The 72,089-nt window shown below is 37.8% G+C and overlaps 1 protein-coding gene and 1 pseudogene across 1 annotated transcript in view; both read left to right on the top strand.

Annotated features, from left to right (window-relative positions):
* The window catches only part of LOC129657254 (UDP-glucuronosyltransferase 2C1-like), a 36,561-nt gene extending 9,387 nt beyond the window's left edge, over positions 1-27,174 (top strand). Inside the window, exons 4-6 of the mRNA XM_055587472.1 lie at positions 17,874-17,961; positions 20,720-20,939; positions 26,895-27,174. Of these exons, the coding sequence (XP_055443447.1) occupies positions 17,874-17,961; positions 20,720-20,939; positions 26,895-27,174 (588 nt within the window). The remainder of the gene's footprint in view (positions 1-17,873; positions 17,962-20,719; positions 20,940-26,894) is intronic.
* Positions 27,175-34,962: 7,788 nt separating this feature from the next.
* LOC129657102 (UDP-glucuronosyltransferase 2B4-like) lies at positions 34,963-70,308 on the top strand (annotated as a pseudogene).
* The last annotated feature ends 1,781 nt before the right edge of the window (positions 70,309-72,089 follow it).

Here is a 72,089-nt window from a genome sequence, read left to right as displayed (position 1 = left end):
TGTTTAAGAGTGGTATCAACGAGGGGCTGGAGGAACCAAAAACTGTCTCTCCAAAACTATGTTGATTAAAAATGGCGAGAGGGAATGTCCTTGTCTTGTTCCTGGTCTTAGAAGAAGTGCTTTCAGTTTTAATCATTGAGAGTAATGTTTGCTATGGGTTTGTCATGAAAGCAAAAGTCATTCAGTCATGTCTAAATCTTTGCAACCCATGGGTATAGTCCATGGAATTCTCTAGGCCAGAACACTGGAGTGGGTAGCCTTTCCCTTCTCCAGGGGATCTTCCCAACCCAGCGATCTAACCCATATCTCCTGCATTGCAGGCAGATTCTTTACGAGCTGAGCCACAAGGGAAGCCCAAGAATACTGGAGTGGGTAGTCTATCCCTTCTCCAGCAGATCTTCCCAACCCAGGAATGGAACTGGGGTGTCTCCCATCACAGGTGGATTCTTTGCCAACTGAGCTATCAGGGAAGCCCTGGGTTTGTCAAATATGGTCTTTATTAAGCTGAGGTAGCATTCCTCTATGCCCACATTCTACAGTTTTTATCATAAATGAGTGTTGAATTTTGTCAAAAGATTTTTCTGCATCAGTTAACATGATGATATGGTTTTACTCTGCAGTTTGTTAATGTGGTGGTGATGGTGGTTTAGTCATTAAGTCGTATCCAACACCCGTGACCCCATGACTGTAGCTTGCCAGGCTTTTCTGTCCATGGGATTCTCCAGGCAAGAATACCGGAGTGGGTTGCCATTTCTTTCTCCAGGGGATCTTCCTGACCCAGGAATTGAACCTGGGTTTCCTGCATTGCAGGCAGATTCTTTAGTGACTGAAAGATTCTTTACCAACTGTTAATGTGGTGTATCACATCAATTGATTTGTGTATACTGAACAATCCTTGCATCTCTGGAATAAATCCCACTTGATTACAGTGTATGATCCTTTTTATGCATTGTTGGATTCAGTTTGCTAGTATTTTGTTAAAGATTTTTGCATCTATGTTCATCAGTGATATTGGCCTGATATCTTTTTTTGTGATATCTCTATTTTTGTTATCAGGGTGATAATGGCCTCATATAATGAGCTTCACAACGTTGCTTCCTCTGCAATTTTTTGAAAGAGTTTCAGGAAAATAGGTTTTGATTCTTCCCTAAATTTTGACAGAATTTGCCTGTAAAGCTATTGGGTTCTGTTCATTTGTTTGTTGGAACATTTTAAATCACAGTTTCAATCTTAGTACTTGTGATTGGTTTGTTTATATTTTCTGTTTCTTCCCAGTTCAGTTTTGGGAGACTGTACTTTTCTAAGAATGTGTCCATATCTTTCAAGTTGTCTTTTAATGGCACACAGTTGCTTGTAGTAGTCCCTTATGATCTTTTGTATTTCTGTATTGTGCATTGTAACTTCTTTTTTATTTCTCATTTTATTGATTTGAGCCCTTTCCCTTTGTTGTTTTATGAATTTGGCTAAAATTTTATTAATTTGGCTTATTTCTCAAAGAACCAGATTTTAGTTTCATTGATCTTTGCTACTGTTTTCTTTGTCTCTATTTCATTTATTCCTGCTTTGATCATTATGACTTCTTTCATTATACTAACTTTGGTTCTGTGTATTCTTTCTCTAGCTGCCTCAGGTGGAAGGATAGGTTATTTATTTTAGTTTTTTCTTATTACTTAAATTAAGATTGTATTATTAAAAACTTCCTTTCTTAGAACTTCTTTTGCTGTGTTCCCTATGTTTTGGATATTGCATTTTTGTTGTCATTTGTCTTTAGATTTTTTTTTTTTAATTTCCTATTTTATTTCTTCAGTGATATGCTGGTTGTTCAGTAACATTGTTTAGCCTCCATGTGTTTGTGTTATTTTAATTTTTTCCCCCTGTTTTCCCCCTGGTTTCTAATCTCATAGAGTTGTGATCAGAAAAAGATGTTTGATACAATTTCAATTTTCTTAAATTTACCAAAATTTGCTTTGTGACCCAACATGTGATTTATCCTGGAGAATGCTCTGTGTGCACTTGAGAAGAAACTGTATTCTGCTGCTTTCAGATGGAATGTCTTATAAATATCAGTTAAATCTATTTGATCTAATATGTCATTTAAGACTTGTGTTTTCTTATTCATTTTCTGTCTGGAAGATCTGCCCATTGGTGTAAGTGCCCTCACTATTATTATGTTACTATTGATTTCCCTTTTTATGACTGTTAGCATTTACTTTATATAGTGAGGCTGTCCTAGGTTGGGTGCATATACTTTAAAAACTGTTATGTCTTCTTCTTAGATTGATCCCTTGATCATTATGTAGTGTCCTTCCTTTTCTCTTGTAGCAATCTTTATCTTAAGTCTATTTTGTGTGATATAAGTATTACTACCTCAATTTTCTTTTACTTTCCATTTGCATGGAATATCTTATTCCATCTCTTCACTTTCAATCTGTATATGTCCCTAGGTCTAAACTAGGTTTCTTGTAGACAGCATATATATGAGTCTGGTTTTCTTTATCAATTATCAGTCTATGTCTTTTGGTTAGGGCATTTAATCCATTTGCATTTAAGAGAATTATCAATATGTATGCTCCTGTTGCCATTTTCTTAATTGTTTGGGGTTTGTGTCCACAGATTTTTTTCTTCCCTTTCTTTCTTCCCATCTTCTCTTGTGGCTGGATGATCATATTTTGCTTTGTGTTTTGATTGCTTTTTCTCTTTTATGTGTGAATCTATTGCAGATTCTGCTTTGCATTTCCCATAAGATTTTGATATATATACAAGGGTCTTCCCTGATAGCTCAGTTGGTAAAGAGTCTGCCTCCAATGCAGGAGACCCCACTTCTATTCCTGGGTCTGGAAGATCCACTGGAGAAAGAATAGGCTACCCACTCCAGCATTCTCGGCTTCCCTTGTGCCTCAGATGGTAAAGAATCCACGTGAGAGACTGGGTTCAATCCAGTGGATTGGGAAGATCCCCTGGAGAAGGGAAAGGTTGCGCACTCCAGTATTCTGGTCTAGAGAATTCCATGGACTTGGAATATACTTGGAATATACCCTTGGGGTCGCAAAGAGTTAGACACGACTGAACGACTTTCACTTTCACATATAAACAAGGTTGTTTTAAGTTGTTGATCTTTTACTTTCAAATATCATTTCAAAAATGCATTTCCAGTCTCCTACATCTGTAATCGCCACTTGTCACAGTTGCTGGTTTCAATATCATATTTGTGTGTGGATGTTATCCTGTATTTACTGTGTGTTTTCCTTACTAGGTACCTTTACCATTTGAGGTTTTCTTATTTCTAGTTGTCACCTCAACTTTTTCTACTATCCAGAGAAGTTCATTTAGGAAGTACTAACCATGGCAGTTAGTGAAAAAATAAAAAGGAATTCAAGTTAGAAAAGAAGAAATAAAGCTCTCACTATTTGCAGAAGACATGATACTATACATTGAAAATCCTAAATATGCTACCAGAAAACTGCTAGAGCTCAAGAATAAAGTTGGTAAAGTTGCAGGATACAAAATCAATACACAGAAATCTCTTGCATTACTATGTACTAAACAACAAAGACCAGAAAGAGAAATTAAGAAAACAATCTCATTTACTATCACATCAAAAAGAAAATATACCTATGAGTAAACCTAACAAAGGAGGCAAAGGACCTATACTCAGAAAACTATGAGACATTGATGAAAGAAATCAAAGATAACACAAACAGATGGAGAGATTTACTATATTCCTGGTTTTGAAGAATCAATATTGTGAAAATGGCTATACTACCCAAAGCAATCTACAGATTTAATACAATCCCTATCAAATTACCAATGGCATTTTTCACAGAATTAGAATAGAAAAAAATATGTACAATTTGTATGGAGACACAAAACCCCCAAATAGCCAAAGTGATCTTCAGAAAGAAAAATGGAGTAGGAGGAATCAGGCTCCCCAATTTCAGACAGTACTACAAAGCTACAGTAATAAAGACAATATGGTACTGGCACAAAAAAACAGAAATATAGATCAATGAAACAGGAAAGAAACTCCAGAAATAAACTCACATACCTAAGGCCAAATAATCTATGACAAAGGAGACAAGAATATACAGTGGAAAAAAAAGACAGTCTCCTCAATAAGTGGTGCTGGGAAAACTGGATAGCTACATTTAAAGGAATAAAATCAGAATACTCCCTAACACTATACATAAATTTGAACTCAAAATGGATTAAAGACCTAAATGTAACACCAAATACTATTAAACTCTCAGAGGAAAAAATAGGCAGAATACTCTGACATAAAACTCAATGAGATATTTTTGATCCACCACTTAGAGTAATGGAAATAAAAACAAAAACAAACAAATGGGACAGAATTAAGCTTAAAAGCTTTTGCAGGCAAAGGAAACCATAAACAAGATGGAGACAACCATCAGAATTGGAAAAAAAAAAATACAAATGAAGGAATTAATCTCTAAACTATACAACCAGCTCATGCAGCCCAATATGTATTTAAAATTTTTTTTAATGTGGAAGATCTAACTAGATATTTCTCTCAAGGAGACATAAGATGGCCAACAAACACATGAAAACTATGACAACATCACTAATTATTTGAGAAATACAAATCAAAACTGTAATGGGGTATCATCACACACTGAAGAGAATGACCATCATCAAAAAATCTTCATACAATAAATGCAGGAGAGGGTAAAGAGAAAGGGGAACCCTCTTACAATATTGGTGATAATGTCCCAAAGGGATGGTACGGGGAGGGAGGAGGAAGGGGCGCTCAGGATGGGGAACACGTGTATACCTGTGGTGGATTCATGTTGATGTGTGGCAAAACCAATACAATATTGTAAAGTAATTAACCTCCAATTAAAATAAATAAATGTAAAAAAATATTGATGATAATGTAAATTGGTATAGCCACTATGGTGAGCAGTATGGAGATCCTTTAAAAAACTAAAAATAGGGCTACCAAATGATCCAACAATCCCATTCTTGGGCTTGTATCTGGAGAAAACCATAATTCAGAAAGACACATGCACCACAGTGTTCAATAGCAGCACAGTTTACAATAGTCAGGACATGAAATCAACCTAAACGTCCATTGACAAAGGAATGGGTGAAGAAGATGTGGTACATATAGGCAATGGAATACTCAGTAATAGAAAGGAACAAAATAATGCCATTTGCACGAATGTGAATGTATCTAGAGACTGTCATACTGAATTAAATTAGTCAGACAGTGAAAGACCGAGAGCATTTGATATCACTTATATGTGGACTCTAAAGAAGGGGTACAAATGAAACTTATTTGCAAAACAGAAATAAAGTTATAGTTACAGAAAGCAAACATGATTACCAGAGGGATGGGGGGACAAATTGGGAGAATGGAATTGACATGTACACAATGCTTTATATAAAATAGATAAAGAGAATTACTGTAGAGCACAGGGAATGCTACTCAGTACTCTGTAATGAATTATATAGGAAAAAATCTAATAAAGGTGAATATATGCAAATGTATAACTGAATCACCTTGCTGTACATGTGAAACTAACACAATATTTAAAATCAACTATACTCCAATAAAAAAATTTTTTTTAAAAAGAAGCTGTCTGAAGTAACCATATTGGAACTCTGAGTACTTGCAACTTGAAGGGTAAAGCCAGACTGGTAAACTGTAGTTAATTTGGTCATTTCAGCCCTTTAGCACAGTACCAGCTTCAAAACCTCCATTATCCAACCTGCTGGCAGTCAGCATGCCTGTGTACCTGGTATAATTTAGTGGCACCATGATGGGCAATGAAGGCCTTATTCTTCACATATTGGGGTTCTTTACCCTATTGATGATTAGTGCCCTTGATTACTGAGTTGTAGTCGCACATATTGGCCACAATTATTTCAAATCCCATTATCAGAAGCTTATATGTTTTAACCTTTATGATACAGTATAATTAGAATAAACATAAATCTAGAGATTAATGCAATGGGTGGGATGTTTGGAAATTTTGACACATTTAAGAAGATTCAGTTAAGAAGATTCAGTTATTCAGGTCCACTTATTAGACACCATTCTTCAAATGGTGAATGATTTCTGAAAGTAGAGGCTTAAACTCGTTATGTTTAACCATAAGCATAACCATAAGCATAAATATGCTTAATGCATATGCTTAATAACCATAAGCATAAATGGCTATTTTAGATGTTGAGTTATACATAGGAGGGGACTATTATGATCCATGAAAAATCAGAACAAGTCTATTAAAAAAAAAAACAAAAACAGAACAAATGACAGAATTCAGACTCAAAGGACTTACTTGCTTACTGACTTAAGATTATGGGCTTAGAGTCATATAGAGCATGTTTCAATCCTGGCTTTGGTACAAGAAAATTAGATAAACTCTAACTTGAAGTTTTCCTCGTATATAAAATGTGTAAATAATGCCTCCCTCATAGACTTGTTATGGAGAATAGAAAGAGACAACATATGAATGTACTTACCACAGTGTCTAGCACACAATTACCAGTCAATAGCTGAGATTATTGTTATTGTAAAAATATCTTCCTGTAAACTTCCCTGGCAGTTTATATCAGGGAGTATGAGTTACATCCCTGGTTGGGAACTAAGATCCTGCGTGCCTCAAGGTATAGCTAAAAAAAAAAAAAAAAAAATTAAAGTCCAGCTCATTTGGAGAAATTAAAAAAAAAAAATCAGCACTATTTTTTTAAATTATGTCCCTTTTTCCCTTCATTTGAGAATCAGACATTAAAGAATTAGGCTATTTAAAAAAAACTCACATACAGCAAAATTTAGAAAGCTTTATTCATATCCGGGGAAAGATTCAGGTTCATAACAGCCCTGAAAAGACCTTAAAGTCCTAAGGCTTTAACCATAGCCTGATTCCTGGAAAAGATAAATTCTTCAACAATCAAAAAAAAAAAAAAAATTAGACACTAAGAAGAAGGGTGAATCTGATTTCTGGAATTAGTACATTGTAAAAATCAAAAGTACAGTTTTCAGCAAATATAGCAAGATAAAAAATTAGATAAAATATGTTTCAATCAAAGGAACAAAATTAATTGAGAGAAACTATTCCTGAGGAAGCCTGGATTTTGCAATTACTGGAAAAAAGCCTTTAAAACCACTGTCTTAAAGATGCACAGAGAGCTAAAGAAAGAGAACAATAAAGAGAAGGAAATGAAGTAGAAATGAAGGAAAATACTGATAAAGGGGGAAATTAAAAGAACAAAAAAATTCTGGAGCTAAAAATTACAATAATTAAAATGAAAAATTCACATCAGTGGTTCCAAATCAGACATGACCATGCAGAAGTATCAGCAAACTTGAAGAAAGGATAATTGAAATTATCAAATTGGAGGACTTGAAAGAAAAACAAATGAAGAAAAATGAACCCTAAAACAATAGTGGGACACCACCCTATGAATGAGCATAAAAATTGTGGGACTTCTAGGAAAAGAGAAATGGGTAGAAAGGATATTAAAGAAATAATGGCATGACATATTTTAATGAAAGACATCGTGAATCTAAAAATTCAAGAAGTTAGAGAACTTCAAGTAGAATAAAATCAAAGATATCTATACAAAAAAAAAAAAAAAAAAGTAAAATCAAGCTGTCAAAAGTCAAAGACAATGAGGAAATCCTGAAAGAAACTAGATGGAAGTGCTGTGCTTAGTCACTCAGTCATGTCCAACTCCTTGTGACCTCATGAACTGTAGCCTGCTAGGCTCCTCTGTTCCTGTGGATTCTCCAGGCAAGAATACCATGCCATGCCTTCCTCCAAGGGATCTTCCCAACCCAGGGATCGAACCTAAGTCTCCCACATTTACAGGCAGATTCTTTACCATCTGAGCCAACAGGGAAGCCCAGGCAGAAGTAATTCATCACTAAGATGATCAGCACATTTCTCATCAGAAACCCTGGCTGAAAGGGAAAAAAAAAAAAAAAAAAGCATTAACTGAGAATTTGAACAGGCAAAATTTCCTTCAAAGGTGAGGTAGAAATTAAGACATTACCAGAAAAACAAAAGCTGGGGTACATCATTACCACTGCTGCACTTTGCCAATAAAAAAATGCAAACGGGACTCTTTTTGGCTGAAAGGAAAAGATGCTGGAAAGTAACACAAACTGCATGAATAAATAAATAGCTTCAGTAAAGGTAAAAACAAAGGTAATTTTAAATGCTGGTATCATTCTAATTTTGGTTGTGAGTGAAAGTCACTCAGTTGTGTCCGACTCTTAGCGACCCCATAGACTATCCATGAAACTCTTCAGACCACAATACTCGAGTGGGTAGCACTTCTCCAGGGGATCGTCTTCCCCATCCTTCTCCAGGGGATCTTTCCAACTCAAGAATCAAACCCAGGTCTCCCACACTGCAGGCGGATTCTTTACCAGCTGAGCCACAAGGGAAGCCCTCTCACCTGCCAGATGGTGGTCAAAAAAAGTATTAAAAGAAAAAGCTAAACAGGACAAAGCAAAAGTCATTGTTTTTCCTGGACTTTTGGTTGTAAGTCCAATTTTTTAAAATTTTCTCAATACTTTTTAAAAATACATTAAAATGATTATTAATTTATATAATTAGGGACACATTAAATATGTAATTTATGACATCAATTACAGAAAGGCTTGGATGGAGATGTTAAGGAGCAGAGTTTTTGTATGTTTTGAAGTTAAGAATAGGTCAAAGAATAAATCCCAAGAACAATTAAAAATAGTTTTTAAATTAATGAAACAGAAGAGATTGAAACAAGAGATGCAGAGGAAGCAGGAATCAGAGGGAAATTTATAGGTAAACGTGCTTATGTTTAGGATGAAGAAAGACCTAAAATCAATAACCTAATATTATATCTTAAAGAACTACAAAAAGAAGTCAAACTATATTCAAAGTTGGTAAAAGGAAATAATGAAGATTAGTGCAGAGATAAAAAAAGTTAAAAGAAATAGTAAATCAATAAAACTGAAAGCTAGTTCATTGAAATGATCAGCAAAATTATCAAAACATTAGCTACACTGGAAAAAGGGGAAAAAAGAATAAATGAAAATAAGTAAAGTCAGAAATGAACCTAGACAGATTACTAATGGTTTTATAGATATGAAAAGGATTATAAGAAACTGTGATAGAAGTGCAGCCAAGATGGCAGAGTAGGAAGACCCTGAGCTCACTTCTTCCCTCTGGCATACCAAAGAGCAATAATTTATTGCTCTCATTAACTATTAATGAGGATAACCAGAAGACTAGCAGAGAAGACCTTGAATCCACATGCAAAGGAAGCAAATTGAATGGTCACCTTATGACATACACAAAAAATCAAGTCAAAAATCTATCAGAGACTTTTGAAGTAAAATGTCAGCACTTTTACAAGAAACTCCTAAGGGAAAATTTCACCACAGTGGATTCTGCTTTCATAGGTAAGACACCAAATGCAAAAGCAGAAAGAAAAAATATATAAATTAGACTTATTTGAATTAAGAACTTTGTGCATCAAAAGATACTATTAAGAAAGTGAGATAAAATATGCAGATTGTGAGAAAATCTTTTCAAATTATGTATCTGATAAGGAATGAATGTGCACAATACATAAAACACTGCTACAACTCAATAACAATGACAACAACAACAAAAATCTGGCTGAAATATGAAAAAGTACTTGAATAGACTTTTACAGAGAAGATACAAATAGTCAAAAGTATATGAAAAGAAGCTCATTTATCATTATGGAAATGCAAATCAAAGGCACATAGAAATAACACTTACTCTTTAAGATAGCTATTATCAGAAAAGAAAAAGAAAAAGGAAAATAACAAGTGTTGGTGAGAAGTGGTAACAAGTTGGTAAGTTGGTAACAAGTTGGTAACAAGTGTTGGTAAGAAGAAAATAACAATTGTTGGTTCTCTACCAACAAGTGTCCATAGAGAAATGGAACTTGGTGTACTGCTACTAGGACTGAAAAATGATGGATCTGTTGTGGAAAATATTCCTATGGTTTCTTGCAAATTTAAACATAGGATCATATGACCTAGAAATTTTAATTTTGGCCCATATATTGAAAGGAATTGAAACCAGGGATTAAAACTGATATTTGCACATGAATAATCATACCCATTTTAATGTAAAGTTCCAAAGAATAACAAGGGGAGATAAGAAAGCCTGCCTCAGTGATCAATACAAAGAAATAGAGTAAAACAATAGAATGGGAAAGTCTAGAGATCACTTCAAGAAAATTAGAGATACCAAGAAAACATTTCATGCTAAGATGGGTACAATAAAAGACAGAAATGGGGTGGACCTAACAGAAGCAGAAGATATTAAGAAGAGGTGGCAAATACACAGAAAAACTGTACGAAAAAGATATTCATGACCCAGATAATCATGAGGTGTGATCACCAACCTAGAGCCAGATATTCTGGAATGTGAAGTCAAGTGGGCCTTAGGAAACATCACTACAAACAAAGCTAGTGGCAGTTATGGAATTCTGGTTGAGCTATTTCAAATCCTGAAAGATGATGCTGTGAAAGTGCTGCACTCAATATGCCAGCAAATTTGGAAAACACAGCAGTGGCCACAGGACTGGAAAAGGTCAGTTTTCATTCCAATCCCAAAGAAAGGCAATGCCAAAGAATGCTCAAACTACCGCACAATTGCACTCATCTCACATGCTAGGAAAGTAATGTTCAAAATTCTCCAAGCCAGGCTTCAACAGTACATGAACTGTGAACTTCCAGATGTTCAAGCTGGTTTTAGATAGGCAGAGGAACCAGAGATCAAATTGCCAACATTCTTTGGATCACTGAAAAAGCAAGAGAATTCCAGAAAAACATCTATTTCTGCTTTATTGACTATGCCAAAGCCTTTGATTGTGTTCAGTTCAGTTCAGTCGCTCAGTAGTGTCCAACTCTTTGTGACCCCATGAACCGCAGTATGCCAGGCCTCCCTGTCCATCACCAACTCTCAGAGTCTACCCAAACCCATGTCCATCGAGTTGGTGATGCCATCCAACATTCTCTTCCTCTGTCATTCCCTTCTCCAACTGCCCTCAATCTTTCCCAGCATCAGGGTCTTTTCAAATGAGTCAGCTCTTCTTATCAGATGGCCAAAGTATTGGAGTTTCAGCTTCAACATCAGTCCTTCCAATAAACACCCAGGACTGATCTCCTTTAGGATGGACTGGTTGGATCTCCTTGCAGTCCAAGGGACTCTCAAGAGTCTTCTCCAACGTCACAATAAACTGATCCACGCAGTCAAAGGCTTTGGCATAGTCAATAAAGCAGAAATAGATGTTTTTTCAGGAACTCTCTTGGTTGTGTGGATCACCACAAACTCTGGAAAACACTTAGATGGGAATACCAAACCACCTGACTGACCTCCTGAGAAGTGTGTATGCAGGTCAGGAAGCAACAGTTAGAACTGGACACGGAGCAACAGACTTCTTCCAAAAAAGAAAAGGAATACGTCAAGGCTGTATATTGTCACCCTGCTTATTAACTTATATGCATAGTACATCATGAGAAATGGTGGGCTGGAGGAAGCACAAGCTGGAATCAAGATTGCTGGGAGAAATATCAATAATCTCATATATGCAGATAATACCATCCTTAAGGCAGAAAGTGAAAAACTAAAGAGCCTCTTGATGAAAGTGAAAAGGAGAATGAAAAAGTTGACATAAAACTCAACATTCAGAAAGCTAATATCATGGCATCTGGTCCCATCACCTAATGGCAAATAGATGTTTCCACTTCATGGATACAGTGGAAACAGTGGCAGACTTTATTTTCTTGGGCTCCAAAATCACTGCACATGTTGACTGCAGCCATATTAAAAGACACTTGCCCCTTGAAAGAAAAGCTATGACCAACCTAGACAGCATATTAAAGAGCAAGAGACATTACTTTGCCAACAAATATCTGTCTAGTCAAAGCTATGATTTTTCCAGTAGTCATGTATGGATGTGGGAGCTTGACTATAAAGAAAGCTGAGCGCTGAAGAATTGATGCTTTTGAACTGTGGTGTTGGAAAAGACTCTTGTGAGTCTCTTGGACTGAAAGGAAATCCAACCAGTCCATTCTAAAGGAAATCAGTCCTGAATATTCATTGGAAGGACTGATGCTGAAGCTGAAACTCCAATCCTTTGGCCACCTGATGCAAAGAACTGACTCATTTGAAAAAACCCTGATGCTGGGAAAGATTGAGGACAGGAGGAGAACGCAATTACAGAGGATGAGATGGTTGGATGGCATCACTGACTCAGTGGACATGAGTTTGAGTAAACTGTAGGAGTTGGCTATGCACAGGGAGGCCTGGCCTGCTGCAGTCCATGCGGTCACACAGAATCAGACAAGACTGGGTGACTTAAGTGAACTTAACTGAATCATACCAAGAATATTCATGATAGCAAAATGAATGGATAAAGAACTTTTTTTTTTTAATAGGAGTATAGTTGCTTTACAATGCTGTATTAGTTTCTACTGTACAGCAAAGTGAATCAGCTATATGTATACATATATCCCATCTTTAGTGGATTTCATTCACATTTAGGTCACCACAGAGCATTGAATAGAGTTCCCTATGCTTTATAATAGGTTCTCCTTAGTTATCTATTTTATACATAGTATCACTAGTGTATATATGTCAATCCCTATCTCTCACTTTATCCCACCTGATTTCCCCCTTGGTATCCATACGTTTGTTCTCTACACCTATGTCTCTATTTCAGGCTTCCCTGGAGGTCAGACAGTAAAGAATCCACATTCAATGCAGGAGACCTAGGTTCAATCCCTAAGTTGGGATGATCCTTTGGAGGAGGGCATGGCAAACCACCCCAGTATTATTGCCTGGAGAATCCCCATGGACAGAGCAGCTTAGTGGGCTACAGTCAGTAGGGCCTCAAAGAGATGGACATGACTGAGCGACTAAGAACCCATTTTATATATATATATATATATATATATATATATATATATGAAACATTCAGTTCATTTCAGTTCAGTCGCTCAGTCGTGTCTGACTTTTTGTGACTCCATGAATCGTAGCACGCCAGGCCTCCCTGTCCATCACCAACTCCCGGAGTTCACTCAGACTCATGTCCATCGACTCAGTGATGCCATCCAGCCATCTCATCCTCTGTCGCCCCCTTCTCCTCCTGCCCCCAATCCCTCCCAGCATCAGAGTCTTTTCCAATGAGTCAACTATTTGCACGAGGTGGCCAAAGTACTGGAGTTTCAGCCTTAGCATCATTCCTTCCAAAGAAATCCCAGGACTGATCTCCTTCAGAATGGACTGGTTGGATCTCCTTGCAGTCCAAGGGACTCTCAAGAGTCTTCTCCAACACAACAGTTCAAAAGCATCAATTGTTCAGTGCTCAGCTTTCTTCACAGTCCAACTCTCACATTCATACATGACCACTGGAAAAACCATAGCCTTGACTAGATGGACCTTTGTTGGCAAAGTAACGTCTCTGCTTTTGAATATGCTATCTAGGTTGGCCATAACTTTTCTTCCAAAGGGTAAGCGTCTTTTAATTTCATGGCTGCAATCTCCATCTGCAGTGATTTTGGAGCCAACCAAAATAAAGTCTGACACTGCTTCCACTGTTTCCCCATCTATTTCCCATGAAGTGATGGGACCAGATGGCATGATCTTCATTTTCTGAATGTTGAGCATTAAGCCAACTTTTTCACTCTCCTCTTTCACTTTCATCAAGAGGCCTTTTAGCTCCTCTTCACTTTCTGCCATAAGCGTGGTGTCATCTGCACATCTGAGGTTATTGATATTTCTCCCGGCAATCTTGATTCCAGCTTGTGCTTCTTCCAGCCCAGCGTTTCTCATGATGTACTCTTCATATAAGTTAAATAAGCAGGGTGACAATATACAGCCTTGACATACTCCTTTTCCTATTTGGAACCAGGCTGTTGTTCCATGTCCAGTTCTAACTATTGCTTCCTGACCTGCATACAGATTTCTCAAGAGGCAGGTCAGGTGGTCTGGTATTCCCATCTCTTGAAGAATTTTCTACAGTTTATTGTGATCCACACAGTCAAAGGCTTTGGCATAGTCAATAAAGCAGAAATAGATGTTTTTTCTGGAACTCTCTTGCTTTTTCCATGATCCAGCAGATGTTGGCAATTAGATCTCTGGTTCCTCTGCCTATCTAAAACCAGCTTGAACATCTGAAAGTTCACAGTTCACGTATTGCTGAAGCCTGGCTTGGAGAATTTTGAGCATTACTTTACTAGCATGTGAGATGAGTGCAATTGTGCGGTAGTTTGCACATTCTTTGGCATTGCTTTTCTTAGGGATTGGAATGAAAACTGACCTTTTCCAGTCCTGTGGCCACTGCTGAGTTTTCGAAATTTACTGGCATATTGAGTGCAGCACTTTCACAGCAACATCTTTTAGGATTTGAAATAGCTCAACTGAAATTCCATCACGTCCACTAGTTTTGTTGGTAGTGATGCTTTCTAAGGCCCACTTGACTTCACATTCCAGGGTGTCTGGCTCTAGGTGAGTGATCACACCATCGTGATTGTCTTGCTCGTGAAGATCTTTTTCATATCGTTCTTCTGTGTATTCTTGCCACCTCTTCTTAATATCTTCTGCTTCTGTTAGGTCCATACCATTTCCATCCTTTATTGAGCCCATCTTTGCATGAAATGTTTCCTTGATATCTCTAGTTTTCTTGAAGAGGTCTCTAGTGTTTCCCATTCTGTTTTTTTCCTCTATTTCTTTGCATTGATCGCTGAGGAAGGCTTTCTTATCTCTCCTTTCTATTCTTTGGAACTCTGCATTCAGATGCTTATATCTTTCCTTTTCTCCTTTGCTTTTCACTTCTCTTCTTTTCACAGCTATTTGTAAGGCCTCCCCAGACAGCCATTTTGCTTTTTTGCATTTCTTTTTCATGAGGATGGTCTTCATCCCTGTCTCCTGTACAATGCCATGAACCTCATTCCATAGTTCATCAGGCACTCTATCAGATTTAGGCCCTTAAATCTATTTCTCATTTCTACTGTATAATCATAAGGGATTTGATTTAGGTCATACCTGGATGCTCTAGTGGTTTTCCCTACTTTCTTCAATTTAAGTCTGAATTTGGCAATAAGAAGTTCATGATTTGAGCCACAGTCAGCTCCTGGTCTTGTTTTTCCTGACTGTATAGAGCTTCTCCATCTTTGGCTGCAAAGAATATAATCAATCTGATTTAGGTGTTGACCATCTGGTGATGTCCATGTGCAGAGTCTTCTCTTGTGCTGTTGGAAGAGGGTGTTTGCTATGACCAGTGCATTTTTTGGCAAAACTCTATTAGTCTTTGCCCTGCTTCATTCCGTATTCCAAGGCCAAATTTGCCTGTTACTCCAGGTGTTTCTTGACTTCCTACTTTTGCATTCCAGTCCCCTTTAATGAAAAGCACATCTTTTTTGGGTGTTAGTTCTCAAAGGTCTTGTAGGTCTTCATAGAACTGTTCAACTTCAGCTTCTTCAGCGTTAGTGGTTGGGGCATAGACTTGGATTACTGTGATAGTGAATGGTTTGCCTTGGAAACGAACAGAGATCATTCTGTTGTTTTTGAGATAGCATCCAAGTACTGCATTTCAGACTCTTTTGTTGACCATGATGGCTACTCCATTTCTTCTAAGGGATTCCTGCCCGCAGTAGTAGATATAATGGTCATCTGAGTTAAATTCACCCATTCCAGTCCATTTTAGTTCACTGATTCCAAGAATGTTGATGTTCACTCCTGCCATCTCTTGTTTGACCACTTCCAATTTGCCTTGATTCAGGGACCTGACATTCCAGGTTCCTATGCAATATTGCTCTTTACATCATCAGACCTTGCTTCTATCACCAGTCACATCCACAGATGGGTATTTTTTTTGCTTTGGTTCCATCCCTTCATTCTTTCTGGAGTTATTTCTCCACTGATCTCCAGTAGCATATTGGGCACCTACTGACCTGGGGAGTTTCCCTTTCAGTATCCTATCTTTTTGCCTTTTCATACTGTTCATGGGGTTCTCAAGGCAAGAATACTGAAGTGGTTTGCCATTCCCTTCTCCAGTGGACCATATTCTGTCAGACCTCTCCCTCATGACCCACCCGTCTTTGGTGGCCCCACGGGTATGGCTTAGTTTCATTGAGATAGACAAGTCTGTGGTCCTAGTGTGATTAGATTGACTAGCTTTCTGTGATTATGATTTCAGTGTGTCTGCCCTCTTGCAACACCTACCGTCTTACTCGGGTTTCTCTTACCTTGGGTGTGTGGTATCTCTTCATGGCTGCTCCAGTAAAGCACAGCCACTGCTCCTTAACTTGGACGAGGGGTATCTCCTCACTACCGCCCCTCCTGACCTTGAACGTGGAATAGCTCCTCTAGGCCCTCCTGCACCCTTGCAGCCACTGATCTTTCGAGGTGGGGTTGCTCCTCCCAGCCTACACCCCTGACCTCGGACGTGGGGTAGCTCCTCTCGGCCATGCTCTGTGTGCTGTCGCTGTGGCCCGTGCTTCCCCACTGGGGAAGCCAATGAAACATTATTCAACCTTAAAAAAGAAAGGAAATTCTGATATGTTGCAAAATGAATGAACCCTGTGGCAAAACTAATACAATTATGTAAAGTTTAAAAATAAAATAACATTTAAAAAAAAAGAAAAAAAAAGAAAGAAAAATAAAATAAAATAAAATAATGCTAAATCAGTGGAAGACAAACATTGCATGGTTCCACTTGTACTTGTTACCAAAGTAATCAAATTTATAGAGACAGAAAGTGGAACAGAAGTTATCAGGGGCTAGGGAATGAGAGGAATAGGGAGTTATTTAATGATACAGAACTGACATGAAGGATGATGAAAATATTCAGTGTGCAGTTAGAGTTGATGGTTACACACCATTGTGGATGTTTTTAATGCCCCCAGACTCAATAGTTCAGTTCAGTTCAGTTCAGTCGCTCAGTGGGTCCAACTCTTTGTGACCCCATGAATCGCAGCACGCCAGGCCTCCCTGTCCATCACCAACTCCTGGAGTTCACTCAGACTCACGTCCATCAACTCAGTGATGCCATCAGCCATCTCATCCTCTGTCGCCCCCTTCTCCTCCTGCCCCCAATCCCTCCCAGCATGAGTCTTTTCCAATGAGTCAACTCTTCGCATGAGGTGGCCAAAGTACTGGAGCTTCAGCATCATTCCTTCCAAAGAAATCCCAGGGCTGATCTCCTTCAGAATGGACTGGTTGGATCTCCTTGCAGTCCAAGGGACTCTCAAGAGTCTTCTCCAACACAACAGTTCAAAAGCATTGATTCTTCAGTGCTCAGCCTTCTTCACAGTCCAACTCTCACATCCATACATGACCACAGGAAAAACCATAGCCTTGACTAGACAGACCTTTGTTGGCAAAGTAATGTCTCTGCTTTTGAATATGCTATCTAGGTTGGTCATATAGTTACAATACTTAAAATGAAAAATATCATTACCAGTATTTTACTATATGAGTTTTTATTACTGGTAACTATATTGAAAAAAGATCAAAAGAGGTAAATAATATCCCTCCCCTTTGCCTCTGAAAATTTTGTTTCAAAAATCCCCTTTACCAGAGTAGCCTAGTAATACCAGTATGTTGTTGTTTCAGATACAGATTGTCATTTTTCTTCATCTACAAGTTACATTTAATCCAAGGATGATAACCTATTGACTGCATTGTTTCAAGCCTTAGAAAATATGGTTGTAGTGACAATGGCTTAAAAACACTCATTACCTAATCACTTAGGGCCTCAGTTTGCTTGTTTATCACCTGGAGGCATCAGACCTGATTAATCCTAGGTTAACTGCTTTCTTTTGACAGGATGTGATTCTAAAAATCTTCTAATAAAGACATTTATCTTAATAGGTTCTGTGGAGATACACAGGAAAGAAACCAGAAACATTAGGAGCCAATACCCGACTATATAAATGGATTCCACAGAATGATCTTCTTGGTAAGACCAAAGAAAGAAAAATAAACAGAGCTGAATGAGGGATAATGTGAATGATTTCTCAATAACAGATAAATCCAACAAATTTGTATTTAAAATAACAACAACAACAACAACAAAAAGCTTTAATGTTTTCTTCACATTTCTTCTGGAGTTTGTAAAAGAAAAGATTATTCCTGACACTTTTTAAAGACTAAGGCAAACTTTTTTCAAAACCATCATGATAAGTATAGTTATTAGTGCAATGGACTTTTATAATATGACAGAGAGCCTAGATTCAATGCTGCATGCAGAAAGGAAAATAGGAGAATTTATCACAAAAGAGCATAGTGAGTGGAAGTTCATTGTATGCAAAATTAGAAAGAGGAAATGTCAGGTACAAAGGAACAGTCTAGCAAAACTAACCTAATTAGATTCTTACCGAAGGCATGCTAAGGTCATCACATATCACTTGGGGGATAGTGAAAGAAGAGGTGAAAGCTGTAAAAGATGATCAGACATCAAAACTGATCTGTTAAACTGACGTAGTAGAGTGCTTGCTAAAATTGGGCAATGCAGAGATAAAGTAGAACCAAAATAAAATTCTAGTGGAGAAGAGTTCAGGGAAGTCTGACTAGACTTTGGTCAAGGATCTTTGTCAAACTGTAACACAAATATCAAATTTATAATTCTCTCACTTATGATATAGTCTCTCCCTCCTGAGAATCAAAGTCAAATAAAGTATCTTTATATCAGGCTCCCATTAACTTTTGTATAGAATATTGCAGAAACCTCCTGATTCTCTTCATCCATTTTATCCCACTTCTCTTCTCTTTTGCCTACTACAACCATATGGGGAAAAAAATCTGGCAAACCATTTCACCATCTATAATACAAATGGCTCTTTATTACTATAGAGTTAAATGCTTAAACAGAGTACACATGTAATTGCTGTAGCCTTTTTGTATGATGAACTCAATATGCCAGCAAATTTGGAAAATGCAGTAGTGGTCACAGGACTGGGAAAGGTCAGTTTTCATTCCAATCCCAAAGAAAGGCAATGCCAAAGAATGCTCAAACTACCACACAATTGCACTCATCTCAAATGCTAGTAAAATAATGCTCAAAATTCTCCAAGCCTTCTACAAGCCAGGCTTCAACAATACATGAACCGTGAACTTCCAGATATTCAAACTGGTTAAAGAAAAGGCAGAGGAACCAAAGATCGAATTGCCAACATCTGTTGGATCATCAAAAAAACAAGAGAGTTCCAGAAAAACATCTATTTCTGCTTTATTGACTATGCCAAAGCCTTTGACTCTGTGGATCACAATAAACTGTGGAAAATTCTGAAAAAGATGGGAATACCAGACCACCTGACCTACCTCTTGAGAAATCTGTATACAGGTCAGGAAGCAACAGTTAGAACTGGACATGGAACAACAGACTGCTTCCAAATATGGAAAGGAGTACGTCAAGGCTGTATGTTGTCACCATGCTTATTTAACTTATATGCAGAATACATCATGAGAAATGCTGGAATGAATGAAGCACAAGCTGGAATCAAGATTGCTGGGGAAATATCTCAGATATGCAGATGACACCACCCCTTATGGCAGAAAGTGAAGAAGAACTAAAGAACCTTTTGATGAAAGTGAAAGAGGAGAGTGAAAAAGTTGACCTAAAACTCAACATTCAGAAAACTAAGATCATGGCATCTGGTCCCATCACTTCATGGGAAATAGATGGGGAAACAGTGTCAGACTTTATTTTTGGGGTCTCCAAAATCACTGCAGATGGTGATTGCAGCCATGAAATTAAAAGATGCTTACTCCTTGAAAGAAAAGTTATGATCAACCTAGACAGCCTATAAAAAGCAGAGACATTACTTTGGCAACAAAGGTCCATCTAGTCAAGGCTATGGTTTTTCCATTAGTCATGTATAGATGTGAGGGCTTGACTATAAAGAAAGCTGAGCACTTGAAGAATTGATGCTTTTCAATTGTGGTGTTGGAGAAGACTCTTGTGAGTCCCTTGGACTGCAAAGAGATCCAACCAGTCCATCCTAAAGGCAGTCAGTCCTGAATATTCATTGGAAGGACTGTTGCTGAAGCTGAAACTCCAATACTTTGGCCACCTGATGCGAAGAACTGACTCATTTGAAAAGACCCTGATGCTTGGAAAGATTGAAGGCAATAGGAGAAGGGAATTACAGAGGATGATGTTTGGATGGCATCACCGACTCAATGGACATGAGTTTGAGTAAACTCTGGCAGTTGGTGATGGACAGGAAAGCCTGGAGAGCTGAAGTCCATGGAGTCACAAAGAGTCAGACACAACTGAGCACCTGAACTGAGCTGAACTGATGCTAACATTCTGGTATGGAAACCCTGCACATCTCACCACCCCTTTCCCATCAACAAAAGTATTTTCCCACTAACAAAAATATTTGGTTTCTTCAGTCCTTCCATTCTTTTTTGTTGATGTGTTCTCCCTCCAATAACTTGTCAAATGACAAGTACTCTTCATCGTTTACTCTGCAGGAAAATTCTCAGTTGTCTGTAGAATAACTTACTTGCTGGAATCACTAATTATACTTAGCTGGAGTAATTAATTGCTGCTTTCTTTGGAGCCTATAAAAATTTATATGAGGCCTCATGGCACAGAATTATATAGAAGATGTCACTTAATAGAATTAATGATTTATGAAGGTATCATGATTTTCTGTTTCTGACACTCTTATAACTTAGAATAATAATTTATTTTTTCTTTTAATTTTTAGGCCATCCAAAAACCAGAGCTTTTATCACTCACTGTGGAACCAATGGGATCTATGAAGCTATTTACCATGGTGTCCCTATAGTTGGAATTCCTATGTTTGGTGATCAGCATGATAATGTTGCTCGTATGAAAGCCAAAGGGGCAGCTGTTGATGTAGACTTGCAAAGAATGACAAGTGCAGATCTGCTTAATGCTTTGAAAGCAGTTATTAACAACCCTTTGTGAGTAAAGAATATATTCTTTTCTAAGAAGAAACATCTTGTTTCTTGAAGAATAATCAGTTTCATACATTTTGAAATTGACAACTTTTACATGATCACCAGTACATAGCTAATAGCAAATTAGATTATTTTATGTTTCCTAAATTTTGTGAAAGTACTTTGTCACCTACCGCTAATGAGTGATAGACTACAATCTTGAAGAAATACTACATTTATTTAAAGAAAGTGAGTTATTGTTGAAAATATACAAATTTTTATTAATAACAGTACTTTTATTTCTTAAAAATTGCAGATATTATCACTATAAAGAGTTTAGGCAATATGACAAAAACAAAGGTAAATAAAAATAAAAACTCACTCAACTCTCCTCATGTAGCTATAATCAATGACAGTTTAGAAACTTCCACTATTTCCTTGTGCTAATTTATAAATAGAAAATAATAGTGTTAATTTATAAATAGAAAATAATATAAAGAATTTTGTTTAAAAATAGGACTATACTTGTTAGTTAAAAAATTCTTATATTGGTATATTTTAAATGAAAACCAGAAAAAGTGAATGAAGGAAAATTGAGAGATCCAAGGAAGTAGAGAAGACCCCAGCCTCTTCATTCCCTGACAAAGAACAACTATTAGACACTATTTATGAACAAAATCATCTATGGGAGTGCCCTAAAGGCCATGTTAGAAATTTTAGCAACACAGTAGAACAAAAAAACTGAGATAAATCACACAAGAACAGAATGATGACAGTTTTATTTTACCAGCATCATCCCCAAGCCAGCATTACTCATCACCAAGAGAGAACTTTCAGCTAGAAAGAATTCCTTGGCAGAAAATGAAGAATGGGTTGAGTGACCAATTTCTAAGGCCTTCTGGGGCACAGAAGAAAAAATTAGAAAAAACAAATTCTAAATTTGTATGAAACCACAAGAGATCAAAACCAGAGCAATCCCAAGAAATAACGAAGTTGGAGGCATCCCACTTCTTATTTCAAACTGTACTACAAAGCTATAGTAATTTTTTTTTAAATGTCATTGGAATAAAAATAAGCATACATACCAATGGAAAGGATTGGGAGCCCTGAAACGAACCCTCATATGTAAAGTTGAAAAATATTTGAAAAAAAAAAGTGAAGAATACTCTATAGGAAAAGTGTTATCTATTCAATAAGTAGTAGTGGGGAAACTAAATAATTATATGCAGGAAAATGAAATTTGGACACCCATATTACATTACCTACAAAAATTGACTAGAAATAGACTAAAGACTTAAGCAAAAGACCTGAAACCATAAAGCTGCTATCTTAAAACAGGAGGAAAAGTTACTTGACAAGGGTCTTAGAAACAAATTTTGGGATATAACACCAAAAATACAAGGAATCAATGCAAAGCTCAACAGGTGGGGCTATATCAAGCTCAAAAACTTCTGCACAGAAAAATAAATGATCTGTAAAATGAAAGGGTATCTACAAAATTGGAGAACATTTTGAAAAGTATACATCTGTTAAGAGATTAATATACAAATGATATAAGGAACTCATTGCTGCTGCTGCTCTAAGTCGTTTCAATCGTGTCCGACTCTGTGCGACCCCAGAGACGGCAGCCCACCAGGCTCCCCTGTCCCTGGGATTCTCCAGGCGAGAACACTGGAGTGGGTTGCCGTTTCCTTCTCCAATGCATGAAAGTGTAAAGTGAAAGTGAAGTCGCTCAGTCATGTCCGACTCTTCCTGACCCCATGTACTGCAGCCTACCAGGCTCTTCCACCCATGAGATTTTACAGGCAAGAGTACTGGAGTGGGTTGCCATTGTCTTCTCTGAAGGAACTCATTACTCAATAGCAAAAAAAATTTTTTTTTTTAAATGAGCAGAGGTACTGAATAGATATTTTGCTAAAGAAGACATGCAAATGGCCAACAGGTACATGAAAAAGGGCTTCATGTCACTAAGCATCAGGAAATATAAATCAAAATCCCACCTCATACCTGTTATAATTGTTGTTGATGCTGTTCATTCACTAAGTTGTGTCCAACTCTGTGAGCCTATGGACTGCGGCATGCCAGGCTCCTCTGTCCTCCACTATCTCCCAAAGTTTGCTCAAATTCATGTCCATTGAGTTGGCGATGCTATCTAACCATCTCATCCTCTGTCACGCCCTTCTCCTTTTGCCTTCAATCCATGCCAGTATCAGGGTTTCTTCTAATGAGTCGGCTCTTTGCATCAAGTGGCCACAGTATTGAGCTTCAGCTTCAGCATCAGCCCTTCCACTCAATATTCAGAGTTGATTTCCTTAAGATTGACTGGTTTGATCTCCTCGTGGTCCAAAGGACTCTCAAGAATCTTCTCCAGCACCACAATTAAAAGCATCAGATCTTTGTTGCTCAGCCTTCTTTATGGTCCCGTGGTAAAGAATCCATGTGTCAATGCAGGTGCCACAGGAGATGCAGGTTCAATCCCTGAGTTAAGAAGATTCCTTGGAGTAGAAAATGGCAATCCACTCCAGTATTCTTGCTTGGAAAATTCCTTGGACAAAGGAGCCTGGAGGGCTATGGTCCATGGAGTCTCAAAGAGCCAGACTTGATTGAGCACACATGCACAAAATAACATTCACACATGACTACTGAAAAAATCATAGCTTTGACAATATGGACCTTTGTTGGCAAAGTGATGTCTCTGCTTTTTAATACACTGTCTAGGTTTATCATAGTTTTCCTTCCAAGGAGCAAGCTTCTTTTAATTTCATGGTTGCAGTCACTGTCTGCAGTGATTTTGGAGCCAAGAAAATTAAATCTACCACTGCTTCCAGCTGTTCCCCTTCTATTTGACAGGAAGTGATAGAACTGGATGCCATGATCTTAGTTTTTCAAATATTGAGTTTCAAATCAGCTTGAAACTGTTAGAATGGCCATCATCAAAATACAAGGTCTAAGAGGTATTGGTGAGGATGTTGTAAAAGAGGAACTCCAGTGCCCTCCAGGTGAGAATGTAATTTAATACAGCCCTTATGGAAATTAATATGGGAACTCCTCAAAAGATTAGCAATAGAACTACTAGACGATCCACTGGAGAAGGGATAGGCTACCCACTCCAGTATTCTTGGGCTTCCCCTGTGGCACAGCTAGTAAAGAAACTGCCTGCAATGTGGCAGAGCTGGGTCCAAACCCTGGGTTGAGAAAATCCCCTGGAGAAGGGAAAGACTACCCACTCCATTATTCTGGCCTGGAGAATTCCATGGACTGTATAGACCATGGGGTCGCAAAGAGCTGGACACGACTGAATGACTTTCAGCGACTTTCACTCACCGAGACTGAGTAATCTCACTTCTGGATATATATCTAAGGAAATGAAAACAGAATGTGGAAGAGATATCTTCACCCCAGTGCTAGTTGCAGCATGATTCACAGTAAAGAAGATATGACTAAAACCTAAGTGTTTGTCAGTGGATGAATAAAGAAGATGTGGTATATGTATGTAAAGGAACATTATTTAGCAAATAGGACAAAGGAAATACTGTCATTTGTGAAACCATGGCATTGGCCAAGTTAAGTAAGTCAGACAGTGAATGATAAATATTATTCAATGTCACTTATACATGCAATCTAGAAATTCAAACAGAGAGCAAAGTGGTGTTTTCAGGGCCTAGGACTTGGGAGACAGGTGAGACAAGCTTTGAATAATAAGGCACAGGTATGAGTAATAAAATAAATAAATAAACTTTTTACAACATGATGATTAGCTGTGATCATAAACAAATAAATTCTCAATAATGAAAGATTAAATTTATTATGTAATTCTATTTCATATAAATAAAACAAATATATTCTATGGAGAAAGAAACTATATTAAAATTAAAAGAATTGCCAGGCTTGGATAAATACTTATTTAATATCAGATAAATTCTTAGTAAAATTTTGACATAAATCTATAAATAAGCATTGACATTAAAGATTAAAATAATTTTTAAAATATTTCATTTTTTTCAGTATTGAATGACTTTTCACTATGAAGTCACTTAACTTCTTATCAGTATCTCTCGTTTTGGTTTAACTTATTTTTAACTGGAGAATAATTGCTTTACAATGTCATATTGGTTAGTACCGTACAACAATATGAATCATCCTTAAGTATACATATATTATATATTCCCTCCCTCTTGAGTCTCCCTCTGACCCCCATCCCATCCCATGTCTGTGTCTGTGTGTGTTGCTCAGTCATGTCCGAGTCTTTGTGACCTCATGGACTACAGCCCGTTAGGCTCCTCTGTCCATGGAAATCTCAAGGCAAGATTACTGGAGTGGGTTGCCATTTCCTTTTCCAGAGGATCTTCTGACCCAGGGATCAAACCTCAGTCTCCTGCATCTCCTGCATTGGCAGGCAATTTTTTTTTTTTTTTTTAAAACACTGAACCACCTAGGAAGCCCCAGAGCACCAGGCTGAGCTCCCTATGTTATACAGCAACTTCTAACTGGCTTTATCTAATTTACACATGGTGTGTATATACGTCAGTGCTAGTCTTTCATTTCATCCCATCCCCTCCTACCCTGGCTGTATTCACAAGTGTGTTCTCTATGTCTTCATTTCTATTCCTATTGTACAAGTGGGGTTATCAGTACAATTTTTTCTAGGTTCCAATATTAATACATGGTATTTGTTTTTCTCTTTCTGACTTACATCACTCTGTAATACAGGCCCCAGGTTCCATCAGCATGCTTTAAACATCACATCTTAGATTTGTTTGCTATATTATCAGTGTAATGTTATCAAAGTCAATAACGTGCACATCTTGTCCATGACCACAATTTCCAATATCATTTAGCATTAATTTCAGATTTATATTGATTTAATGATGCAATTTGTGTTTTATCATAGTTTTTCAATTCATTTTATTAACTTTTATCTGATAAATATTTTGTTACCATGTCTGTCTTGGAACTTCTGTTGATACTGTTTGTTTTCCTGAGATGTATTCAGAGGTACTTATTCCTTATATTCTTGTGTATTTAGAAAGACATGCCTGGTTTTTTAAAACCAAAGGGGAAAAGGGATTTGTTTAAGTTTTTCTGGTTTATAGTTCTCTTCCTCAGAACTTTTTACATGCTGTTCCACCATTTTCTGCAAGGCAATGTTCTGTATTTTCTATCAATGATGACTGCCCTTCAGCGTGGGTGCATAATCCCCCTCATTCACAAACCCAGTGAAATCTTGCTTCTAAGTCAGCCATTCAAAGCCTTAAGTCAAAACCCTGGTCTGTTCCTTGACAGAAGTTGGAAGGATTAGTGTTCTAACAATTGCCATCCTTCCATCTCACCACTGCATGTGCAGCCCTCGGTAGCCTGAAGCAAAAATTGCAGCATCTTTTCAGTCTCAAGCCCTGCTTCTTACCCAGAGGGTCACATGAAGCTTTTTGTTTGCATCTGGAATGTCAGGACCATGAAGATCACCAACCAAAACCATTTCCTATTACTGTTGAAGTCTTATTAACACTGATACTCCAGATCGAACCTGGGGAAGAGTGAAGGAGTGAGAGAAGGATCCCTTTTCCATAAATCTGCCCTCAATGCTGCTTCCTGACACTATCATGTTCCGAGTACCGCACTCAGCAAGTGAGATAAAAATTCTATATTCTCAAGCTACATATTAATCCATTCCTATTTCTGTACTTTCAGAATGCTATTTCCAACTGGCAATTATTTTCTCTCCTACCTCCAATAATTACTGAGACTATAAAGCATACATCACATTCCAACTGATAGGCCATCATATCTAGAAATATATCATATCATATCATATCAAGAGGAAACAAATTGTCATGTGCTTTCTGTAGTCTCAGTGATCTCATTTATCACACATATCTTATCATATAATTATGCAATATACTTTTAATAATATACAACAGTTTTAGGTATATGGTGTCCTTAATAAACTTTTCAAGTTGTTATTTATATATTCAATTTTAGCTATAAAGAGAATGTGATGAAGTTATCAAGAATTCACCATGATCAGCCTGTGAAACCCCTGGACCGAGCAGTCTTCTGGGTTGAGTTTGTCATGCGCCACAAAGGAGCCAAGCACCTTCGACCAGCTTTCCATGACCTCACCTGGTTCCAGTACCACTCTTTGGATGTGATTGGCTTCCTGCTAGCCTGTGTGGCAACTGTTACATTCCTGGTCACTAAATGTTGCCTGTTTTGCTGCTGGAAGTTTGGTAAAACTGCAAAGAAGAAAAAGAGAGAGTAGTAGTATTTTGGGGTTTTTTTTTCACAGTTGGCCTGGAATCCTTGGAATGGTTCACTGAAGTAACCAGCCATTGATTAGTATAGACTCCTCTCCTACTCCACTGGATTCTTGTCCATTCCTCAGTTTATCAAGCCAAAGATCAAAGACTTACTCCCAAAATATGCCACATGATTCAGAAATAAGTTTTAAAATAATCTATTCTTGAAATAGAGAATATAAACAATTAAACAAATGGTAGTTACTACCATTAAAGTCTCAGTGTTTTATTTATCAATTTCAGTTCAACCAGTTGAGCTGCTGTTTGAGGTCTTAGAAACGTAATGATTAATTCTATTTTCAGTACTGAACATATTGAATATTTCCTGAAAATCAAACATGATTTTGGTTTCAGTATGTACTCATTATTACTCATTCTCTAAAGAAACTGGACAAGGAGTAGTGTAGAGTACACTTTAGCCAGAGCTTCCCTTCCAGTCAGGAAGATCAGGAGACTCGGAGTTTCTACTCTGCTGTACAGCACATTTTGCTGCCTGCTGCCTAAGTCACTTCAATTGTGTCCAACTTTTTGCAACACCCTGGACTGTAGCCTGCCTGGCTTCACTGTTCATGGGATAATACTGGAGTGGGTTGTCATTCCCTTCTCCAGGGGATCCTCTCAACCCAAGGATGAAACCTGCATCTCTTATGTCTCCTGCATCCACAGGCAAGTTCTTTACCGCTAGCGTCACCTGGGAAGCCCTAAAGCACATTTTACACCATCAATTTTCTTTCAGATGACACATCAGACTTTTTCCCATTTGTAAACACTACTTTCCGTCTTTCATTTCAAGATTCCCCTTCATTTGGGTATTAATAGTGATAATACTTCATTTGTATTGTATTAATAACCCTTATTGGCTTCAGAGAAATAGCTGATTATCATATGTTAGCAAGGTTGATGGTACAATGGAGCAAAAGTAAATGATTAGAATTTAATACCTATCCTTTTAAATTAACTTAAAAATCTATTTAATTCTTTCCTACATTAATTTTACTTACACAGTACATATATGAAAAAGAAGAAGCAAACTACTAAAAAGCTATATTGCAAATACTTTTGGAGGAATATGTGTTTCTCAAAAATTCTGTTTGCTATGTAGATAGTTTCTCCTATAAATGGAAACCCAGGAGTCTGCACATTTCTTCCTCTTCCTTTGTCTCATCACTTTTCCTGGTCCTCTCATGAACTGTACTGTGACCACTAAACTAAGCACAAGTACCTAGACGTCTTATTAACTAGTGCCAGCAAGAAATCTGAAGTAACATGAGGATACAAATTGATTTTTAATAAAAATAAAGATGTCTTTTCCTTTCTTTTCTAAAAAATCTATCTTCCAGGATGTTTCCCTTGAGGTCTATCCTCCAGTATGTTTTGACCTTGAGATCAAAAAATTGTTCAGTCTTACTGTGATAGCATTACACAGTAGTAATCAAGTTCATTAAATGATCTACCACAGCTTTTGATATTTATAACCCAAGCTTGTGTCTGTATCTTAGAATAATTATAAATCACTTGGGCAGTTATCTGCTTTTTACAGCAACAGTGGCGCAAATAAGAACAAGGTAAAGATAAATTTATTTTTAGATGTGGAATTAACTATAAAGAGATTTTCTCAATTTTATGAGGTTTTGAATAATTAATTATAATGATTTAAGGCATATAGTTTAAAAAGTGTAAACATAATGCTGTCTTGCTTATGATAAAATTAATGTCTTGCTTATGATAAACCTATAATTTACCACAGTGCTATATTCTGGCAATAAGATAATGCTCTTTCCTCAAATATTCTTTAAAATCATAATTTAATCTTTTGTTACTTTCTACCAACGTCAAGATATACCTTCATTTTTTTGTTATTACCAAATGACATAGCATAAAGGAGTTTAATTAAACTCACAAAATGGATACCCTGAACAATTTCTGAGCTTATACAAAACAACTACCATAGCAAATAAATGAATAAACTCTATCTTGTAGAGACCAATGTTTTTCTTAACCACAAGTTTCACCTATTTAAATATTTATACATTATTATATTAAATATATTAACAACATGGTAGTAATTTTAGGTATGCACAAGCTAAACCTTTGTAACATGTCATATATTTCCAGTTTAAGTTTGATAAAATATTTTTCAGGAGTTTGATGATCTCTGACTTTTCTTGTCAATTAAAATAGCATGCTTCAATATACTTTATTTTTTAAATATTTACACTTAATATGTGACTATTTTATGAAATCCTGCTCGTTTCTCAGTCATGACAAAAAATCTTCATTTTTTGAATGTTGAGTTTTAAGCCAACTTTTTCACTCTCCGTTTTCACTTTCATCAAGAGGCTGTTTAGTTCTTCTTCACTTTCTGCCATAAGGGTGGTGTCTTCTGCATATCTGAGGTTGTTGATATTTCCCCCAGCAATCTTGATTCTAGCTTGTGCTTCCTCCAGCCCAGCGTTTCTCATGATGTACTCTGCATATAAGTTAAATAAGCAGGGTGACAATATACAGCCTTGACGTACTCCTTTTCCTATTTGGAACCAGTCTGTTGTTCCAACCTGTCCAGTTCTAACTCTTGCTTCTTGATCTGCATACAGATTTCTCAAGAAGTAGATCAGGTGGTCTGGTATTCCATATCTTTCAGAATTTTCCACAGTTTATTGTGATCCACACAGTCAAAGGCTTTGGGGTAGCATGTAAGATGAGTGCAATTGCAGTTTGCTATCAAAGCAGTTATCCTAATTCTCCAAGCAGGGCTTCAATACTATGAGAACTGAGAACTTTTAGGTATTCAACTGGATTTTAAAAAGGCAGAGGAACCAGAGATCAAATTTCCAACCACTTTTGGATCATCAAAAAAGAAAGAGAGTTCCAGAAAAACATCTATTTCTGCTTCATAACTATGCTAAAGCCTTTGACTGTGTGGGCCGCTACAATGTGAAAATTTTTCAATAGATGAATTGAGGCACCTTACCTGCCTCCTGAGAAATCTGTATGTGGATTAAGAAGCAAGGGTTACAACTGGACATGGTACATACACTGGTTCCAAATTAGGAAATGAGTATGTACAGGCCGTATAGTGTTACCTTGCTTATTTAGCTTATATGCAGAGTACATCATGTGAAATGCTTGGCTGGATGGAGCATAAGCTGGAAACAAGATTTCCAGGATAAATATCAATAACCTCAGATAAGCAGATGATACCACCCTTATGGCAGAAAGTGAAGAGGAACTAAAGAGCCTCTTGCTGAAAGTGAAAGAGGAGAGTGAAAAAGCTGGCTTAAAACTCAACATTCAAAAAATGAAGATCATGGCATCATTCCACCGCTTCTTGGTAAATAGATGGGGAAACAAGGGATACCATCACAGACTTTATTTTGGGGGGTCCCAAAATCACTGCAGATGATGACTACAGCCATGAAATGAAAAGATGCTTACTCTTTGGAAGAAAAGCTATGACCAACCTAGACAGAATATTAAAAAGCAGAGACCTTATCTTTCTGACAAAGGTTGTCTATGGTAAATAGATGGGGAAACAATGGAAACAGTGACAGACTTTATTTTCTTGGACTCCAAAATCACTGTAGATGGTGACTGCACCATGAAATAAAAAGACACTTGCTCCTTGGAAGTAAAGCTATAACACATCCAACAGTGTGTTTAAACACAGAAACATTACTTTGCTAACAAAGATCCATATAGTGAAAGCTATGGTGTTTCCAGTAGTCATGTATGCATGTGAGAGTTGCATAATAAAGAAGCCTGAACACAAAAGGATTGATGCATTTGAGCTGTGGTGTTGGAGAAGACTCTTAAGAACCATTTGGACTGTAAGAAGTTTAAACTAGTCAATCCTAAAGGAAATCAGTCCTGAATATTCGTAGGAAGGACTCATGCTGAAGTGAAGCTCCAATACTTTGGCCACCTAATGAAAAGAGTGGAATCATTAGAAAAGACCCTGATGCTGAGAAATATTGAAGGCAGGAGGAGAAGGGGTCAACAGAGACTGAGATGTTTAGATGACATCACTGACTTAAGAGCAATGAGTTTGCGCAAGCTCCAGGAGTTGGTAAAGGTCAGGGAAGCCTGGTGTGCTGCAGTTCATGAGGTCGCATAGAGTTGGATATGACTGAGTGACTGAACAATAAAGTGTATATACACACATATGTGAACACAAAGTCACATTCTATACATTATTAAGAATGACTCATATTTTCTGTTTTTAATTTCAAACTTGCTTGCTTTTTAAATTGAGGAAAGCATTTTTTTCTGTCATGTTTTATCTATTTTACCAAAAATAATGATTTTCTGTTTCAGATTTATCACACTCCTTATATTTATGAGATTATCTACTGTATTTTAAATGGTAATATAATTGGTACTTAGAAAGGTCTGCTGCTTGTAAAATAGAGAACCATTAGGTCGGCAGTGCACGTTGAATTACTACCAACCTTCTGCTTCTCAATTTTATTTCCTCCCCAAGTTCTTTACTTCTGAATCCACTCCAATTCCACCAAGGTTCTAGTTTCTGACTCCAAAGTTAACCAAGGAGACTGAGATCCTATTGTCTCATTCTCAGTTCTTTCCCCACAGAGACAGCCTTTAATAGTCTCAGATAAAATTGTATATGATATCAGTAACCCATATGGCAACATGAAATGAAAGCACCTTTCAGCCTTAAAGGATCTGTTAGACAATAAAATTATGATTTTTGTATCAAGGGAAGCCACCCCACTATCCTAGAGAGCCTTTACCACAATTAATATGCTTCAGTTTAGTTCTTGTCTCCTTTCCAGGCAACCTCCTTCAAAAGGACTTATGCCCTCACTGCTGTTTTCAATGGCCCTGACCTCACAGCAGGACACTGTCCACCCATGCCTCCGCCAGAGACTCCTGGACACTCAGAGGCAAGTCTAAGTCAGTCTCTTGTGGGGTCACTGCTCCTTTCTCCTGGGTCCTGGTGTGCACAAGGTTTTTTTGTGCCCTCCAAGAGTCTGTTTCCCCAGTCCTGTGGAAGTGCCATAGTCATGCCCCACTGGCCTCCAAAGTGAAATTCCCTGGGGGTTCTGTCCCTTTGCCAAGTTCCCAGGTTGGGAAATCTGTTGTGTGTCCCAGAACTTTCTTAGCAGTGTGAGAATTTCTTTGGTATAATTATCCTGCAGTCTGTGGGTCGTCTGCTCGGTGGCTGTGTTGGTGGGGCTAATGGCAACCTCCTCCAAGAGGGCTTATGCCACACATTGCGTGTCCCAGATCTGCTGCAGCCAGAGTGCCTGTCCCCAAGGCAGGCCACTGCTGACCCATGACTCCACAGGAGACACTCAAACACTCAAAGGCAGGTCTGGTTCAGTCTCTGTGAGGCCTCTGATAGCTAGGTGCATATGAATGAAATGATTTCAGGAAGCCCAGAGGCTTACAACTTTCATTACATAGATAATCGCTAAATCTTTTCATGTTAGAAATTTAGCTTTTAACAGTAGTCTTTTAATATTCAGATTACCTGTCCCTCTTTGCAAAACTTGTTATAGAGTCAGCTTTCTCCATGGTCGCCAAAGATGCTGCCTCTCGACTCAAGTCCTAATATTCCCACCAAATAAAACCTAACTCTCAGCTTTCAGGTTGTGCATATTTTTTTCCAGTCAACATTGTAAAAAGAGGTAAAATTTCAAAATGCATGTGTAATCAAGTATCTTTTGGGCTTCCCTGGTAGCTCAGCTGGTAAAGAAACTGCCTGAATGCGGGAGACCTGGGTTCGATCCCCTGGAGAAGGGAAGGGCTACCCACTCCAGTATTGTGGCCTGGAGAATTCCATGGGCTGTATAGTCGATGTAGTTGCAAAGACTCAGACACTACTGAGTGACTTTCACTTTCAGTCTTTGCAGTCAGTTCCATATTTTTATAAAATCGTCTTAGTTTTGCAAATTTTACTTTGTGTTCAGAAAATTATATGAATATAAATTAAGAAGGAGGTTTTATTCTTATGACCAGGAACAAAAGAATGCCTAGACTCATCCATCAACCAGACTTCATCCCAATGTGCTGTATGCTATGTCACTTCAATAGTGTTCGACTTTTTGCTACTCTGTGGACTGTAGCCTGATGGGCTCCTCTGTCCATGGGATTCTCCACTCAAGAATACTGGAGTGGGTTGCCATGCCCTCCTCCAGAAGATCTTCCTGACCCAGAGATCAAACCCATGTCTCTTATGTCACCTGTATTGTCAGGTGGGTTCTTTACCACTAGTGGCACCTGGGAAACCCATTTATTTCAATGGTTTCTAATAAAATGTGAAGCCTGCAAGCAGCACCAGAGGGAGTCCTGCTCTCATTCCAACAAGTCTTGCACTTGTTACTCAGTGCAGAGTTTGGTAAAAGGCTGAGTCGACAAGCTCTGATTCCAGGTTCAAAATGATTTTCAACTCTGCCCCTGCTCATATTCCCTTTTTCCAACTGAGTACCATGTAAAGTGGGAAATAGCATACTTGGTGTGTCACCTAAAACAAATGGCATGGGCCACTACAAATCCTTTTAAATTGTGAAATAGAGATTAGAGACCAAAAGTCAGTCTAAAGATGGACAGTTCCTCTCTGGTTTTAAGTGGGAAGAGGCAAGAGAAATGTTAAGCCATAGGTTCCTGAATTTATTTATTGTCTCTTCACTTGCCCATTCATTTACTAATTTATTTATTTGACCATGCAGTCTCAGTAGCAACATGCAGGAATTTTTTTTTTTTTTTTTTTTTTTAGGTTGTGACACGCAGGGTCTTTAGTTGTAGCATATGAACTCTTCAGTTGCTGCAGCATGTGAGATCTAACTCCCTTACCACGGATCAAGCCCAAGTCCTCTGCTTTGGAAGTATGGAGTCTTAGCCACTGGACCACCTCACCTGCTCAGACAGAATGTGACTTAATCAATTTAATTGCTTCTGAATAATCAGATAAACAATTCTAACTTTCTAAGCTAGGATTGAACATGTATAAACTTGGGGGAAAAGTGGCTGAGTCAGGTCTATCCTAGAAAAAAATTAAATAAGCCCCTTTCTTTAAAATCTTCTTTAAAATTGTAAGATCAGTCTGAGTTTTCTCAATTTCATTTATTTATTTTTTTGAACTACAGGCTAGATTCTTCCTTGTTCTGAATTCTTTCCAAACCACCTACAGAGTGTTATTTTAAAACTGGTCTTGCATGTACTTCATAGCAATTTGTCCTTAAAATATATATATATATTCCAGTGATTTCAGATTCTCTGGGACTTTACTCAATTGATTTGGTTGCATAATCAGGCTTTAGTTAGATTTATGATATTTTACAGATGGTTTTAGATGCTTATAGATGTTTATGATGTTTTATAGATGTAAATATATCACCTGAGAGAAGATCCTGATAATTTTCACATTTTCTCTAATAATGATAAACTGACTATAATATGGGTGATCATTCTTGTGGCTATGTGAATAATAACATTATTATTTCTATCATTCCTATGGGCTTTTTTTTATATCTGTTAGGTAGTTAGAATAGGAAAAAGGAGTCCAGAATGGTGGTGGCTAAAAGATAATGAAGGGAAAAGCCCGCGAAAATAGAACAAAGAAAGGTCCGAGGACTGGAGTGAGGACCTCAGGTAAAACAAGCAACACTCCTGGCTAGCCCAATTTACATAGGGCAGGCCCAGCGGGAGGAGAAAAAAAAAAAACGTATAAAAAGAGGAGCCAAAATTGGGCTGGGGGCCTCTCTTCGCTTCGTGTCTTTTGGGTCGGCATGCCGTCATGCCTCGAGGATGTATTTTCCTTTACTTTCTAAATAAAACTGAGCTGTACACGGAGCTACAGCTGGTTCATCTGAGGGCTGTAATGCTGATCCACCCATTGCTTCAAATTTTTGTTGTGACGAGACAGAACCAAGGGAATTACAAATTCCCCTGATACTTCTATATCAAAACTACTGAGTAGGCCCTCAGTGACAAAACACATTAGATGCAGGTCCGTGATTTCTGTCTATGATATTCTAGGAAACGGATTTTCCCACTACTATATAATAAAAAATTAGTTATATTGCCTCTCTAAGAAGAATAAATTTTATTCACACACCCACATCAATGGCGATAGTATTATTCAGTACATAATATAGAAATATATAAATTGCCTGAGAAATATCCTATGGATAGGAAACATAAGCAAGTCACTACATATATACTCCAAAAACAATGATCATAGTAAAAATAAATGAATAAATAAAATGGCTTAGAGAATACCTAAATCAAAAAAAGTAAACTGTTCATATAAATATTGACATTAAATTTGCTGCCAGTGAGTGCTCAAAAGGAAATGAAAAGCATATGATTGGAAACTGAAGGAAAGGTAAATCTTTTATCAGAAAGCTTAAAGTATTTATCAGAAAGCTTAAAGAAATTGTGTCCTAGGCCTACATGAAATGAAGGATTTGTAAGTGACATACTTGTACATCTAGCTGAGATTTGCAAGAAAAGCTTCAAGATACTGACTGGTTTCTTCTGCTGCTTATAGGAAAATATGACAGGAGAGACGGTAAAGTGATGAAAGAACTGTTAAAAAGTAACCTGGACTTGATGGCTTGTGAAATTCAATCTGTCCGGATTGCAAAGGAAACTAGTATTAAGAGATTCACTGTAAAACAAAACAAAAATGCTCTGGAGAAACAGCCAAGTGTGTGGTTATCAAATCTTTTGCTAATACTTCAGAAATATCCAGAGAAGGCAATGACACCCCACTCCAGTACTCTTGCCTGGAAAATCCCATGGACGGAGGAACCTGATAGGCTGCAGTCCATGAGGTCACTAAGAGTCAGACACGACTGAGTGACTTCACTTTCACTTTTCACTTTCATGCACTGGAGAAGGAAATGGCAACCCACTCCAGTGTTCTTGCCTGGAGAATCCCAGGGATGGCAGAGCCTGGTGGGCTGCCGTCTCTGGGGTCGCACAGAGTCGGACACGACTGAAGCGACTTAACAGCAACAGCAGCAGAAAGATCAAAAGATCAAGGTATTCAGTCACACAAAAGACTCTTTGGAGACACTGAAGATGTGCATCATTCAAACCAGAGGGAGTGGTGGAAGTTATACTTTATCCTCATTTCCTCCTCCTTTGAAACACGGTGTCTATAGTGTTATGCTATATCTGTCATCATTATATTTGAGGAGCAGATAACTTGTTCCTTAGACTCAAAGGAGAGGGATTATGCTCCATAATGGATCATATCCAGAGCTTCTCCAATACCTGACTAAGATGATATAAAGGATGAGATTTAGGATCTTGAGATCATGTTGTAATGTGTTGAGACTTTTAGAAACCTAAAGATGAGGTGAATATATTTTGCTTGTGTGATGAACATGAAACTCTGGGGCCCAGAGGATAGACTGTTGTTAGCAGAATCACTGACAAACACATCTAAGCCCTATTCCCCAGACACTGTGAAATGCCAACATGTGTGGTGAATTTTAGTGAACTTCACAGATGTTGTAATTAAAAACTTTGAGGTGAAGAGAATATCTTGCATTATGCAGGTCTAGCCCATCTAATCACATCCAAATTTCCTTAAAAGTAGAGAACTTTACCTAGGTTCAGAGAACCAGAAACATAGCAAGATGAGAAGAAATAAATCTGCTGATGCTGAATTTGGAATGGAGGAAGGAGTTGGAATGCAGAAACTAGGGGAGAAATGCACCAGGGAATGCAGGCAGCCTCCTGAAGTTGAGAAAGAAAAAGAAACAGATTCTTCCCCTAAGCCTCCAGAAAGACATGCTTAGCTGTGCCAGCACCTGGAGTTTAGTTCATCAGACTTCTGATCTAAGAAGTAAATTTATAAAGTTTAAAGTTCTGAGTGTGTAGTAAGTTGTTACACCAGCAATTTTAAAAAAGAACTAATAAACTAATACAAAATTAAATTCTATGATTCTGTCCTTCCCATCACAGAAGGAAAATATATCTTTGTATTAACAGCTTCTACAGAGACATGGTGATAAGAAACAGAACATCTTAAGATCCAATACTCGTTTTGTAAATGGATCACTGGAATGATTTTATTGTTATAGCTCATAGACACAAATACTGAAAGCTAAAATAAAATCAATCTGAGAAATAATAATTCAGCAAGAAACATTTGATTTGCAACTCAAACATTGACTCCAAGCAGGGTTCAATCCCTGGGTCAGGAAGATTCCCTGGAGGAGGGAATGGCAAGCCACTCCAGTACTCTTGTCTGGAGAATTCCATGGACAGAGGAGCCTGGAGGGCCACAGTCCATGGGGTCACAAAGAGTTGGACATGGCTGAGTAACTAGCACTTTCACTTTCATGCTCTTTGAAGTGCTAATTACCTCTCCTCTGGAATTAGCCCCCAGATTAGCCCCAGATTAATCATCCAGATTAGCCCCCTTTTTGTGGGGTTCTTTCATCTCATATCTACATTCTCACAACCTGCCATAAGAAAATTTTCAAAAATGAAATAAGGAAATATCTCTAAAGGGCTTGAAGCTTTCCAAGGCTCCTCACAGCTTACAGAGCAAATATTTATATAACTACAGTAAATTTCTCCTCATACTTGGAGGAAACTGTATTCTTTCAGGCTTCCATGCTTTTTTACATTGCTCTCTAAATCTAAATTCCCCCTGCATAAATTTTATACTTGACAAAACACTAGTCAGTATTCACTCTCTGCACAAACACCACTTTGTGAACATCACTTCTTTACTCTCCCAGGGAGACTTGGTCTGTGTTCTAAAGGGACTTACAAGGGGCTTCATAACCAAAATAGTCATAACTAAAAGTAATGCCTCCATCATAGGCATGCACTATCCATTTCCCTTTCCTTTTCTATATTTTCAAATCTATATTTTCCCTTTAATTCTTTCCTCAGTGTCCAGGAAATCAAAGCTTATTTCACTGGCAGAATGAATGTTTTGCTTAGAATCTATATCCAAATCCTTCTTAAGAGAGATTCTCCTCTCATTTCAGGTCAATAGATTATTAATATCATGAAAACAAATCTATCCCATTACATGTGTCTTCCCCTTCCTGCTTCTAATTTGATGTGAATTCCTGGTAAGATTTTTAATATAACATACCTCAATTACAAAAGTAGGATACAAAATGAAGTTCAGAAGAAGGTACTTAGAGGATAAATTCTTTCAAAGAGTAAGTTTTGAGAAAGTATTGAAGAAGTGAGAGGAATAGAAGGAAGGTTACAAATGTTCAGAAAAGGAAATGATCATAATTCAGAAGCAATATTCTCAAAGGAAAGTGACTAAAGCTATACTAAACTGATTAAAGTTATACTCAAAGGATGCTCATGTTCATATAAAGAGGAAAAACTTCAAAGAACTGAAGGAATAACTTCAGTCAAAAGAACAAAGGTGAGCTAAATGAAATGGAGCTAATGAAACAGGTGTTAAAATATGCAGAAAGAAATGCTTAGAATGCTCAGACAAATCAGAATGTATCTGTGTTGACACATGCTGCTTCCTTATCTGCAAATTCCCTACATCCTAGGTAATTTCCTCTTACCCTAGAGCCAGGGATTTATTGTACACAAAATCACAAAATCCTCTGTGCTTTTATCTATTTGCTTTCCAAAGCCTCTGAACTGGAGATTAGCTTGCAGAGAAATTGCTAAGGCAGACTCTTGGCAACAGTCTTTAGCTCATAGTCATTGTGACCTTACCAAGTGGCAGTTATAGTTTAACTACTTAATTGATTCTGTCCCAGATATAAGGGAGAGCTACCCCTGAAGTTAAGGAAGCTTATGAAGAAGGTTTGGATTTTATCAAGATGTCTAAGAGATGGGCTTTTCTTCTTGTGCTTTCTTTTTATTTCAGCTGTGACTTCTGTGAAAAGGTTCTGGTATAGCCAATGGAATAGAGTGACTGGATCAATTTAAAACAATTTTGGATGAACTTACTCAGAGGGATCATGAAGTGACTGTGCTAGCATCTTCAGCTTCCATCCTGGTGGATCCCAGTAAACCCTCTGCCCTTAAATTTGTGTCTTATCCTACATCCTTCACTAAGAATGAGCCTGATTTGCATTTTATGAAATAGATCAAGATATGGGCATATGAATTACGAAAGAGTACATTATGGGTATATGATTCAAAGATGCAAAAAACATATCACAAATATTCTGATACTGTTCAAAAGCTCTGTGTGGATGGAGTTTTAAACAAAAAAACTTATGAAAAAACTGAGAGAGTCCAGATGTGATGTTGTTCTTAGAGATGCAATTTCTCCTTGTGCTGAGCTGCTGGTTAAACTGCTTACCCTACCTTTGGTCTACAGTCTTTAATTAACCACAGGCAATGCATATGAAAAACTCTGTGAAGGGATTATAGTTCCTCCTCTCTACATACCTATTATAATATTTGAACTAAGTGACAAAATGACATTTATGGAGAAAGTGACAAATATGGTGTATGACCTATATTTTGACTTTGCATGAGACTTTTAACAAGAAAGTGGGATAAATTTTACAGTGAAGTATTAGGTAAGTCTGGTTTATTACCTTTTCCCTCCAGTAGATGAAGAGAAATCTTATCTTCTTTGTGTGGGTTAAAGTGGTATAATTTGTATTTTCTTATGTTTAGTGTCAAAATGGAAATATAACAACTTCTTAGTCAAAAGGTATCAACTATTCAGGAGAGTATGCAAAGTAGTCTAGAACTCTGTGACATTGGAGGTGTTCCTCTGTTTGACAATAATAACCCAATATGTTAATATTCTTGAGGCTTATTTATTTTGAAAGCTACATATGCACTGTGCTTTTCATAAATTATAATGTCTGTTATTTATTGCTGTAAAATAAGCTATCCTAAAACTCATGGCTTAAAAGAGAAACCATACTGTTTGCACATGATCCTAGTAATCAGAAAAATGGGCTGGGCATAAGAAAATGTCTCTTCAATGGGTTTTGCCTGGGCTTAATCTTTATGCTACTGTTAGTTACCAGGCTTGGCAGAAGTGGAACAGTACAAGAAAGTGTCACTCACCTGGCTGGGGTTTGGCAGATTAACAGGATACTTTGATGTCTCCTCCAGGTGACCTCTCCAACAGAAAACCTTGGACCTTTTTAGATGATAGCAGAATTCTAGAATAGGTTGCATGAAAGTTTTAGACTAGATTTGGAAGTCACACAAAATCACTTCTGCCACCTTCTATTGGTAAACTAGGTCAGGAGGAAAGCCCAAATTCAAAGGGTGAAGAAATAGCCTCCACCTCTTAATAGGAGGAATTACAAAGAGTATTAGCCATTTTTGACATGCTATAGTAAGAAATTTCATTAACTACATATAAAAATCAAATAAAGTTTAGTCATGAGGAAATATCTTTCTAAACCTGGATCAGTAAAAAAAAAATCTATGTCCAAAGCAATCTGATATTTTGTATAAACTTTATGTTTACTTGTCTTTAAAATTAAACATGTCTATGAACTCATAGCTTAGGCTCTGTTTAGCTTTCAGAATCAAAGTTCCTGACTTCTCCATCTAGATTCAATTCTTCTATTATTTTAATCTCTCTAACATCTCTATTATCTAGTATCTCTATTGAGAAGAAAAATTGCTTAGTTGTAGATGAGTTTCTCTGGAAACTATCTAGTATTATTCCTTCCCTCTCAATGGATTAAATGTCATTTACTAAGCAAACCTCTAGTCTTTCCCATTTTATGCTTTCTCTATTTCTTGGGATTGATCACTTAGGAAGGTTTTCTTATCTCTCCTTGTTCTTCTTTGGAACTCTAAATTCAAATGGATATATCTTGCCTTTTCTCCTTTGCCTTTAGCTTCTATTCTTTACTCAGCTATTTGTAAGGCTTCCTCAGACAACCATTTTGCTGTTTTGCATTTCTTTTTGGGAGAATGGTTTTGATCACTGCCTCCTGTACAATGTTGTGAACCTCTGTTCAAGGTTCTTCATGCACTTTGTCTATCAGATCTAATTCCTTGAATCTATTTGTCACTGCTAATGCTATGCTAAGTCACTTCAGTCGTGTCCGACTCTGTGTGACCCCATAGACGGCAGCCCACCAGGCTCCACCGTCCCTGGGATTCTCCAGGCAAGAACACTGGAGTGGGTTTCCATTTCCTTCTCCAATGCATGAAAGAGAAAAGTGAAAGTGAAGTCACTCAGCCGTGTCCAACTCTTAGCGACCCCATGGACTGCAGCCTACCAGGCTCCTCTGTCCATGGATTTTCCAGGCAAGAGTACTGGAGTGGGGTGCCATTGCCACTGTATAATTGTAAGGGATTTGATTTAGGTCATACCTGAATGGTCTAGTGGTTTTCCCTACTTTCTTCAATTCAAGTCTGAATTTGGTAATACGGAGTTCATGATCTGAGCCACAGTCAGCTCCCATCTTTTCTTTGCTGATGGTATAGAGCTTCTTCCACTTTGGCTGCAAAAAATATAATCAATCAGATTTTGGTATTGACCATCATCTGGTGATGTCCAATGTAGAATCTTCTCTGGTGTTGTTGGAAGAGGATATTTGTTATGACCAGAGTGTTCTCTTGGCAAAACTCTGTTAGTCTTTGCCCCACTTCATTTTTGTATTCCAAAGCCATATTTGCCTGTTACTCCAGGTATCTCTTGATTTCCTACTTTTGCGTTTCAGCCCCCTATGATGAAAAAGAAATATTTTTTGATGTTAGTTCTAGAAGGTCTTGTAGGTCTTCAGAGAACCATTCAAATTCAGCTTCTTTGGCCTTAGTGGTTGGGGCATATACTTGGATTACTATGACCTTGAATAGTTTGCTTTGGAATCAAACAGAGATCCTTCTGTCATTTTTGAGATTGCATCCAAGTATTGCATTTCAGACTCTTTTCTTGACTATGAAGACTTTTCCATTTCTTAAAAGGGATTCTTGTCCACAGTAGATATAATGGTCATCTGAATTGTATTCACTCATTCTGCTCCATTTTAGTACACTGATTCCTAAAATGTCAATGTTCACTCTTGCTGTCTCCTGTTTCAATTCAGTTCAGTTCAATCGCTCAGTCATGCCTGACTCTTTGCAACCCCATGGACTGTAGCACACCAGGTCTCCCTGTCCATCTCCAACTCCCAGAGTTTACTCAAACTCATGTCCATTGAGTTGGAGATGCCATCCAACCATCTCATCTTCTGTCATTCCCTTCTCCTCCTGCCTTCAATCTTTCCCAGCATTAGGGTTTTTTTCAAATGAGTCAGTTCTTCGCATCAGGTGGCCAAAGTATTGGAGTTTTAGCTTCAACATCAGTACGTCCAATGAACACCCAGGACTGATCTCCTTTAGGATGGACTGGTTGGATCTCTTTGCAGTCCAAGGGACTCTCAAGATTCTTCTCCAACACCACAGGTCAAAAGTATCAATTATTTGGTGCTCAGCTTTCTTTAGAGTCCAACTCTCAAATCCATATATGACTACTGGAAAAACCATAGCTTTGACTAGATGGACCTTTGTCAGCAAAGTAATGTCTCTGCTTTTTAATAAGCTGTCTATATTGCTCATAACTTTTTGTATTGTCATAACTTTGAGAATTTACTCAACTAAGCAATTTTTCAAAATCTCCTGTTTGGTCACTTGCAAATTACCTTGATTCATGGACCTAACATTCCAGTTTCCTAGGCAATATTGTTCTTTACAGCATCAGACTTGACTTCCATTAGCAGTCACATCCACAACTGGACATTGTTTTCACTTTGGCTCAGCCTCTTCATTCTTTCTGGAGTTATTTCTCCATTCTACTCTTCTCCATCAGCATATTGGGCACCTACCAGCCTAGGGAGTTCATCTTTTAGTGTCTTAACATTTTGTCTTTTCATACTGTTACTGGGGTTCTCAAGGCAAGGATACTGAAGTGGTTTGTCATTTCCTTCTCCAGACTTTATTTTCTTGGGCTCCAAAATCATTGCAGATGGTGACTGCTCCATGAAATTAAAAGACACATGCTCCTTGGAAGACAAGCTATTACAAACCTAGACAGCATATTAAAATAAGCCTAGACATGTTAAAAAACAAAGCCATTACTTTGTTGACAATGGTCAGTGTAGTCATAGCTATGTTTTTTTTTTTTTTTTTCCAGTAGACATGTATGAATAAGAGAGTTGGAGCATAATGAAGGTTGAGCACAGAAGAATTGATGGTTTTGAACTGTGGTGTTGGAGAAGACTCTTGAGAGTTCCTTGAACAACAAGGAGATCAAACTAGTCAATCCTAAAGAAAATCAGTCCTGAATATTCATTGGAAGAACTGATGCTGAAGCTGAAACTCTACTTTGACCACCTAATATGAAAAACTTACTCTTTGGAAAAGACCCTGATGCTAGAAAAGATTGAAGGCAGGAGTAGACAGGGATGACTGAGGATGAGATGATTGGATGGCATCACCAAATCTTGGACATGAGTTTGAGCAAACTCTGGGAGTTGGTGATGGATAGGGAAGACCTGGCATGCTGCAGTCCATGGGATTACAAAGAGTCAGTTAGGATTGAGTGACTAAACTGGCTAAGTAAACCTAAAATATCAGAGATTAATATTAGAATGTAAAAAAAAATCAGGGGATAATATTTGAATTATCAATGTCTGCTTTCTGATTCTAATACCTTCAGTTTGAAAAAGTAAGCAAAAGGTAAGAGTCCAGTAGATTCTTCATATCTGGATGATTTCTTTTTTAAAAAAAATTTTTATTGGAGTTTAATTACCTTACAATATTATAGTGGTTTTTGCCATATATTGACATGAATCGGCCATTCCAGAGCAAGACATATCACGCATATCTGGATGATTTCTAATCTTGATTCTGTGAGTACATCCATTCAACAACAAATTCTTTTTGAACTTCCTCTTCTTTTCTGTTGTTTACTAATGTGGGGAGCAGAAGGAAATTAGTAAATATTTGTTGAGAATTTACTCTCTTCCAGGACATCTAAGTCCATCATATCTATTAATTCATAGGATAGAGACATAGAAATCTTATTCATAGGCAGTATTATTCTCATTTTATACATACATGAACTTAAGTAAGGTAACCTACTCAAGTTTTCATGGGGAATAAGTGACAGAGATGGGATTAAAACATCTGGCCTCGGAGTAACCACTTTGCATAATGTGTTATATGAAAAAACAAAACAAAACAAAACATGAGACTCTAATTTCAAAACTTCATCTATGATTTGGAGAAATATTATGGTAAGCATCAAGTGCACTACAGTATAGAGAAGGTTAGTTTCTCTTCATTGTGGTGGTCTTATAACAGACATTCTCCATATCACTCAACTAACCAAACTTATCTTTGCCAAGAGAGATGTTCCCTCACTACCTTTTACTCATATATATACATATATATATATATATATATATATATACACATATATATATATATATATATATGTATCTCTTTGTGTTTGGAAATTATTGTAAACATTTTGGAAACCATCCTTGGCAGAAATTCTTTATTGCTCTCAATGGCTAGGAAGATTTACAAGGTTAATTTAAGATTATATATATATTGTATACACAACATTCAAGATTAAGATTACATATATATTGTATGAGGTTATAGGAGGTAGAGGCCTGAAGAATAGAACCAAGACCAAAGTCTAGGAACAAATCTGCTAAAAATTAACCAAGAATCACAGGTCATAGAAAATAAATTCTTAGGCAATGTTCCATAGCAGGGTCATGCGAGTTGATGTGAAGTGAAAAAGGGCATCACATGCCAAACAGTCAGTGTAGAAAGCTGGTTGGTGAATGAAGTGGAGGATGATTAGGCCTATCTAAAATAAAAGACTAAGCAAATAATCCAAAGACCAACGTTGCTAAAATAAATAATTGAGAGATTAAAGTTACTAAGATAAAAGTTAACCAGGAATCATAGGTCATAGAAAAGCAGCTTGTAAGTGAGGTAACACAATAAGCACATGCACAGCAATGTGAAGGAAAACATGGCAAAAAAAAAAAAGGCAAAAAAGCAAAGTAGAATGCTGGGCTGTGAATGGAGTGTATGTGTGGGTCTCTGAGGACATGACTAAGCAAATAATCCAAAGCCATAAAAAAGCTTAGAGAAATTTTAGGTAAGTACAGGGACAGAGGTGCAAGTGACTGGTGCAAATTGACTTTTGCAACCAAGGCAGGTTTTCTAGCCTGGCTTTCCAGAATTTTTATGTCATTCCTTAAACAAGGCGCCATCACAACATTGCTGATTTATTCTAAGAATAGAAATTAACAAAGGAGATCCTTTAACCAAGTTATAAATACTAAAAAGGAAGATATAACAATTATAAATATATATGCACCCAACACGGGAGCACCGCAGTATGTAAGACAAATGCTAACAAGTATGAAAGAAGAAATTAACAATAACACAATAATAGTGGGAGACTTTAATACCCCACTCACACCTATGGATAGATCAACTAAACAGAAAATTAACAAGGAAACACAAACTTTAAATGATACAATAGACCAGTTAGACCTAATTGATATCTATAGGACATTTCATCCCAAAACAATGAATTTCACCTTCTTCTCAAGCACACATGGAACCTTCTCCAGGATAGATCACATCCTGGGCCATAAAGCTAGCCTTGGTAAATTCAAAAAAATAGAAATCATTCCAAGCATCTTTTCTGACCACAATGCAGTAAGATTAGATCTCAATTACAGGAGAAAAACTATTAAAAAATCCACCATATGGAGGCTGAACAACACGCTGCTAAATAACCAACAAATCACAGAAGAAATCAAAAAAGAAATCAAAATTTGCATAGAAATGAATGAAAATGAAAACACAACAACCCAAAACCTGTGGGACACGGTAAAAGCAGTCCTAAGGGGAAAGTTCATAGCAATACAGGCACACCTCAAGAAACAAGAAAAAAGTCAAATAAATAACCTAACTCTACACCTAAAGCAACTAGAAAAGGAAGAAATGAAGAACCCCAGGGTTAGTAGAAGGAAAGAAATCTTAAAAATTAGAGCAGAAATAAATGCAAAAGAAACAAAAGAGACCATAGCAAAAATCAACAAAACCAAAAGCTGCTTCTTTGAAAGGATAAATAAAATTGACAAACCATTAGCCAGACTCATCAAGAAACAAAGGGAGAAAAATCAAATCAATAAAATTAGAAATGAAAATGGAGAGATCACAACAGACAACACAGAAATACAAAGGATCATAAGAGACTACTATCAACAATTATATGCCAATAAAATGGACAACGAGGAAGAAATGGACAAATTCTTAGAAAAGTACAACTTTCCAAAACTCGATCAGGAAGAAATAGAAAATCTTAACAGACCCATCACAAGCACGGAAATTGAAACTGTAATCAAAAATCTTCCAGCAAACAAAAGCCCAGGTCGAGACGGCTTCACAGCTGAATTCTACCAAAAATTTAGAGAAGAGCTAACACCTATCCTGCTCAAACTCTTCCAGAAAATTGCAGAGGATGGTAAACTTCCAAACTCATTCTATGAGGCCACCATCACCCTAATACCAAAACCTGACAAAGATCCCACAAAAAAAGAAAACTACAGGCCAATATCACTGATGAACATAGATGCAAAAATCCTTAACAAAATTCTAGCAATCAGAATCCAACAACACATTCAAAAGATCATACACCATGACCAAGTGGGCTTTATCCCAGGGATGCAAGGATTCTTCAATATCCGCAAATCAATCAATGTAATACACCACATTAACAAATTGAAAAATGAAAACCATATGATTATCTCAATAGATGCAGAGAAAGCCTTTGACAAAATTCAACATCCATTTATGATAAAAACTCTCCAGAAAGCAGGAATAGAAGGAACATACCTCAACATAATCAAGGCTATATATGACAAACCCACAGCAAACATTATCCTCAATGGTGAAAAATTGAAAGCATTTCCTCTAAAGTCAGGAACAAGACAAGGGTGCCCACTTTCACCATTACTATTCAACATAGTTTTGGAAGTTTTGGCCACAGCAATCAGAGCAGAAAAGAAATAAAAGGAAGCCAAATTGGAAAAGAAGAAGTAAAGCTCTCACTGTTTGCAGATGACATGATCCTCTACATAGAAAACCCTCAAGACTCCACCAGAAAATTACTAGAACTAATCAATGACTATAGTAAAGTTGCAGGATATAACATCAACACACAGAAATCCCTTGCATTCCTATACACTAATAATGAGAAAACAGAAAGAGAAATTAAGGAAACAATGCCATTCACCATTGCAACGGAAAGAATAAAATACTTAGGAATATATCTACCTAAAGAATCTAAAGACCTATATATAGAAAACTATAAAACACTGGTGAAAGAAATCAAAGAGGACACTAACAGATGGAGAAATATACCATGTTCATGGATTGGAAGAATCAATATAGTGAAAATGAGTATACTACCCAAAGCAATCTATAGATTCAATGCAATCCCTATCAAGCTACCAACAGCATTCTTCACAGAGCTCGAACAAATAATTTCAAAATTTGTATGGAAATACAAAAAACCTCGAATAGCCAAAGCAATCTTGAGAAAGAAGAATGGAACTGGAGGAATCAACCTACCTGACTTCAGGCTCTACTACAAAGCCACAGTTATCAAGACAGTATGGTACTGGCACAAAGACAGAAATATAGATCAATGGAACAGAATAGAAAGCCCAGAGATAAATCCACGCACCTATGGACACCTTCTCTTTGACAAAGGAGGCAAGAATATACAATGGATTAAAGACAATCTCTTTAACAAGTGGTGCTGGGAACTCTGGTCAACCACTTGTAAAAGAATGAAACTAGAACACTTTCTAACACCATACACAAAAATAAACTCAAAATGGATTAAAGATCTAAACGTAAGACCAGAAACTATAAAACTCCTAGAGGAGAACATAGGCAAAACACTCTCTGACATACATCACAGCAGGATCCTCTATGACCCACCTCCCAGAATATTGGAAATAAAAGCAAAAATAAACAAATGGGACCTAATTAACCTTAAAAGCTTCTGCACATCAAAGGAAACTATTAGCAAGGTGAAAAGACAGCCTTCAGAATGGGAGAAGATAATAGCAAATGAAGCAACTGACAAACAACTAATCTGGAGAATATACAAGCAACTCCTACAGCTCAACTCCAGAAAAATAAATGACCCAGTCAAAAAATGGGCCAAAGAACTAAATAGACATTTCTCCAAAGAAGACATACAGATGGCTAACAAACACATGAAAAGATGCTCAACATCACTCATTATCAGAGAAATGCAAATCAAAACCACTATGAGATACCATTTCACACCAGTCAGAATGGCTGCGATCCAAAAGTCTACAAGTAATAAATGCTGGAGAGGGTGTGGAGAAAAGGGAACCCTCTTACACTGTTGGTGGGAATGCAAACTAGTACAGCCACTATGGAGAACAGTGTGGAGATTCCTTAAAAAACTGGAAATAGACCTGCCTTATGATCCAGCAATCCCACTGCTGGGCATACACACTGAGGAAACCAGAAGGGAAAGAGACACGAGTACCCCAATGTTCATCGCAGCACTGTTTATAATAGCCAGGACATGGAAGCAACCTAGATGTCCATCAGCAGATGAATGGATAAGAAAGCAGTGGTACATATACACAATGGAGTATTATTCAGCCATTAAAAAGAATACATTTGAATCAGTTCTAATGAGGTGGATGAAACTGGAGCCTATTATACAGAGTGAAGTAAGTCAGAAAGAAAAACACCAATACAGTATACTAATGCATATATATGGAATTTAGAAAGATGGTAACAATAACCCTGTGTACGAGACAGCAAAAGAGACACTGATGTATAGAACAGTCTTATGGACTCTGTGGGAGAGGGAGAGGGTGGGAAGATTTGGGAGAATGGCATTGAAACATGTAAAATATCATGTATGAAATGAGTTGCCAGTCCAGGTTCGATGCACGATACTGGATGCTTGGGGCTGGTGCACTGGGACGACCCAGAGGGATGGAATGGGGAGGGAGGAGGGAGGAGGGTTCAAGATGGGGAACACATGTATACCTGTGGCGGATTCATTTTGATATTTGGCAAAACTAATACAGTTATGTAAAGTTTAAAAATAAAATAAAATTAAAAAAATAAATAAATAAATAAAAAGGAAGATTTTTATCAGTCTTTAGCAGGTGAATCTCCCTTATCACTCATTCTTATATGCTTTTTAATATTTACTTTTAGTTTTTCCAATATTTATAATTTTTCTGGAGACCAAAGACACAAATTTAGACACAGGAACACACTTGACAGACTGAATCATGATAGCTCCTTAGCTGCCCATCCTTTTTTTTCATTTTTAGGCAGTTATTAAGCAGCCTTCCATTGCCATTAGATTGCAGTAATTGATACAGTCAGAATGTTTCAAATTTCCCAGGAGAGAAAAAATAAATAACATAAAGATGGAGGTGAAAGCCATCATTTCATTTAGTGCATCTCGATCATCATACAATTTGTTGATCACAGATGTTTCAAAAATTTAGTCCCACAATAAGCTTTATTCTTCAAAACATACAGAAAAAAAGTTGAGACTTTAGCTATGGGAGGGAAGGCTATTGATTCCCGGTGAGATCTGCATCATTAGGGAGGCTTCTTAAACCACTGGAGGGTCTCTTCTTACCTTTATCTATACTCTGAAAAGTTCTCATGAGTAACCAGGATCCTCTGGTAGCTGACTAGGTGACCTGAAGACCAGACTGAAACAAGTGTGAAAAGTGCAAATTCTTCATACTGTTGGTCCATATTTAATGTGGAAAGTCATTAATAATCTTTAGAAAACAATACCTATGTGAGTGAGATCAAGCTGGTGAAGTAGAAAGACCCTAGACTTATCTTTTCCCATGGACACACCAAAATACAACTACTCACAAAGCAATTATCTTTGAGAATGACCTGAAGACTATCAGAAAAGACTTTCCACAACTACAGATATAAAGAAGGAGCCACAACAAGACAAGTAGGAGGAGCAGAGATACAGTCTAACTGGGACCCATAACCTGAGGTTGGCCACCTACAAACAGGAGGAATATCACAAGCATAGAAGTCCTCCTCCAGGAGACAGGGGTTTCAGCCCCCACATCAAGGTCTCTATTTTGGTAAGACATACCCCAGAATGTCTGGCTTTGAAAACAAGTGTGGCTTCCATTCAAGAAAACAGGAGACTCTGTAAACAGAGAATCTGCTCTCAAAGGGTATACACAAAATCTCACTTAGTCTGAGTTCCAGCAAAGAGTCAGTAGTTTGAAAGACACTTGGGCAAGAACCACTTGCTGATCTTGGAGCATCTCCTGGAGAGGCATTGTGTAGCTGGGACTACACCTGGGGATATGGCTCTGGTGGTAGCCATTTTTGGAATCTCGTTCCACCATTCTGACACCAACCCTGGCAAGCACCATTTTAGAATCCTCCCTCTAACCTATTAGCATCAGAAGCTTCCCCTGCCAATGGGTGCATGGCAATCACACAATGCTGGGTTCTCCCTGGAATGGGACCCTCAGTTAGTTTAAAAAAATGTTTAAAATGTCAGAATGTTATTAAAAATGTACAAATATCATGAAAGTGATAGAAATCTAATGCTATACAGTGGAAAACAAGAAGATGATCATTTAGAATGCAATATTTGTCACATACGTAAATAATTACAGAGTAAAATTGACTTAAAATTAAAATCTATTAGTGAACCTGTAACATATGATACAAGAGTTAATCTTTAATAGGTTCAATAACATGAACCTAGAAAGATTCAAAGGTGCCAAGGGAAGAGGTTATTACGAGCTATATGTTTCTCACTTACCTGTGTTTTCCCCCTCTCTTTTTTCTCTATATATGTTTGTTTAAACTGTAAAACACTGGCATTATTTGTTCATCTTGGCTTACACAGAACAGAAGCTTTATTGCTGTATCATCTAAGAAAAATGGGTATATATTCACAAATTTCCATATATTCCTTTTCTTAACTTCCACTACAGGAAGACCCACTACAATCTGTGAATTAATGAGAAAACTGATTTTTGGTTGATAATAAGCTCTTGGGATTTTGAATTTCCCCAACCATTCTTACCAAATTTTGATTTTGTTGGAGGACTTCACTGAAAACCTGCCAAACCCCTGCACAAGGTAAAATTTTTTTCTTGAAGGAAGTTTTCCATTCCCAGTCCAAATACTGTCTTCTGGAAGTGATATGGGCAATATATAAAATTTATTCACACCATTCCTTCACTTACTGTGTGTTTCATGTTTCATTATTACTGAATATTCTGGATTATATAACAGTCATAAAAATATGAGAGAAATGCAAGATTATGTGGATATAGCCACTATGATAAAGTCTTCCAACACATGAGAAACATTATTTTTTCAACAAATATGTTTTCTTTGTCTGCTAGATGCCAGATTCTTTACTCTGTACTGAAGAAGGAGGGGTGAAAGGGAGAGACACAGTGGTAGTCCTTGGGGATCTTATAGACTGGTCAGCCAGAAAAAATATGAATGTTAAACAATCACTTATAATAAAGTACAAATCAAAAGATATTTTAGATTGAGGTGATGTGGGAGTGATCTCTTGTACTTTATTAAAGTAAATTGCAATGAAATATCTAAAAGAATCAAATTCTGATAATGCCATGTTAAAATTGGAAATATATGAGAGTATTCAAAGACTATGGAACTGAGAGACTGAACTGAACTGAACTGATGGAATCTGGTGCTTTAATATATGGTACTATGATAGGTAAGAAACAAAAAGCAAATTCTGCCAAAGTACCTTTCCTATAAAATATGGATGCATGAGAATAAAGAAAGAAAAGTATGGTCTACTCTATAGGCCATAACTACTGAGAATGAAAATAATCCGCCAAATCCATAAAGGCCTTGGGCTTCCCAGGTGGTGCTAGTGGTAAAGAACCTCAGGTTTAATCCCTGGGTCATGAAGATCCCCTGGAGAAGGGCATGGGAACCCACTCTAGTGTTTTTGCCTAGAGAATCCCAAGAACAGAGGAATCTGGCAAATGATAGTCCATAGGGTCGCAAAGAGTGGACACAATTAAAACGACTTAGATCGCATGTACATGAAGTCCTTACACACTGCCAAAACATTAGTGCTTCATAGCTATTGGCTGCCATGACTTTCTTTTTTTAGTGAACTTTTGGCCAAAGTAATTTGTCTCTGAAATCAAAAAATGAAGAAAATATTAAAATAGTATTTGAATTTTTAAGCAGTCTCACCAGTATCTAGACTGGAGGGATTCCTTCTGGGGTGTGTGTGTGTGTGTACTGGCAAATTCATATTTTTTTCCAAAAACTTTGTGAATGCACTTCAGTATTGTTTCTGATCTTATCTGAGGTGAAAGAACTTCACAACACAAAACAGACCGGAAATCATTGCATCCTGATAATACAATTCATGAAAATATGCCTCTCTCAGGAATTGGTGCTAGTGGTAAAGTACTGGCCTGCCGTTGCAGGAGATGTAAGAGTCGCAGATCAGATCCCTGGATCAGGAAGATCCCCTGGAGGAGGGCATAGGAAACAATTCCAGTATTCTTGCCTGGAGAATCCCATGGACAGAGAAACCTGGCAGGCTATAGTCCATAGGTGTGCAAAGAGTTGGAATCTAGTGAAGTTACTTAGCACTCATGACACAATGCCTAATTTCATTAGGTATAGTTTTATTTCAATCATGTAAACTGCCTGATTTCTTTAATACCACAGTTGGTAAAGAATCTGCCTGCAATGTAGGAGACCTAGATTCCATTCCTGGGTAGGGATGACCCACTGGAGAAGGAAATGGCAAGCCACTCCAGTATTCTTGCCTGGAGAGCTCTGTGGACAGAGGAGCCAGGCAGGCTACAATTCATAAGGTTGAAAAGAGTCAGATGTGACTGAGAGACTAACTTTCAACTTTCACTTTTCAAGCTGCCTGATCTCACTAACCAAGCTTGGAAACAAATATAGTACAGTAAATATCAAGGAGAAAGTGACTGGTTAAGTATTAATCTGCACAATTTTGTTGTTGCTCAGTTGTTCAGTCATGTCTGACTCTTTTTGACCCCATGAACTGCAGCATGCTTGGCTTCCCTGCCCTTCACCATCTCCCAGCACTTGCTCAAACTCATGTCCATTGAAGCAGTAATGCCATCCAAACATCTCGTCCTCTGTCGTCCGCTTCTGCACTGCCTTCAATCTTTCCCAGCATCAGGGGCTTTTCCTAGGAGTCAGTTCTTCACACCAGATAGCCAAAGTATTGGAGTTTCAGGTTCAGCATCAGTCCTTCCAATGAATATTCAGGGCTGATTTCCTTTAGGATGGACTGGTTGGATCTCCTTGCAGTCCAAGGACCCTCAAGAGTCTTCTCCAACACCACAGTTCAAAAGTATCAATTCATCTGTGCTCTGCATTCTTTATAGTCCAATTCTCACATTCATACATGACTACTATGGAAAGCTATGGAAAAACCATAGCTTCGACTAGATGGACCTTTGTCAGCAATGTCTCTGCTTTTAAATATGCTGTCCAGGTTGGTCATAGCTTTTCTTCTAAGGAGCAAACATCTTTTAATGTTTCGGCTGCAGTCTCCATCTGCAGTGCTTGTGTAGCCCAAGGAAATAAAGTCTCTCACTGTTTCCATTGTTTCCCTATCTACTTGCCATGAAGTGATGGGATCAGATGCATGAGCATAGTTTTATGAATGCTGAGTTTCAAGAAAGCATCAAATCTTTGATGTCCAGGCTTCTTTATGGTCCAGTGATAAAGTAACCACATGCCAATGCCAGAGCTACAGGAGATGTGGGCTCAATTCCTGAGTCAGGAGATCTGCTGGAGTTTTTCAGTAGCTCAGTCATATCTGACTCTTTGCCACCCCATGGACTGCCACGTTCCATCTTTCTCTGTCCTTTATCATTTCCCAGAGCTTGCTCAAAGTTATGTCCATTAAGATGGTGATGCCATCCAAGCATCTTCTCCTCTGTCATCCCCTTCTCCTCCTGCCTTCAATCTTTCCCAGCATCAGGTACTTTCTAATGAGTCAGTTCTTTGCATTAGGTGGCCAAAGTAGTGGACCTTCAGCTTCAGCATCAGTCCTTCTAATGAACATTCAGGACTGATTTCCTGTAGGATTGACTGGTTTTATCTCCTTGCTATCCAAGGGACTCTCAAGTCTTCTGCAAGACCAACTTCAAAACCTGCACAATAGGATCCACATTTAAAAATGTAGATGAAAGTTTTCTGTAACTTAATGTCATAAACCATAATTAGTCTTAGGTTGCTTGATCAGGTGTTTTACCCAATAAGTCACACTCTTATGGCATAAAATCCACCAAAAACAAATAGCTTACAGGCAAAATTTGTCACATTCACTGTATATCATAGCATCAGTATCCTTTAAATATCTCGGCCAAGATCAGAAATAAAATCAAATTTATACTCAACATTTAAACATCCCATATAAAAATAATGATAATATATGATATTGTAATTTCATTGTTTTGAATAAAAATAGGGGAAAATAAGCTATGAGAAGTTTTGAAAAGCTACTTCCTTAACAGAGATGAAATTAATGTAGCATACCCGGTATTATCAGAGCATGAGATAGGAAGAAAAAAGAAATAAACTTTCAAGACAAGAAAAAATACTTTCAGCAGTCTTTGTCTCTTTCAGACAATTACTATAATAAGAGAAGTTAAATAGATCAGAGTCTTAGCTGAGGCTTAAATTTAGGGAACTGTGGGTATTGGGAATTTGAAACACCAATAATTAAATAATAAATCATGGTTAATAAATTGAGAGTTCTTGTTTAATTATATAGAGATGATTTAACAAGAATGCTTTTCTTTTTTTACCAAAGCAATTATACGTAACCTTTAATCTGTTTATATTATCTTGAAAAAGGGAAAAGTGAAAGTATTAGTCACTCAGTTATATGCAACTCTTTGCCATCCCATAGACTATAGCCCATGAGGCCCCTCTGTCTATGGAATTCTTCAGGTAAGAATACGGGAGTGGGTTGCCATTCCCTTTTCCAGGGGATCTTCCCTACCCAGGAATTGAACCCGGGTCTCCTGCCTTGAAGGTGGATTCTTTACCATCTGAGCCACTAGGGAAGCACCATTACCCTTATATTATCATAGGTAGCCTTATAATCAGGAAAGCCTATATATCAGAAGACCTGTCCTGAAAACTGCTAAGAAGAAAAGTAGATCAATTCAGTAACAAACACACTGGACAAAGAATGATATACAAATTCATGAAGCTGAGCTACAGACTGTTTTTCATTTTATTTGAGGAATTCTGTTAGAAGTTCAGGTCCTTTTAAATGCCTGTCTTTTGTCAACTTCTCCAAAACAAACCAAGAAAGAAAAAGAAAAAAAAAAAAAAAACTTGATCTTGCTAGGCTAGGATTATTTAACTTATTATAAGAAACAGGAACAGGACTTTGACAGAGTTTCATCAATTTTCAGTAAAAGGAAGTCAGAGAAAGGTTACCTAAGGTGTTGAGTTCTGGCTGGTGATATTAAGGAGGACTTTGTAATGTAAAGAACAGGTTGGAATTTAGCAAAGTTGAAGGCATAACTTTGGATTTCCTGGCACAATGAGGTCTTGAATCTGGTCCTTGTGAGCAAGCCATAGGTTTTAATAAGCATACTATTTTACTTGTGCACTTGTATAATCCTGTCATCCTGGGACAAATTACTAAGCCATTGTTTCTGGATCTTAGCAATATTTAACAGAGAATGAGAAAAAAATTCCTGGTCCTGCTATTGTTTGAGACATGGAATAAAAATTACATTATCTTCAAAAGTCCACTTAAGAAAATCAAACCTGTGTAGTCACAATGTGAAATATTCTTCCCTGAAGACTTTCACTTTAGTGACATCCCTTGTTGGTAAGTGATAAATAAATCACTGTACTTGTTAGTAGTCAATGATAATACATTGGTTAAAGAAAATGAATTGCATATCACACATCTCTTTCTAAAGTGTTTTAATAGTTTAGCATATTAGAAGATGATGCTATTCTAACAATTCTCTCTCTTTAGAAATGTATGTATTCATGTTCTTCAAACAAATTAAAAAAAGAATGAATGAAACAAAAACCCTCTCTCTGCTGATTCCCCTTCATGATACAAAGAACTATTTCTTTTCAGGAAATCAAAGAGTTTGTCCAAAGCTCTGGAGAAGATGGCTTTGTAGTACTGATTTTGGGGTCAATGGTTGAAAACCTTCCAGAAGAAAGGGCCAACATGATTGCATCAACCCTTGCCCAGATTCCAATTACCTTTGTACTCAACAGCTACTTGAATGAATCTCTTTAAAGTCTGGAGTGGGTCCATTAGAATGTTTTTTGCAAGGCGGAGAGAAACAGAATATCATAACATGGTTAGATCAAAATGAATTGGTATATCTGGTTTTTCTCTGGAAGTTGAATTTTAAAATGGAACAAGGGAGACATATGTGCTTAAATGTTCCAATTCAAGTTTTACTTTGTTATGAGAGACATTTCTATCTTAGAGATTATATTTGAGATTCTAGTGCTATTAAGTTAATAGTAAGATCAGAGAAGGCAATGGCACCCTACTCCAGTACTCTTCCCTGGGAAATCCCATGGACGGAGGAGCCTGGTAGGCTGCAGTCCATGGGGTCGCTAAGAGTCGAACACGACTGAGCGACTTCACTCTCACTTTTCACTTTCATGCAATGGAGAAGGAAATGGCAACCCACTCCAGTGTTCTTGCCTGGAGAATCCCAGGGGCAGGAGAGCCTGGTGGGCTGACGTCTATGGGGTCACACAGAGTCGGACACAACTGAAGTGACTTAGCAGCAGCAGCAAGAACACTAAAACATCCAAATCTTGCCCCACAAATCACAATGTTTCCCAGAGGACTTTCTGGGGGGACTGTGGGAGTTCTGAGCAGCTGAGAGGTATCCTGTTGCAGTTCACTTGGTAGCTACACTCGATATTCGATATTTAAAAGAGAATTTTGAAAAAGACTGAGTTGGAGCATAAAGATTCAAATCCTTCCTCCTACTCCTGCTCCCTCTTTTCCCAAGATGAAAACAGCATGTGTCTTAAAATCATTCGTTGAGGAAAAGATTAAGAGAGAAGCCTGGGATCCAGGTTTTCTTCCTGTTAAAGCAGAAAAAGATGACAGGAAGGGGCATGGGCTCCAACTTTAAGGTCTTTTGTGAAAGTGAAGTGAAGTCACTCAGTCGTGTCCAACTCTTTGCGACCCAGTGGACTGTAGCCTGCCAGGCTCCTCTGTCCATTGGATTTTCCAGGCAATAGTACTGCAGTGGACTGCCATTTCCTTCTCCAGAAATATTTCTTTGAGCCCCTTTTTTTGGGGTGGGGGCAAGAATACCGGAGTGGGTTGCCATTCCCTACCCCAAGGGATCTTCCCCACCCAGGAATTGAACCCAGGTCTCCTGCACTGTAGGCAGACACTTTACCATCCGAGCCACCAAGGAAGTCAAATATTTCTTTGAGCCCCCTTTTTATGGGGGGGGGGCACGGGCAAGAACACTGGAGTGGGTTGCCATTCCCTTCTCCAGGAGATCTTCCCAACCCAGGGATTGAACCCCGGTGTCCCGCATTGTAGGCAGACGTCTGAGCCACCAGGGAAGTCTTAAGGTCTCTTAGTCCTGCCCATTAGCAGCTTGACCTAATCAACATACTATTCTGACTGACTGGATTAACAACTACTTTCTCAGAGGTGGGGAGGAAGAGAAGAGGCAAAAACTGGGAAGCATGGAAGAGTCAGTGTTAGCGGAGAAAAAATTAGAAAAGTGCTTCCTGCTAAAGTCCTATCATTTTTATGGCAGTATAAATCCATCAGTACTCATTCACTAGCTGTGAACTACTTGTCCTAAACTACCCCAAACAACCCTGACTATTTTCATCTTTGAGAACATGGATTCAGGTTGACAGCCTTGACATAATATACAGTTATATGCCTTAAACATAAAAAACATTACTCCACTAATCTAGGATTTGGGGGTATTTCATTCCATTGAGAAATAATTTCAGCATCAGTGATTTCTTTGGGGGTAGACATAGCATCATTGATACATTCTAAATTAGTATTTTCTATTGTAAAAAATGCAATTAAATCTCTTAACAGCACAAACATAAATTGCTTATTTCAGTTTATAATAATCAATGAAAATTAATGTGGCACTCTCTTTTTTAAAAAATTTATTGCTTTTATTATTCTGCAATTCCTAGCTTTGTACAAAATATGTGCATGGATATCTCCACTATTAATACCTTTAGAGGAAAAAAAATGAAATAATGTCTTAGAAATTTTATACTTCAAAGATTATAGGAAGTGATTTTCCAATATGCAGTGTAAAATAATTTATATTCTCTCTACTAGTTGAAGAAATTTTATCTCATTATACCACATAGAAAAAAGTATAATATTGCTCACAAAATAAAATAGAAAGAGACACATTTCCATCAAAATGCTTCATAGAGAAAGTAAATATAAGCAAATTTTCACTGATTTCTATCAGAAACTGCTGAGCAAGCAAAGTATTTTCTAGAGTCAAACCACAGGTTTGTTATATAAGATAGTCACATGAAATGAAGTTGCAGAAATTTCAGTCAGCTTTTTGTATACACTACAGTTCTGGTTGATTCTTGAATGCTTTTAGCTATTAAATTACATTATTTACAAGCTAATTTCCCTCAAATCTTTAAAACTAGTCATAGCATTTTGTAGTAAACAAAATGATAAATTGATCAACAGGGTACCAGATTTTTGCTGCTTTGATTTTTTTGAACTATTATTTAACATTATTTAACATTCCTGAGAAGAAATGCCCACATCTGTTCATTGAAAGAAGTGGGACAAAATGACTTCTTACTAGATTTTAACTTCTAAAATGCTCTGAAACTCTGATCTTATTTGTGGAGTTGAGTCTTTTCTTAGTCTTATAGGTTGTGTGGAGATTCAGTGGGAAGAAATCAGATACGTTGGGAAACAACACTCAGCTTTTTAAGTGGATCCAACAGAATGATCTTCTTGGTAAGGAGACGGCAAAAAAAAAAAAAAAGTACTAAGTTCTAATTAAATCTCAGGGACAATAGTGGAACAGAAAGGTAAAACATCAACACTTGATGATAATTATCTGTCATCTATAAATTTTCAATAGCTTTTTGACTGGTCTTCTTGTCTCCCCATTCTTCTATCTCAGCTCTACTACTATTGTAGTGCTTTTATCTAAGATTATATGGGAAGTTCAGTTCAGTTCAGTCACTCCGTCATGTCCGACTCTTTGAGACCCCATGGTCTGCAGCATGTCAGGCTTCCCTGTCCATCACCAACTCCCAGAGTTTACTCAAACTCATGTGCATTGAGTTGGTGATGCCATTCAACCATCTCATCCTCTGCCATCCCCTTTTCCTCCTGCCTTCAATCTTTCCCAGCATCAGGGTCTTTTCAAATGAGTCAGTTCTTTGCATCAGGTGGCCAAAGTATTGGAGTTTCCGCTTCAGCATCAGTCCTTCCAATGAATATTCAGGACTGATTTCCTTTAGGATGGACAAGTTGGATCTCCTTGCAATCCAACAGACACCCAAGAGTCTTCTCCAACACCACATTTCAAAAGCATCAATTCTTCCGTGCTCAGCTTTCTTTATAGTAAACATCCATACTTCTCCTTGAACTTTCAGTAACTCACATTGCCTAAAAATAAAAGTGCAGTTGGTAGAAGATGGCTTTGTAAACAGTACATCCATCATTTTCCTTCTATTGCCAAATGCCCTCTGAGATTCTCCATACATTATCAGAATGAATCATTCCCTCTATTCTTAAGAAACAATGTTTCTTCACTTCCATGATTTTGAACATGGTGTTCTTCGAATCAAGAATCAGTCCACACTTGTCCTCTGGACAAAGCAGCTTTGCAGTAACATCCTCTCTAATGTATAGCTTTCCCTCATTTCCTCAGACAGACTTTCTTTGGAAATTCACAAATGTTTTCATGATCCCATGAGCATAGCAATCCTCAGCAGGAAGCATTACCTTCTTTATTGACTTATACTGTAAATTTCTAACCATGGGACTCAGAATTTATTGTTCTTAGTGAAATCTTTCTTAGGTCACCCGAAAACCAAAGCTTTTATCACTCATAGTGGTGACAATGACATCTCTGAGCCATTTACCATGCAATTTACCATGGTGGGACTCCCTGTTTGTTGACCAACCCAATAATATTGCTCACATGGAGGCCAAGGGAACAGCTATTAGACTTGAACACAATGTCAAGTACGGACTTGCTCAGTGCAATGAAGACTGTCATTTATAACCCTTCATGAGTATAGCATTTCTTTAACTTGGTAGTATCTATAGATCGTTAAGTTCTCTTTTCAACAGTAATATAAGCTTATTTCCCTTATTAAGAGGCTAATTTAAAAATACTTAAAACTATATAACCAATCTGAATTTCACTTTTACATTCAACCATTTGTTTCAAAGTTGCTTTTTAATCCTATCAATTTAATGAGCAACTGCTGCTGTTCAGATGCTAAGTTGTATCCGACTCTTTGCGACCTCATAGACTATAACCCACCAGGCTCCTCTGTCCATGGGATTCCCCAGGCAAGAATACTGGAGTGGGGTACCTTTTCCTTCTCCAAAAGAGCAACTAATCAGTGCAATAATTTTCCATGCAAAAAAGAAAAGAAAAGAAATCTGAACTCTATAGCTTATTGTAACAAGCATGCATTTTTTAAAGTATGACAGAATCCATACAAGGGTTTCCTGATGGCTCAGTGGTAAAGAATCTGCCTGCAGTGCAGGAGAGACAGGAACCATGGGTTTGATCCCTGGCTTGGGAAGATCCCCTGGAGTAGGAAATGGCAACCCACTCCAGTATTCTAGTCTGAAAAATCCCACAGGTGGAGGGCCCTGGTAGGCTACAGTCACAAAGAGTTAAGACACAACTGAGCAACTGAGCATACAAAGCCCATCCATAGAAGACTGAAAAATAAGAAAAATATTATTTCAATTCAATGCTTAAAATTTCTGAAACTCTAAAAATACTAAGAATTACTAATCTTCCTGTCTCGATAGGTTTTCTTATTCTGAACATTTTATTTGAATAGTATCATACAATATGTGGTCATTTACAACTGACTTCTTTTTCTTAGGAAAAAGTTTTTAGTTAGATCTATATTGTAGCATGTACCAGTACTTTTTGTTATTGAATAATATTTTATAGTATATCTATACCATACCACATTCTATTAATACATTCATCAATTGATGGACATTTCTATTTTTTTCACTTTTGTCTATAATGAAAAGAATCTATAAACGCTGTTATATATGTTTGTGTGAACACAGGTTTTTACTGCACTGGGTCATAGGATAATTTTATATTTATGAGAAACTACCAAACTCTTTTCCAAAGTGGTCACTTCATTCTACATTTTCACCAACAGTGTATGAGAGTTCTAATCCTTCATATCATTGCCAACACATGTTCAGTTCAGTTCAGTTCAGTCGCTCAGTCGCGTCCGACTCTTTGCGACCCCGTGAATTGCAGCATGCCAGGCCTCCCTGTCCATCACCAACTCCTGGAGTTCACTCAGACTCACGTCCATTATAAGCATGGTAATGAGTATGATCACTCTTTGGTCTTGATTTACATTTTCCTTATGGCTATTAATGCTGAGAATATTTTCATGTTTTTATTGGCCATTTGTATCATTTTAGAAACATGTCTCTTCCAATCCCTTATCCCCTTTTTAATTTGGTTGTCTTTTTGATTATTGAGCTATTAGAACTCTAATGCATCATATACACAAGTCTCTTTTCAGATATATGGTTCACAAATACACTTTCCATCAGTAAGTTATTTTTCTCTTGCCAGTGTCCTCTGAAACACAATATTTTACAAAAATTAATTGAATACACTTTTAATAATTAAATGTTTCCATACTTTATTGAATCTGTTAAAACTGTTAAAATTTCCCACAGAGGAAACTCCCAGCTCAGATGCCTTCATCAGTACATATTTCTAAATAATTAAGAAAAGAAGTACTATTGATCTTCCACAAACTCTTCTAGATAATTCAAACATATTACCACTTTCCAGGTCATGTTATGAGGCCATAATCCCTAATATCAAAAACATATAAGGACATTACAGGAAAACAAAAATTTTTAACACAATTCTTTCCATAAATAAAATACAAAAGAACTAGAATGCCATATAAAAAGTACAGAACACCTTGATCAAAATGGACTATTCCAAGATTAAAAGTTTGTTTGTTTATATGTATGAAAATGAGTGATATAATTCAATAAATTGTCATCATAAAAGAGAAAAACATTATGACCAGTCCAATGATTAAATAATTGATAAAAGTCAACATCCATTCATAATATCAAAAGAAATATTTTGCAAACTAAAAATAGAAATTTCCTCAATCTTGAAATAGATATATTAAAATACCTATACAAAAGATTACACTTCCTGGCAAAATATATATAGCTTTATACCCTTCACTAGTAAACAAGAAAATGTAAATTAAACCTCATTTATACTTCATCATAAAAGCTAAAATTTGAGAACCATCACAAGAATGTGGAGAAATAGGAACTTTTCCATACTGCTGATGAGAACACAAATTAATAAACCACTTCAGAAAACTGTTTAGTAATATTAAAGAGACCTAAGCATGCATGCAGCCTTTTCTCAGCAATTCCACTCTTAGATATATAACTAATAAACATATATAAATATATAAACCAAAATACATATATCAGAATAATTACACCCACATAACTAGTAATGACCAAAAAGCCATTGAAATACCCAATGATCAAACAATGAATAAGTAATATGTGGTATTATTAAACAAGGGAATACTATACAACAGTGGAACCAACCAACATCTACACGATTCAGACACAAATAACTACATACCATGTGATTCCAATATGTATACAATTTAAATCATTGTATGGTGTTAGAGGTCAGGCTAGTACTTAATCTGGAGAAGAGAAAAAAGTGTCTGGAAGTTTCCACCAAGAAGGAATGCCTATCAGGAGTTTATAATACCCTACAGCCTGATCTGGGTAGGAGTTATATTTGTGTTTCACTTGGTGATAATTTTCTAGCTTATTTGAGTTTTGACCTGTTTACTTGAAATTGTGCAGCTTTCATGCATGCTTCATACTTAAGGGTTTATTTTAGAAAATATAACAAATTTTAAAATGTCTACAGAGTAAATAGTATGCATGAAAGCTGCACAATTTCAAGTAAACAGCTCAAAACTCAAATAAGCTAGAAAAGTATCATGAAGTGAAACACAAATAACTCCTACTCAGATCAGGCTGTAGGGTATTATAAATTCTTGATAGGCATTCCTTCCTGGTGGAAGCTTCCAGACACAACCCCACATCCAAGGAGCTGTGGCTGAGTGGCACAGGAGGGCCAAGAAGAGCTAGTCCACATTCAAGGTCAGGATGGGCGGCAGTGAGGAGACACCCTTCATCCAAGGTAAGGAGCAGCGGCTGCGCTTTGCTGGAGCAGCCGTGAAGACATACCCCACGTCCAAGGTAAGAGAAACCCAAGTAAGATGGCCGGTGTTGCAAGAGGGCATCAGAGGGCAGACACACTGAAACCATAATCACAGAAAATTAATCAATCTAATCACACGGATCACAGCCTTGTCTAACTCAGTGAAACTAAGCCATGCCATGTGAGCCACCCAACACGGGTGGGTCATGGTGGAGAGGTCTGACAGAATATGGTCCACTGGAGAAGGGAATGGCAAACTACTTCAGTATTCTTGCCTTGAGAAACCAGTGAACAGTAAAAAAGGCAAAATGATAGCATACTGAAAAAGGAACTCCCCAGGTCGGTAGGTGTCCAATATGCTACTGGAGATCAGTGGAGAAATAACTCCAGAAAGAATGAAGGGATGGAGCCAAAGCAAAAACAATTCCCAGTTGTGGATGTGACTGGTGATAGAAGCAAGGTCTGATGCTGTAAAGAGCAATATTGCATAGGAACCTGGAATGTCAGGTCCATGAATCAAGGCAAATTGGAAGTAGTCAAACAGGAGATGGCAAGAGTGAACGTTGACATTCTAGGAATCAGTGAACTAAAATGGACTGGAATGGGTGAATTTAACTAGCATGACCATTATATCTACTACTGTGGGCAGGAAAACCTTTAGAAGAAATGGAGTAGCCATCATGGTCAACAAAAGAATCCGAAATGCAGTACCTCAAAAATGACAGAATGATCTTTGTTCGTTTCCAAGGCAAACCATTCAATATCACAGTAATCCAAGTCTATGCCCAACCAGTAATGCTGAAGAAGCTGAAGTTGAACCATTCTACAAGACCTACAAGACCTTTTAGAACTAACACCAAAAAAAGATGTCCTTTTCATTATAGGGGACTGGAATGCAAATGTAGGAAGTCAATAAACACTGGAAAAACAGGCAAATTTGGCCTTGGAATACAGAATGAATCAGGGAAAAGGCTAATAGAGTTTTGTGAAGAGAATGCACTGGTCATAGCAAACACCCTCTTCCAACAACACAAGAGAAGACTCTACACATGGACATCACCAGATGGTCAACACCGAAATCAGATTGATTATATTCTTTGCAGCCAAGGATGGAGAAGTTCTATACAATCAGGAAAAACAAGAGTGGGAGCTGACTGTGGCTCAGATCATGAACTCCTTATTGCCAAATTCAGACTTAAATTGAAGAAAGTAGGGAAAATCACTAGACCATTCGGGTATGACCTAAATCAAATCCCTTATGATTATACAGTGGAAGTGAGAAATAGATTTAAGGGCCTAGATCTGATAGATAGAGTGCCTGATGAACTGCGGTCTGAGGTTCATGACATTGTACAGGAGACAAGGATCAAGACCATCCCCATGGAAAAGAAATGCAAAAAGCAAAATGGCTGTCTGGGGAGGCATTAAAAATAATGTGAAAAGAAGAGAGGTGAAAAGCAAAGGAGAAAAGGAAAGATATAAACATCTGAATGCACAGTTCCAAAGAATAGCAAGGAGAGATAAGAAAGCCTTCCTCAGCGATCAATGCAAAGAAATAGAGGAAAATAACAGAATGGGAAAGACTAGAGATCTCTTCAAGAAAATCAGAGATACCAAAGGAACATTTCATGCAAAGATGGGCTCGATAAAGGACAGAAATGGTATGGACCTAACAGAAGCAGAAGATACTAAGAAGAGGTGGCAAGAATACACAGAAGAACTATACAAAAAAGAACTTCATGACCCAGATAATCACGATGGTGTGACCACTCCCATTCACCTAGAGCTAGATATCCTGGAATGTGAAGTCAAATGGGCCTTAGAAAGCATCATTACGAACAAAGCTAGTGGAGGTGTTAGCATTCCAGTTGAGCTATTTCAAATCCTGAAAGACGATGCTGTGAAAGTGCTGCACTCAATATGCCAGCACATTTGGAAAACTCAGCAGTGGCCACAAGACTGGAAAAGGTCAGTTTTCATTCCAATTCCCAAGAAAGGCAATGGCAAAGAATGCTCAAACTACCGCACAATTGCACTCATCTCACATGCTAGTAAAGTAATGCTCAAAATTCTCTAAGCCAGGCTTCAGCAATATGTGAACTGTGAACTTCCAGATGTTCAAGCTGGTTTTAGAAAAGGCAGAGGAACCAGACATCAAATTGCCAACATCTGCTGGATCATGGAAAAAGCAAAAGAGTTCCAGAAAAACATCTATTTCTGCTTTATTGACTATGCCAAAACCCTTGGCTGTGTGAATCACAATAAACTGTGGAAAATTCTGAAAAAGATGGGAATACCAGACCGCCTGATCTGCCTCTTGAGAAATTTGTATGCAGGTCAGGAAGCAACAGTTAGAACTGGACATGGAACAACAGACTGGTTCCAAATAGGAAAAGGAGTTCGTCAAGGCTGTATATTGTCACCCTGTTTATTTAACTTATATGCAGAGTACATCATGAGAAACGTTGGACTGGAAGAAGCACAAGCTGGAATCAAGATTGCTGGGAGAAATATCAGTAATCTCAGATATGGAGATGACACCACCCTTATGGCAGAAAGTGAAGAGGAACTAAAGAGCCTCTTGATGAAAGTGAAAGAGGAGAGTGAAAAAGTTGGCTTAAAGCTCCGCATTCAGAAAATAAAGATCATGGCATCTGGTCCCATCACTTCATCAGAAATAGATGAGGAAACAGTGGTATCAGTGTTAGACTTTATGTATTTGGGCTCCAAATGGTGGCTGCAGCCATGAAATTAAAAGATGCTTACTCCTTGGAAGTAAAGTTATGACCAACCTAGATAGCATATTGAAAAGCAGAGACATTACTTTGCCAACAAAGGCCCATCTAGTCAAGGTTATTGTTTTTCCAGTGATCATGTATGGATGTGAGAGTTGGACTGTGAAGAAAGCTGAGCACCGAAGTATTGATGCTTTTGAACTGTGGATTTGGAGAAGACTCTTGAGAGTTCCTTGGACTGCAAGGAGATCCAACCAGTCCATTCTAAAGGAGATCAGTCCCGGGTGTTCTTGGGAAGGACTGATGCTCAGGCTGAAGCTCCAGTACTTTGGCCACTTCATGCGAAGAGTTGACTCATTGGAAAAGACTCAGATGCTGGGAGGGATTGGGGGCCGGAGGAGAAGGGGATGACAGAGTATGAGATGGCTGGATGGCATCACCGACTCGATGGACATGAGTTTGAGTGAACTCTGAAAGTTGGTGATGGACAGGGAGGCCTGACGTGCTGCAATTCATGGGGTTGCAAAGAGTCGGACATGACTGAGTGACTGAACTGAACTGAACTGTCTTAATGTGATCAAGAAAAGCCAGTTTGAACTCTGAATGTAATACTGAGACAAAGGCTTCAATGAAGAGCTCGAAACAAGCTCCAGGGTGTTGTGGGGAAGAATATTCCAGAAGGACAAAAGGGACTGCAAGTTCAGAGGTGCTAATGTAAGAAAACATTTGCAACATCAAGAAACAGCTAGAAGGCCAATGGGCCTACAACAGAGTGCCCAAACAAAGTGATCAAGGAAGAGATTACCAGGGGTCTGAGTATGTAGAATACTATGGACTAAAGAACAGATTTGGGTTTTATTCTAAATGTGATAAGAAGCCAGATGGAAAATTTGAGTTAGAGAGATGTAATAACCTAATCAGATCAGATCCGATCAGATCAGTCGCTCAGTCGTGTCCAACTCTTTGTGACCCCATGAATTGCAACACGCCAGGCCTCCCTGTCCAGCACCAACTCCCGGAGTTCACCCAGACTCACGTCCATCGAGTCAGTGATGCCATCCAGCCATCTCATCCTCTGTCATCCCCTTCTCCTCCGGCCCCCAATCCCTCCCAGCATCTGAGTCTTTTCCAATGAGTCAACTCTTCGCATGAGGTGGCCAAAGTACTGGAGTTTCAGCTTTAGCATCATTCCTTCCAAAGAAATCTCAGGGCTGATCTCCTTCAGAATGGACTGGTTGGATCTCCTTGCAGTCCAAGGGACTCTCAAGAGTCTTCTCCAACACCACAGTTCAAAAGCATCAATTCTTCGGCACTCAGCCTTCTTCACAGTCCAAGTCTCACATCCATGCATGACCACAGGAAAAACGATAGCCTTGAGTAGACAAACCTTTGTTGGCAAAGTAATGTCTCTGCTTTTCAATATGCTATCTAGGTGGGTCATAACTTTCCTTCCAAGGAGTAAGCGTCTTTTAATTTCATGGCTGCATTCACCATCTGTAGTGATTTTGGAGCCCAGAAAAATAAAGTCTGACACTGCTTCCAATGTTTCCCCATCTATTTCCCATGAAGTGGTGGGACCAGATGCCATGATGTTCGTTTTCTGAATGTTGAGCTTTATGCCAACTTTTTCACTCTCCACTTTCACTTTCATCAAGAGGTTTTTGACTTCCTCTTCACTTTCTGCCATAAAGGTGGTGTCATCTGCACATCTGAGGTTATTGAGATTTCTCCCGGCAATCTTGATTCCAGCTTGTGTTTCTTCCAGTCCAGCATTTCTCATGATGTACTCTGCATATAAGTCAAATAAACAGGGTGACAATATACAGCCTTGACGAACTCCTTTTCCTATTTGGAACCAGTCTGTTGTTCCATGTCCAGTTCTAACTGTTGCTTCCTGACCTGCATACAAATTTCTCAAGAGGCAGATCAGGTGGTCTGGTATTCCCATCTCTTTCAGAATTTTCCACAGTTTATTGTGATTCACACAGTCAAAGGTTTTGGCATAGTCAATAAAGCAGAAATAGATGTTTTTCTGGAACTCTCTTGCTTTTTCTATGATCCAGCGGATGTTGGCAATTTGATCTCTGGTTCCTCTGCCTTTTCTAAAACCAGCTTGAACATCTGGAAGTTCACGGTTCACATATTGCTGAAGCCTGGCTTGGAGAATTTTGAGCATTACTTTACTCGCGTGTGAGATGAGTGCAATTGTGCAGTAGTTTGAGCATTCTTTGGCATTGCCTTTCTTTGGGATTGGAATGAAAACTGACCTTTTCCAGTCCTGTGGCCACTGCTGAGTTTTCCAAATGTGCTGGCATATTGAGTACAGCACTTTCACAGCATCATCTTTCAGGATTTGGAATAGCTCAACTGGAATTCCATCACCTCCACTAGCTTTGTTCGTAGTGATGCTTTCTAAGGCCCACTTGACTTCACATTCCAGGATGTCTGGCTCTAGGTCAGTGATCACACCATCGTGATTATCTGGGTCATGAAGATCTTTTTTGTACAGTTCTTCTGTGTATTCTTGCCACCTCCTCTTAGTATCTTCTGCTTCTGTTAGGTCCATACCATTTCTGTCCTTTATCGAGCCTATCTTTGTATGAAATGTTCCTTTGGTATCTCTGATTTTCTTGAAGAGATCCCTAGTCTTTTCCATTCTGTTGCTTTCCTCTATTTCTTTGCATTAATCGCTGAAGAAGGCTTTCTTATCTCTTCTTGCTATTCTTTGGAACTCTGCATTCAGATGTTTGTATCTTTCCTTTTCTCCTTTGCTTTTTGCTTCTCTTCTTTTCACAGTTAATTGGTATCTCCAAAAAATAATTTTATCCACTGGTAGAAAATAGATAGTGGAATGGAGAAGAGTCAAAGCACCTGGACTGGTTAGGTGTCATTTCATTTTTTCTTACACTATTACTCTGTTCTATTATACTTCCACAAGAACATCATCCTGAACTCTCCTTTTCACTATCCAACTTACAGTGTTTGGAATGGCTCTTATCAATTCCTATGGTAGAAAAGATTGAAGTTTCCCATCTGAACTTACATTTTCACTTTTTAAATAACTGTCAATCTAAAATTTCAATGTAAAAGTCAAACTTTCAATGAGGACCCAACTAAAAATAGACTACTACTTCTGAAAATGTAGCTTCCCTTGTGGCTCAGCTGGTAAAGAATCTGCGTGCAATGCCGGAGACCTGGGTTTGATCTCTGAGTTGGGAAGACCCCCCTGGAGAAGGGAAAGGCTACTCACTTCAGTTTTCTGGTCTGGAGAACTCCATGGACTGTACAGTCCATGGAGTCACAAACAGCTGGACAGGACTGAGCTACTTTTACTTTCACTTTTCTGTAATTGTATGATATTTACTTTGAATAATTTGTATGACTCTTTTTGAAAACCATCTATGCCATTGGTATGCTTAAGTAAAGTAGCTTTCTTTCAATGTTGGTATCTTTGTTCTTCTTTAGATAGAAAGGAAATGCTATGAGGCTATCAAGAATTCACCATGATTAGCCTGTAAAGTCCCTGGACCGAGCAGTCTTCTGGACTGAGTTTGCCACCTGCTACAAAGGAGCCAAGCACCTGCAGCCAGCCACCCACAACCTCACTTGGTACCAGTACCACTCAGTGGATGTGATTGGGTTCCTATTGGCTTGTGTGGCAACTGTTGTATTTGTCATCACAATATGCTATCTGTTTTGTTGCTGGAAGTTTGCTAAAACAGGAAAGAAGGAGAAAAGGGAATATCTGTATCTGAGAACTGGAGCAAGCTTACTCCATAGATGGAACTCGTCCAACAAGAAGAAGTTATGATAAGGATCCTGTCCTCTTGTGACAAAACGACTTTTCACAATTCAGCACCTCAGATTAAAGTTTATTTTCAAGGGATTTTCTGTTTAAGAGTTGAAATATGACATGCCAAGGGAAAAGCTCATGAAAAATAAAATAAACATGAAACTATATGGGTCTATATTTAAATTTATTTTTTTAATTCAAAAGTTATACTGAAAAGAAACCTTTGAACATAATAGTGTTTTACATGTTGTGTATTGACAGAAGAGATCCAACCAGTCCATCCTAAAGGAGATCAGTCCTGGTTGTTCATTGGAAGGACTGATATTGAAGCTGAAAGTCCAATACTTTGGCTACCTGATGAGAAGAGCTGACTCATTGGAAAAGACCCTGATGCTGGGAAAGATTGAGGGCAGGAGTAGAAGGGGATGACAGAGGACAAGATGGTTGGATGGCATCATCAACTCCATGGACATGGGTTTGGGTGGACTCCGTGAGTTGGACATGGACAGGGAGGCCCGGTGTGCTGCGGTTCATGGGGTCTCGAAAGAGTCAGACAACACTGAGCGAATGAACTGAACTGATAGACACAAGAACAATGAGAAATCTATTTATAATATCCATGTTACTTTGCAGATATGCAGAGTATTTTGTCTTTACTTTGGTGCAGAATATTGTAGCCTTATTTTGCTACAGAAACTGTTCAATAATTGGAATTGTGTTTAAAAATTCACAATTGTGTTTCACTTGTAAGACCTCTAAAACTTCTTGGTTATTACTGTGCATCTAGCCTCAGCATCACTTCTTATCTAAAACCATGGCAAGCCATTTGCCTTCATCCAGTTTAACTCATTTCCCAGTGGAATATTTGTGGAATTAGAAATATAGCAGCTGATACCTGCCTTCTATTTTGTTGTTGTTTAGTTGCTAACTCTTGTCCAAATCTTTTGGGACCCCATGGACTATAGCCCATCAGATTCCTCTGTTCGTGGCATTTTCCAGGCAAGAAAACTGGAGTGAGTTGACATTTCCTACTCCAGGGGATCTTCCCAATCCAGGGATTGAACCAGTGTCTCCTACACTGCAGACAGATTCTTTACCACTGTGGCATCTAGGAAGCCCAGTAGGCTTAACTATCCTTCCCCAAATCTATCCTGCAACAGAGGCAACCTAAAAAGGATTGGTAGTCATTGTACAGTGAGAACTACTACAAATCTCTAACAAAAAGTCAAACAGTCCAATATGGAAATAAACAAAAAATGTGAACAAGAAACTGACAGAAGTGAAATGGCCAATGACCTATGAAAAATGACAAAGGCCATTCATGCTTTTAGAAATGCAAATTAAATCAACTAGTTATTTTCCTACAAGTGATTTGTGGAACAAATATTCTGGTAAAACTACTTCTCTGGAAATGGACATATGTTTTTCTTCTTTTCCTGTTTTCTATTGGAATATATTTGCTTTACATAACAAACACCCTCTTCCAACAACACAAGAGAAGACTCTATAAATGGACATCACCAGATGGTCAACAGCAAAATCAGATTGATTATATTCTTTGCAGCCAAAGATGGAGAAGCTCTATACAGTCAGCAAAAACAAGACCAGGAGCTGACTGTGGCTCAGACCAGGAACTCCTTATTGTTAAATTCAGACTTAAATTGAAGAAAGTAGGGAAAATCACTAGACCATTCAGGTATGATCTAAATCAAATCCCTTATGATTATACAGTGGAAGTGAGAAATAGATTTAAGGGCCTAGATCTGATAGATAAAGTGCCTGATGAACTATGGAATGAG

Source organism: Bubalus kerabau, chromosome 7 (genome assembly GCF_029407905.1).
Source record: "Bubalus kerabau isolate K-KA32 ecotype Philippines breed swamp buffalo chromosome 7, PCC_UOA_SB_1v2, whole genome shotgun sequence".
Lineage (NCBI taxonomy): Eukaryota > Metazoa > Chordata > Mammalia > Artiodactyla > Bovidae > Bubalus > Bubalus kerabau.
The sequence above is the reverse complement of the archived record's forward strand: the minus strand, read 5'-3'. Positions and strand labels throughout refer to the sequence as shown.